Below are 72,089 nucleotides of genomic sequence, written 5' to 3'. Positions count from 1 at the left end.
CCAATATATATTTTAGTAACATTTTAAAGGACAGATGGTTTTCAAAATGTTATTATAATTTTAAAAAATGTAACCTTCCTCTCTGAGTTCATGTTTATGGAAAACTAATATTTCATAAATGCCAAGTTACTATGATGTAGTATCTAAATGCTGCCCCTGCCATTCTATAAATGTAAAAATCATAACCTTCCAACTAACTTTGGTATTAGTCAACAACTGTGCTGATCAAAAGTAAAATCAATTCATTTAAAAAAAATTTTCCATGAAAAAAAAAACAAGTAACTTGTAAGTAGTATGGTAGATGAACCAAAAAATAAAGTAACATTAACCAGAAAGACATGCCATGGACTTCTCTAATCTTTTTTTGGAACACACTTTTCATGCATATGAAAATAAAAATTAAATATAAAATGCCTACTTTATGTATGTACTTTTACTTGTGTCTATTGTTCTTTAAAGATTAAAATAACTCCTAAATCCTGGATAGCTGAGCCCATTGTGCTCTTCTGCCCATAAAATAGATTGGATGTGCAGTGAAAGAGGTATAACTTAGGCTTTCAGATTAGTTATGACGATGGAAACACAATTCTATTCAATAGTGTTCATGTTGGTCTTTCAAATGTTTAAGGTCACAAGGCAAAAGAGAACAGACTTTAAGAATGTTCGTGTATTACTTCTCTTCTTACCCAATAGCTAGATTAGTTCGATTAGGCCAATGTTTTGGAGTAAACAGCACTGTGAAATGTGTCGTGGAGTCCAGAGGCTCCACCACCTACCTCCAAGTAGTTGTTCTGTCCGATGGAGCCTAGAGTAATACCTTAGGAGATGCATTACATCTACAGGTATCAACTAGGAAGGGTAGTCTTGAATTAAATGGCTTTAGACACGTTATAAGAGCAAATCGAAGCTTCCAGGTATTAGAACCACTTCAATCACAGAGCGTCTCTGGGTTCTATCTGTGGCCAGCATCAAGTCTCTGTCTGCCCTCCCCGAATGCTTTCTCTCATCATGTGGATCTTCTAGATGGTTTTATTCTTCCCCAGCCAGCCAACTTGATCAACAAACCTAGGTATATTAGGTATGTATAAAGTTGGTTCTTAAATAAAGTCCATTTCTGTATCTAGGTAAGTAATGTCTTGAGACTTACAATTTCATTGATATCTAGAAAGAGTGACTCTAGTTAGCTTCTAGTGTTAGTTTTCCTAGCAGCTTCTTTAAAAAAAAAAATCCTCTCTGGAACAAAGCTTCCTTGCAAGTATTGCTGTTGGCAATAGTCCTCTTTACTGAAATGCTTATCCGGTGAAACTTGTGCTGTGACAGTGAGCCTGCAGGTTGATGGTCCTTTTGTTCAACTTCTCCATTATAAAGCAACCTCTCTGATCACCCTTTTAAAACTAAAGACCAAAGAGTCAAATGAGATCAGGAAGTGACCAGAGCTCACAGGTCATCAACTCCTCTTCTTAGCATATTATAGCACACAGTATAAGCCCGAAAAACACAGCAGAACCCATTACAGCTCTCGAGTTCCAGTTATTAACATTGATTTTTTTCAATGGAAAATTTTCATTAGAAGCTATCACAGGACTCACATTCAGTAATAACTTAGATTAGGATACATACTGGAGCCTTTGTCCTTAGAGTAGGTGCCACTGAGTCACTATTAAAAGGAGTCTTTTTGACCTTAGTAAATTCTCACAGGGCTTATCTCAGTCTAAACTGTAACTGGCCTTTACTAGTGATGTCATGTGTAATTCAAATTAATATTGTAATGTATATAAATTGTATATATAGGTATAATACATGCATGTATTTACAATTATTTATTTTATTTTATTTTTTAATAAGATAAAACTTAGAGGTTAAAATATGACTCTAGGCCATTGTGCTTTAGAATGAAGAGCACAGACATCGGTTGGAAATGTAAATTTTGACCCCATTTAATTTCTGTGACAAATTCATTAACGTCTTCAAGGTTCAGGCTCTATGTATGAGACAAATGAAAACAGCTCTAAGATTCCTGAAAACCCTAAAATATTAAAATTCCACTCTGCCATTAGTTCAGATAAGTCATTTGCCAATTTGCCCCACAAGAACCAGGCATCTTTAAATGGTAACATAACATGCACTTCTCTCTCCCAAAGTGTAGTGCATAAACGTTCTGCTTCTGAATAACACAGGATGCCTGCTAAAATGTGCTGTCAGGGGGATTAGTAAGGAAATGTTGTATCAAAATTTCTGCAGATGTGGCCCTGAAATACACATTGTAATAAATCCTCCAGGCCTCTCAAGTTAGGAATAACTGGTTTATAAAATTGTACTTACTTAAAAATTATAGATAAACAGATTTCACCATAACCCAGCTTTTCTGATCTGAATGAAATAAGGCTCTATATTCAGACTGACTTTTCAGTGAAAAACAACTTAAAATAGTGACAAATCATCTATAAGTTTAAATGAATATAACTAGGAGACCTGAAAACTCAGGTTTAGTAGTCATCTTCCAACAGTTTGAGAGCCCACAGGAGCCACAGAGCCCTCATGTCTCCCCAGAGAAGCAGGGTGATTCTTCCCCCTAAACACCATGCAATTCTTCTTTTTTTTTTTTTTTTTTTTTTGAGACGGAGTCTCGCTCTGTCACCCAGGCTGGAGTGCAGTGGCGTAATCTCGGCTCACTGCAAGCTCCGCCTCCTGGGTTCACGCCATTCTCCTGCCTCAGCCTCTCCGAGTAGCTGGGACTACAGGCGCCCGACACCACGCCCGGCTAATTTTTTTTGTATTTTTAGTAGAGACGGGGTTTCACCGTGGTCTCGATCTTCTGCCCTCGTGATCCGCCCGCCTCGGCCTCCCAAAGTGCTGGGATTACAAGCGAGAGCCACCGCGCCAGGCCAACACCATGCAATTCTTGAAGTGAGTGAAAGCATTCCTGCTCACACTGATACCCTCTCAAGTGAACTCAAAGTTAAGCCATCTCCAGCCAGACCAGATACCCTGGCCCATATCTCATTCATTAATATATGTTGAGAAGTCTTTGTTTCTTGGAAACTACATGAAGTGAATAGTGGACTCCACTGGACCTAGTGGTCTATATTTAACCAATTCCCTTCACACATATGTATCAGATGCTCTCTTAGTTACGGAGCTGCTGTGGTGAATAAGAAAGCCACAGTCCTGTACTCCTAGGGTTTCAATTCTGAAGACGAAGACAGGAACAGAAACCCAACTGAGCAAAGAGAAGAGATTATTACAAAATGTGTTCACATGCAAAGTGAAGCAAGGGACTGAATATACAACAAGGGTGTTGGGGCGAACATTAGATATAATCTTAATTCAGATTATATAAGATTCATACATATAATTTTTATATATAGATATATTAATTTGGGCCGGGCGTGGTGGCTTATGCCTGTAATGCCAGCATTTTGGGAGGCCAAGGCGGATGGATCACTTCAGTCCAGGAGTTTGAGACCAGTCTGATCAACATGGCAAAACCCCATCTCTACTAAAAATAAAAAAGTTAGCCGGGTGTAGTGGTGTGCGCTTGTAGTCCCAGCTACTCAGGAGGCTGAGAAAGGAAAACTGCTTGAACCCAGGAGGCAGAGGTTTCAGTGAGCCAAGATTGTGCCACTGCACTCCAGCCTGGGTGACACAGCAAGACCCTGTCTCAAAAGAGAAAGAAAAAAAGAAATATTAATTTGGATTATACAGATTCTAACCACTTCTTTCAAGTGAGAATATTTAAGCTAAGACCTGAGAATAAAAAGAGTTAGCTTTTCATACAATACAGAAAGATTCGTCTTTTAGGAAAAACCTCAGTGTTCAAGGACCCTAATATATGAGCAAGATCTTGGCATGTAGAAGAAACCTGTGAATTGGATGAAATGAAAAACTGAAAAGTAGGAATCTGGATGAAGTACAGAAGGGAGAAAGACTAATGTGAGACGTGGCTGAAAGAGAAGGATATGTGAAACAGTACAGGTCTTCATTAGTAATGATGAGGAACATAAATCTTAGTCCAAGTACACCAGAAAAATGGGAGAGTTGGAAACTGAAAGACATGTTAAGAGATCACTATGGTTTCTCTGTAGCTAACAGGGTGTCGGAGATAAGAATTAAAGTAGGTTGACTAAGGATGACCTAAGAAAATAAGCGTAGGTAAGAAAATATGTGGCTCTGGCTAGGCTGGGGACATTGGAAATCAAAATAGGTGGAGGAAATTAGAGATGTATTTGGAACCAAAATATTTTTTAAATGAATGTTGAATTGGATATTGTCAGAATATTGAGGAAGGGCCAAAAATGACTTATAAGTGTCTAGCATGGCTGGCAGTGCCACTTACTGACTTGTGGGAAACCAGGACATGTTACCTCTGAATTATTCGAGTGCTATTGTGACGTAAATCATCAACTCCCAGAATAAAGGTCTGGGCCAAACTCTAAGACTGGAAATTATGAGCTGTTTAGTAGTGTTTAGAGCTTAGAGAGAGTATGTGTGTGGAGAGAAAAGAAGAGCAATTAGGACAGAACCCTTAGAAACATCAATATTTAAAATTTGGGAAGAGAAAGAGAAACAAATAAATTGTGGGAAAATGAAGCTCAGGGTAGTTGTAAGGGAATGCTATAAATGAACTATGGCATTTGAGGAGGAAAACGTGGAAACTGAAAGCAAGAGAGTACGGATGGATCGTGAGGGAGCAGCAGCATCTGTGTCCTAAGGAGAGTCTCAGTGAAAATGAAGGGTTGTAGGAATGAGGACATCTGGGCCAACGAGCTGGCAAGGAGTGATGTCCAGGAGGCAGAATATTTGCATCTAGATCCTGGTGGTACATACCCTTATAGAAAATGTTTCAGATTTGATGACAATAAAGTGGAGGAAAGAAAAAAAGTAATGGAAATAAAGATGTCAAAAAACGGGGAACCGAGGTTTGTACTGGTCCTTTCACGTGAAAGCTGAGCCACTAAAATGATGGCTCAACTTGCCTGAAGATGATATTGAGCAAAAGATCTAAAGCCTTAAATAAATGGCAAGAGGCCAGGTGCAGTGGATCATGCCTGTAATCCCAGCACTTTAGGGGGCTGAGGCAGGCAGATCACCTGAGGTCAGGAGTTTGAGACCAGCCTGGCCAACATGGCGAAACCCCGTCTCTACCAAAAATACAAAAATTAGCTGGGTGTGGTGGTATGCACCTGTAATCCCAGTTACTCAGGAACCTGAGGCAGGAGAATCACTTGAAACCGGGAGGAGGAGGTTGCAGTGAGCCGAGATCACACCATTACACTCCAGCATGGGTGACAGAGCAAGACTCCATCTCAAAAAAAAACAAAAAATAAGACCAGAGTGCCCAGGAGGGAGGTCTGTTGATGATGGTAATACCAAAGGGGCATGGCTGATATTTCCAAGGGGTTTGAGTTTCAAAGGAACAGTCTAATTTGCAAGGAGCGGAGAAATTAACAGTCTAGAAGTTGTAACGGGAACCAAGAACAACCACCTCGGCTTCCAGCCATAGGTATGTGGAGGGTGAGAAAAAGACCTGTCTCAATTTATGAAAGCTAGAGGAAAAATTGCACTTTGGTATCAACCAACTTTTGTTTTAAGATAATTACAAAGCAATATGGAACTTAGCAACAGTCAATTTTGACAGTTTCCTGCAGCTTAGTAAATTCTGCACAAAATTAAGATTTAACACAAAAGTAGAGAAAAACTTTAATGGCATAGCACCTTTCTTCACAATTCCTTAAACCAAATAATTCCCTGTTCTTCTAACTCTCTCCTTACACTATCAACTAGGCTTCTTATTCAATGAACGGTTTAAGTCTACTAAGACACACACACACACACACACACACACGTGTTATCCAGCTGCAGATCTCATTTTTGAAGGTACATTGAAAGTACATAGATCATTCTATAATCATCAACTATGAAGATTGTGAGCAACTGGAACAAGTATTCTTGGAAAAGAAGTTTCCTGTGTATAAGAAAAAAAAGAGTCCAACTCTGGGAACTGACTTGGCTGAGTCATCATTATATGCCACTGGCAAGAAATCAAGAAGTAACCCAGGACTGATAAACTTTGTGAAAGGAAATGGAAACAGCCTATCTGTGAGGCTTAATTCTTGATAATCTGGCCAAGATATAGCATCTGCATAAGAGTTCACTGACTCAACTAAATTTTGTGAAGGTGAAGTACTTGTTAAAATGAAAGATCTATTGAGAGAGAAATAAGTAGACATAATGCCTGCACTATGGATAGGTGTATACCTGCTTTTTGCAAAAACAGTTTGTATCTTTGAAATGCTGGTTTGCCCTGGACAGAGCTAACTTAAATAGAGACCAGGCGCGGTGGCTCATGCCTGTAGTCCCAGCACTTTGGGAGGTCGAGGAGGGTGGATCATGAGGTCAGGAGATCGAGACCATCCTGGCTAACACGGTGAAACCCCGTCTGTACTAAAAATGCAAAAAATTAGCCAGGCATGGTGGCGGGCACCTGTAGTCCCAGCTACTCTGGAGGCTGAGGCAGGAGAATGGTGTGAACCCGGGAGGCGGAGCTTGCAGTGAGCCGAGATCGCGCCACTGCACTCCAGCTGGGTGACAGAGCGAAACTCCGTCCCAAAAAAATATATATATAGTTTTTATTTATATATATATATATATATATATATATATGTATATATACCCAAAGGATTATAAATCATGCTGCTATAAAGACACATGCACACGTATGTTTATTGCGGCACTATTCACAATAGCAAAGACTTGGAACCGACCCAAATGTCCAACGATGATAGACTGGATTAAGAAAATGTGGCACATATACACCATGGAATACTATGCAGCCATAAAAAAGGATGAGTTCATGTCCTTTGTAGACACATGGATGAAGCTGGAAATCATAATTCTCAGCAAACTATCAAAAGGACAAAAAAAAACCAAACACTGCATGTTCTCACTCATAGGTGGGAATTGAACAGTGAGAACACATGGACCCAGGAAGGGGAACATCACACTCCGGGGCCTGTCATGGGGTGGGGTGAGGGGGAGGGACAGCATTTGGAGATATACCTAATGTAAATGATGAATTACTGGGTGCAGCACAGCAACATGGCACATGTATACATATGTAACAAACCTGCACGTTGTGCACATGTGTCCTAGAACTTAAAGTATATATATATATAAAAAGAGAAAACCATTAAAGAAAGGCTATAACACACAGGAACACACAGACACACATACACCTGTGTGTGTATATCTTCAGTTATCACACTTTTTCTATACAGACTCCACACAAGACAAACATGTTACATTTTATGAGAAACTATAAGTGGAAAGAGGAGAATTTGTTAAATCAATATAGAATGTTCCTTGTTTAGCATAATTCTAACTGTTTCTCATTAGAGGTCTGAGTATCAATCTGTATTACATGTGGCCATGCTGGCATTTGGGAAATTCCACAAGAAACTTTTCAAATATGAATTTGGAAAAGGGAAAAGGATTTTTAAAGTGTCTATTTTTGTTCTACATTCTGTATGGAACATATATTTTGTGCTAACTGCTCGTGTTAGCTTGTGATTGCCTGTGACTATGTGGAAGATATACTTTACGTGACTATGTGAGCAATAGTCTTCAAGTTAAGAAATCTAAAAATTGGTTGGTTTAGTTGCTAATTAGGTAAATTACCTTGTAATGGTTACTTAACCTCTCAAAGATTAATTATCTTCAGTGGTACATTGAAGGTTCCATTCATATTGATTTTAGTAGACTTATCTTGCTAAAAAGTAAATTTAACAGAAATTATTCTAGACCTCATTATTTCAGGAGACCCCACCCCAGCTTTTATTCCTAACTTCAAGAAATGCAGAGAAATTTAAAAATTAGATGTTCTCCAATTCAACAGAATATAACTGAACTAAATAGATTTATGTATAATTCATTATTTCAACCTTTAACGCTATATCCAAGCGGTTTGTTTTCACCATAAAGTTATAGCTGTTTAGGCCAATAATTAAAGAGGACCTTGATAGAGAATGACAAGAGAGGATGATCACCCTATTGTCTATCTTCCAGCTGTTTTCAATGCCCTGAAGTTTTATTCACACCCAAATATTAGAATCTTATCTGAGAGAGCATACTCAAATGATGAATCATGCTAATTTCTGAAGAAAAGTGTTACAGAATAATAAATGCCTTTCTGGTCAAAGCACTGATGCTCTGGAAATAATCATTTTCCAAATGAGGTACAGGAATTGTTATGACTATTAAAAGTTTGTATATGATATCTGCCAGGTTCGACTGAGCTTCACTTAAAATCTACTATATTAGGGCCAAGTGTAATGACTCAAATTAGTGAACTTAGAAATTGTTTTAAAATGTTTCATGGAGACATTTCAAATATTGCTCTCTGATTTATCACTGTTACTTTTGCTGAATTCAATTTGATGCCAAGATTATTCAGATTAATCAAATGCCATAAACTCTGATACCTAATGTTCCTTAACACCTTAAGAACTTTTAAACAGGTCAAATGTTGAAGATATGCTTTTAGTGAAACTGTACCTAAGCACATGAATGCTATTTAAGATAGCTTTTTAGAAGACTAACAAAGAAAGAAGACTTAGGAAATTCAGAAACATTTTTTAAACCTTCTAGAGGGAATTAAACTACCAAAAAATAATTCCAATTTGTGAATATAATGGCATTAATCAGAAGATAAGAAAAAAGTAACCATAAAACTTTATGGGGGTAATATTTGCTATGAGGATCAGGAAAAACAACTAATGGATATTAGGCTTAATACCTGGGTGACGAAATAAACTGTACAACCAACCCCATGGCACAAGCTTACCTCTGTAACAAACCTACACTTGTACCCCTGAACTTAAAAGTTAAAATTTAAATAAAGAACGTTGTGCTATTAATTTCAACCAGAGCCTTTCCAAGGTGCAGGGAACTTTTGAGAATTTTATTTCTTGCAAAAGGAAATTTGATTCCTTGCTTAGGGCCTTCCTAGCAAAACCTTTATTCTTTGGAGAAGCATCATACTCCTACAAGATTTAAGGACCATCATATTTGTCAGACTTTTTTTCTGTTTTACTGTGAGCAGTTTACAGAACATAAAGAAAAATCAAATCCGAAGGTGCACTACACATGTTTTATCAAAAGGAACATTTTTGTTTACTTTTAAGAAAGTATGACAAATTTAGTTTTCTGACCTATTACCAAGTTAGACATCTTCAGTGAATTGAATCTGTTGTAATCCTGTTTGGTTTTCATCCCATGGCTCTGGAAAACTGACATTTATCTCCAATTTTTCAACTCTGCTTCTTTCCAGTACCTCATCTATACGACTATTGTAGTACTTTTCATCTGCTTCTACCACTACACTATGGCTGCATTACTTATAACATAGTGTCCCACATGTTACCCATTTCTACCTAATATAAAGAGTAGAAATTGAATTATAATTGAGTATCCAGTTGCCTCATATTCTGGTCTTCAACTGAAATAACTCCAGCTATCTCAAAACTTCAACCCTCCCTGGAAGTATTGGACCAAATTATCCCAGATTATAGCACTCTCAGGCTAAAATTACTAATGCTTCTATAGTTTCAGAGACATTATCAGGTTATTCAACACAACCTTCCATGCACCATCCCAGCCTCATATAATCAGAGGACACTTAGACGACTTTAATAGCCTTCAAAAGACACCCTCCTCTTTTACTTATATATATATTTATTTATCTATTTATTTAATGGAGACAGGATCTCACTCTGTCACCCAGACTGGAGCGCAGTGGCATAATCACGGTCCACCGCAGCCTGCACCTGCCGGGCTCCGATCCTTCCACTGCAGCCTCCTGAGTGGCTGGGACCACGGGCGCCGCCACCACGTCTGCCTGGTTTTTGTATTTCTGTGGAGATGGGGTTTCACATGTTGCCCAGGCTGATCTGAGACTCCTGGGCTCAAGCGTTCCACCTGCCCCGGCCTCCCAAAGTGCTGGGATTACATGAACGAGCCATTGTGCCCAGCCGGCCCCGCCCGGTTTTTAACCTTCGTACTGTTTATATAATCATCCTTCACAAAATAGAACACTTCATTACTCGATGGTTCTCATTATTCTAATATGAAGAACTATCTTAAGAAAATAAATTCCCGGCCGTTCACGGTGGCTCACGCTTGTAATCCCAGCACTTTGGGAGGCCGAGGCGGGCGGATCACGAGGTCAGGAGATCGAGACCACGGTGAAACCCCGTCTCTACTAAAAATACAGAAAATTAGCTGGCGTGGTGGCGGTGCCTGTAGTCCCAGCTACTCGGGAGGCTGAGGCAGGAGAATGGCGGGAACCCGGGAGGCGGAGCTTGCAGTGAGCCGAGATCGCGCCCCTGCACTCCAGCCTGGGGGACAGAGCCAGACTACAGCTCAGACAAAAAAATAAATCAATAAATTTCCAATATTTCCAAGAATATCCAATTTAATTCTATACATCACATAAAAATAAAAGCCGTCTTACTGTGTTAGTTTCTTACTGCTGTTACAGTAAATTAACATAAACTCAGAGGCTTAAAACAACACATTTTTTTCTTTTTACTTCTGGGGGTCAGAAGTCCAAAATGGGTCTTAGTGTGCTAAAATCAAGTTATCATCAAGTCTATATTTTGTCTGGAGATTTCAGGAGAGAATTCACCAGGTTTGAGGGGTCACATGTATCCCTGAGCTCTTGGCCTCTGCACATCTTGGACACAGCACATCACTTCAGCCTCGGCTCCAGTTTCCCCAAGCTCTTCTGCTCACTCTGGTCTCTCCGCCTTCCTGTCTGAAGGTTCTTTGTGACTACAGTGGGCCCACCTAGATAATTCAGGATAATCGCTCCATTTTAAGGTCACATGATTAGCAATCTTAATTCCACCTCTAACCATAATGCTCCCATGCTGCCTAACAACACATTCAAAAGGTCATCCTGCTAAGGGTCATTATTCTACCTACACACTAAGTGACTGAGAAAAAGTAAAGTTATGTATCATGCCTTACCTATGGCGAGGAAATAATAACTTATAATGATTTATCTAAAAAAACCTGCTTTTAAAAGCTTTGGTCCTAGTCTATTGATTAAAGTTTTGGTATATTCCAGATAAATTTCATGTCCTTGATGCTAACATATTGTGCACAGTAGATGGCCTTTTTAAAATGTTACTGTATGAAGGAATATTTAAGGTTGTCTGGACAATAGAAAAGGAACTTTAGTTGCTATGCCACAAAAGGCCAGATTTCTGCACATTACACCTCCTACCAGTGCACACATGTGCTAAACTCCTTCCTGAAAGCCTGGTTTATGTTTCCTATGTGCTTAGCAATAGTTTTACTCTCAGGACTGTTTATATTAAGTCCTATTTTTTAAAGCATATCCTCATTTGTTTGTTTTCCTGAGCCTCTGAACTGGATTTCATATGATATGTATTGCACAGGTTTGCACACTTGATTGTACGCTACCTTAAAGCATCCTCTTGTGTTCTGGACACGGTTATTTTTCTCCATGGTAAGGTGATAAGTGACTTCTCTGAGGACTTGCCACCTTAGAATGCAGTGGTGACATCACCTGCTTAGGCTCTGTCTGCAATGTGGAATTTAGTATTTTCCAACTTCTGGTCTAACTTGAACTTCATAATTAAGCAGGGGCGCCTTTTGAGGGAACAGTAGGGTGTCTGCCCCTAAACGTCTGTGTAAATGCAGAGACACATTTGGGAACATAACCGACTTTTATGTACAGAAGCCAGATGCATTTCATGCCCATGCATGCTTAGGGAAGCAAGTTCATCTCATCTATCACAATAAGCAACTGTGCCACTAAATTCCACTGCAGGATACTTTTCACACTTAGACAACAAAACATTTAAGGAAATAAAAGCTCTTTCCAATAAAAATGTGCATCAAAAACTGTGTGTATGTTTAAAATAAAAAACCTTCCTCTATAAGATAAGGCCACAGGAACTACTAAAAAATCATTCTTGAAATATATTTTCTGATAGGCATCTAGGCCCTTGCCTTATATAAGATTTAAGGAAAGTGATGTGTGTGCCTTTATACTTGAAAGGCTGCTTTCAACAGCAAAGGGTATGCTTTGAGGTATCAATATAGTTTTGAGAATGCAAAAGTTTAAAAGAAATGGAATGCATATTCTCCAGGTATGAACATGCAATTGTCATTATTTTCCTACCATCTACTAGATCAGAAACAGAAGAAAAATTATGGAAATGTCTGTTTTCCCTCAATAGGAGTACCTATTTATTAAAGTTAATTAATTACTATTCTTTAAACATTTTCAAAGTAGACTCATAAGTGACAACTTTCAGAGAAAACAAGGGTTTTTGGATGTATATATTTACTTATAACATGGATAAAATAATTTTGTTAAATATTAATTCCATATTAATAATGTTCTCTATTGTTTTTGCATTTTGTTTAACGATAGAGAATCTAATACACTTAGTGTTCATGAGTTTCATACAGTTTCCTGTCAATGTACTTTGTCTTTTTTTATTGGACTACTAATCATTTATTTATGATTTGGAACTACTCGTATTTTAAATATGTCAAGTGAATTGCAAACACTTGTTGCTGATTTGATATTTGATTTTTATACATATTCATGGTATCCTCTGAAAAAGAAAAGTTTTCTATTTTAACAAATTCCAATCCATAAACATTTTTTAAAAAATTTTCTGTTACTGGTTAGGGCTACGTTTAGATATTTAATTTTAACTGTAATGTTGCAAGTGATATTTGTCTATGGGATTTTTTCTTTATATATTGAAAAAGCGTATTTGACATCCACTGTGGAATTAGTATTTATGAATGACATATTATACCTTTGTGCAACTATAAAATACATATAGCCAATTATCTGAACACCATTTTATGAACTGTTTATCACTTATCTACTGATTTGAAACACTATCTTTATCATATATTGGATTTTAGGTTGATTGAGATTATCTAACATGAAATTATTTAATTATGAAATTATGTGAATTCAAGCATGACAGTCAGCTCTTCTTCCCCACAACTACCCTGTAAAAGGATGGATGGAATAATTGCTTCCCTATGGCTTAAATGTATGAGAGGTATATAACATGGTCTTGATGAAGTGGGAACTACACAGAAACTGTTTTTGGTCCTGAAATGTACTCCAGCTTTACCAATTTGTTCTACACTATACCATTGAGGGTAGAAGCTGAATTTTGCTAATGATTATATTTACACTACTTAACATTGTGCCAGATACTGAGTAGATGCTTAGAAACATGTTTAATGACTTGTTTTATTGCTAGAGACCTGATTATCTGCTGTAGTGGTGCTATCTCATTCAGAATCATTTTGACCAGCCTTTCTCCATCATGAATAAAACACTTATTTACACACTTGTGTACATGCACACGTGCATAGAAACACACACACCCTTTGCAGAGACAAACTGCATTGAAAGCATGTACAAACATTACAGTATACTTGTTGATTCTGACCTGATTCTGATTCTATTGTATACATTTTCATTATGATCACAATAACAATAAAAATAGAAAACTATAAGTTGTGAAGCTGGAAGATGTAGAACATGAAAGATCAAATTACCAATTTTTTTTCTATTTTCTTTCGTTGGCTGCTGATGAAATCAGAAAAGTAATGGACATAAAAATGAAAGTATGCAATGTGTGTGCGTGTGTGTGTGTGTGTATCACATGCACTCGTTTCCATGATGTACAAATGGAATTTCATAACCAGCCAAACTAAGCTTCATAAGTGAATGAGAAATAAAATCCTTTACAGACAAGCAGATGCTGAGAGATTTAGTCACCATCAGACCTGCCTTCCGAGAGCTCCTAAAGGAAGCACTAAATATGGAAAGGAAAAACCAGTACCAGCCACTGCAAAAACACACCAAAATATAAAAACCAATGAAACTAGAAGAAACTGCTTCAACTAATGTGCAAAATAACCAGCTAACATCATGATGACAGGACCAAATTCACAAATAACAATATTAACTGTAAATATAAATGGGCTAAATGCCCCAATTAAAAGACATACACTGGCAAATTGGATAAAGAGTCAACACCCACAGGTGTGCTGTATTCAGGAAACCCATCTCACTTGCAAGGACACACATAGGCTCAAAATAAAGGGATGGAGGAATATTTACCAAGCAAATGGAAAGAAAGAAAAAAAAAAAGCAGGAGTTGCAATCCTAGTCTCTAATAAAACAGACTTTCAACCAACAAAGATAAAAAAGGACAAAGAAGGGCATTACATATTAGTAAAGGGATCAATGCAACAAGAAGAGCTAAGTATCCTAAATATATATATATATGCCAAATACAGGAGCACCTGGATTCATAAAACAAGTTCCTAGAGACCTACAAGGAGACTTAGACTCCCACACAATAATAGTGGGAAACTTTAACAACCCACTATCAATATTAGACAGATCCACAAGACAGGAAATTAACAAGGATATTCAGACTTGAACACAGCTCTGGTCCAAGTGGACCTAATAGATACCTACAGAACTCTCCACCCCAAATCAACAGAATATACATTCTTCTCATTACCACATAGCACTTATTCTAAAATCAACCACATAATTGGAAGTAAAACACTCCTCAGCAAATGCAAAAGAATGAAAATCATAACAAACAATCTCTCAAACCACAGTGTAATCAAATTAGAACTAAGAATTAAGAAACTCACTCAAAACTGCACAACTACGTGGAAACTGAACAACCTGCTTCTGAATGACTACTGTGTAAATAGCAAAATTAAGGCAGAAATAAATAAGTTCTTTGAAACCAATGAGAACAAAGACACAACATACCAGAATCTCTGGGATACAGGTAAAACAGTGTTTAGAGGGAAATTTACAGCATTAAATGCCCACATCAGAAAGTGGGAAAGATCTAAAATAGACACCCTAACATCACAATCAAAAGAAGCAATGGAAAACACCTTAAAAACCTAGTATAAGACAAGAAATAACTAATATCACAGCAGAACTGAATGGGAGAGAAACACAAAAAAACCTTCAAATCAATGAATCTAGGAGTGGGTTTTTTGAAAAGATTAACAAAATAGATAGACCGGTAGCCAGACTAACAAGAAAGAAAAGAGAGAAAGATCAAATAGGCACATTAAAAAACGATAAAGGGGATATCACCACTGATCCCACAGAAATACAAACTATTATCAGAGAATACTGTAAACACCTCTACACAAATAAACTAGAAAATCTAGAAAAAATGGATAAATTCCTGGACACATACACCCTCCCAAGACTAAACCAGGAAGAAGTCAAATCCCTGAATAGACCAATAACAACTTCTGAAATTGAGTCAGTAATTACTAGCTTAACAACCAAAAAAAGCCCAAGACCAGATGTATTCACGGCTGAGTTCTACCAGAGGTACAAAGAGGAGCTGGTACCATTCCTTCTGAAACTGTTCTGAACAATATAAAAAGAGACTCCCCCCTAAGTCATTTTATGAGGCCAGCATCATTCTGATTCCAAAACCTGGCAAAGACCCAATAGAAAAAGAAAATTTCAGGCCAATATCACTGATGAACATCGATGCGAAAATCCTGAATAAAATACTGGCAAGCGAATCCAGCAGCACATCAAAAAGCTTATCCACCACGATCAAGTTGGCTTCATGCCTGGCATGCAAGGCTGGTTCAACATATGCAAATCAATAAACATAATCCATCACATAAACAGAACCAATGACAAAAACCACATGATTATCTCAATAGATGCAGAAAAGGCCTTCAATAAAATTTAATACCCCCATACTAAAAACTGTCAATAAACTAGGTATTGATGGAACATATCTCACAATAAGAGCTATTTATGACAAATGCATAGCTAATATCATCCTAGATGGCCAAAAGCTGGAAGCATTCCCTTTGAAAACTGGCCCAAGAGAAGGATGCCCTCTCTCCCCACTCTTATCAACATAGTATTGGAAGTTCTGGCCAGGGCAATCGAGTAAGAGAAAGAAATAAAAGCATGCAAATAGGAAGAGAGGAAATCAAATTGTCTCTGTTTGAAGATGACATGATTGTATATTTACAAAACGCCACCAACTCAGCCCAAAAATTCCTTAAACTGATAAGCAACTTTGGCAAAGTCTCAGGATATAAAATTAATGTGCAAAAATCACAATCATTCTTATATACCAATAACAGACAAGCAGAGAGCCAAATCATTAGTAAACTCCCATTCACAATTGCTATAAAGAAAACAAAATACCTAGGAATACAACCTACAAGGGATGTGAAGGACCTCTTCAAGGAGAACTACAAACCAGAGCTCAAGGAAATGACAGGACACAAACATATAGAGAAACATTCCATCCTCATGGATAGGAAGACTCAATATCATGAAAATGGCCATATTGCCCAAAGTAATTTATAGATTCAATGCTGTTCCCATCAAGCTACCATTGACTTTCTTCACAGAACTAGAAAAAAACTATGTTAAATTTCATATGGAAGCAAAAAAGATCCTGTGGAGCCAAGGCTAACCTAAGCAAAAAGAACAAAGCTGGAGGCATGACGCTGCCTGACTTCAAACTATATTACAAAGCTAAAGTAACCAAAAGAGCATGGTGCTAATACCAAAACAGATATATACACCAATGAAACAGAATAGAGGCCTCAGAAATAACACCACACATCTACAACAATCTGATCTTCAACAAACCTGACAAAAGCAAGCAATGGGGAAAGGATTCCCTATGTAATAAATGGCGCTGGGAAAACTGGCTAGCCATATGCAGAAAAGAGAAACTGGACCCCGTCATTATACCTTATAAAAGAATTAACTCAAGGTAGATTAAAAACATAAATGTAAAACCTAAAACTATAAAATCCCTAGAAGAAAACCTAGGCAATATGATTCAGGACATAGGTGTGGGCAAAGACTTCATGACTAAAACACCAACAGCACTTGAAACAACAGCCAAAATTGACAGACGGAATCTAATCAACTAAAGAGCTTCTGCTCAGTAAAATAAACTATCACCAGAGTTAACAGGCAACCTACAAAATATGAGAAAATTTTTGCAATCTATCCATCTGACAAAGGTCTAATATCCAGAATCTAGAAGGAACTTAAACAAATTTACAAGAAAAAAACAAACAACCCCATCAAAAAGTGGGCAAAGGATATGAACAGACACTTCTCAAAAGAAGACATGTATGTGGCCAATAAACATGAAAAATGCTCATCATCACTGGCCATCAGAGAAATGCAAATCAAAACCACAATGACATACCATCTGACACCAGTTAGAATGGTGATCATTAAAAATTCTGGAAACAGCAGATGCTGGAGAAGATGCAGAGAAATAGGAACACTTTTACACTGTTGGTGGGCTTGTAAAATAGTTCAACCATTGTGGAATACAATGTGGTGATTCCTCAAGGATATAAAACCAGAAATACCATTTGACCCAGCAATCCCATTACTGGGTATATACCCAAAGGATTATAAATCATTCTACTCTAAAGACACACGTACACATATGTTTATCGTGGCACTATTTACAATAGCAAAGACTTGGAACCAACATAATGCCCATCAATGATAGACTGGATGAAGAAAATGTGGCACATATTCACCATGGAATACTACACAGCCATAAAAAAGGATGAGTTCCTGTCCTTTGCAGGCATATGGATGAAGCTAGAAAACATCATCCTCAGCAAACTAACACAGGAACAGAAAACCAAACACTGCATGTTCTCACTCATAAGTGGGAGCTGAACAATGAGAACATGTTGACACAGGGAGGGGAACATCACACACTGGGGTCTGTAGGTGGGTGGGGGGAAAGGGGAGGGAGAGCATTAGGACAAACAGCTAATGCATGTGGAGCTTAAAACCTAGATGATGGGTTGATGGGTGCAGCAAATTACCATGGCACAAGTATACCTATGTAACAAACCTGGATGTTCAGCACATGTATCCCAGAATTTAAAGTAAAATTTTAAAAAATGAAAGTATGCAATATGTGTATGTGTGTGTATACATACATATAAAACACTCATTTTCATTATGTACATATATGCACATTATGAGTGTGAATATATGTTAAATAATATCCTATCAGTTTTGTATTTGTAACACATATATGTACATGCATATACAACAAATAGAGGTGTTTTGCATAATAATTTCATTTATATTCATTTCATCAGCTAAGAACTAAAGAGAATTTAAATCAAAATCAATTATTCACTTACAGGTGTTTTTAGCCATCATCTCCCCCTTTATCTTCACTTTTATGCCTCCTTGTATTGCCATTTGGTGACTTTTTTGCCATAAATTATACATATTTGGAACAGTCACTTTAAGAAATTCAATCTTTGGGTAAGATCTCTAAGATTGATTTAGTATGAGTACGTGTGTGGGCACACACTTGACAAAGAAAGGTCAGTTATAAATATATGTGTACACTTATCAAAATAATTCACATAAAATCTCTGAATAAAATTATCTGTATGCTTTTTCTGTCAATAAAAGCAATATAGTATAATTCTTGGTAGTAAACTTGTTTGTTTTCATTCTGTTGCCTACCATGTGAGCTGCCATGTTGGTATAAAACATCGATCATTTGATATTTTACTACAGCAAATAATAGTGATCCCCCCGAAATAATAAATAAATCAGTGAGTTTCACGGAAATAAGTTTTTGGATGGATCAGATAATTTGAAGTGGTTAGTTTATTCTCCAGCAAGGTGAAAGAAAAAGCTGTTAGTTTGTTCTCTATCAGGTGAACGAAGATGAAAACTAAAGTTCTTAAGGCCAGTGCATAATAATGGTGCCGTATTCTGTGCATCAATCACCATTACCAAATATCTTGATACCTATATTGCCAAATATTTCATGTACCGCTTTACTGGTGATTAATCAATGTGCCATGGCACTGAAACTGAAACGAGACTTTGTAGTACAAGTGATATTCAAAGGGTTTTGAAAATTTATCAGCTCTATAGATGAAAATTTATCATCATCTATCTAGAAATCCTGTTTTTATAAATGTTACCTAGCCAAATATTGGTTTTATTTACTTAATATTTAGAAAACATGAGTTTAGTAAAAATTGTTCAGATTTTCTTAATGTAGTGTGTGAAATTACTATGTAATTATACAAGAAATATGCTACACAGCTGAATACACAAAGAGGTCAGCAGAGGGAGCAAAAGGTGCCTTTCAGTGTTATTATCTCCCCTATAATCCTCAGCAACATCACCCGCTCTTCTCTCTACATCATCGATGTATGTTATCTAAAGTCCTGTGCAAATGCCACCTCAACACGAGTCCTCCAGCCTTGGCTTCTTATCAGAAGCAGCTCGAAAGTCCATATTCTAGAACCACTGAAAAATACACACTTGTTGCAAGGATTGAAAAGCCTCATATTGCAAATTCAGAATTCACAGTATTGAAAAAATTCATAATTTTTTTAAAGTTACAATAATGTGAACTATATAAAATGAATTATGCTGGGATCAGATGACTCTCTTCATTCCAGCCTATCTTATATTTTCTCATAAATTTCTCCATATAGTCACAACAACAGACTCACTATTACATTTCATTAATGGCTATTTTATAATAAATGATCTCAATAGCATTTCTGAACCCTCTGCTGTTCTGGTTTTACATAACTCTTGAATTTTTGAATGAGTTCGTTTTTGATTGAAAAAGACCTGACTCTTATGCTTAGAAAAGCCATCATTTCTTTCTGTAAGCTTTCCATCTTCTATAAGCTTTACATGTTCCATAAGCAAACATTCACTGGTTTTGTGATCAAACTAGAGAGGCAAATTCAGTTAATAATAACAACGTCATTTATCATCCTCAAATCTAGTGTTATGGATAATATGATCTCCACAAGGAGACGGTTGCACGAGCGACAAGAGAAAGACAATCAACAGTCTTTTACTCACACCAAGATATGTCCACACACAAATTTCCACAGTCAAAGTAATGCCATATGTCCCCAGTGATGTGGGTGGGCAAAAGGAACAGTTGGCCTGCTAACGAGGGCCATATGTACACGCAGCCTATTGTACCATCCTTCTTACTTATGGTTGCTGAAAACTCAGTGGAAGAGCTTGCTCTGAGGAATTGCATGGCTGGAGGAGGAGAGCCTTCCTTAACAGCAAGAAAGGACCAGTTGTACAACTACTGTATCTCTGAAACTGGGAGCTAAAGATATGCATGTACGTTACTCATTCTCATTAAGAGTTACTTACGCATCCGTAGAGTCCTTTACTCCAGTTTCACCTTCTTTCACTAAATTCTTTTGCATTTATGTGCAAAGGGATTTTGGGCCCTTTTCAAAAATTACTTTTCCTAATCAATCTTGTTAATTTGATGTTCATTTACATCGGCTTCTCTTTATTTTTAGCTTGATTTCCAGAAAAATTATACTTTCTTTGACATTGTTAAATGTTACAATATTAAAAGAAATGAAAAAGACTTAAAAACTTAGAATATTTGAATGAGGGTTTCTGGAAGGCAGAGAGAACAATAAGGCAAAAGTACTTACTGCACTACTGTTCCAAAGTAAAAGAAAAACAAAGATTTTAAAAATGATTATAGCAGCTTTGTATCTCAACCAGGGTTTCCTTTGAAATTTCTACAACTGCAAACACTATTCAGCAATTTGCACTGATTATAAAATTTATTGTTTTAAGGTCAATTGTGATACTATGATCAGATAATATAATCTACTTTGCTCTTAATGGCTTCATTTTGACAAATGAGGGAGCTTTCAGGAAGGACAATGCTTCCTGCACAACAACCAGTAAAGCATGTCACATCCATTTTCAATATAATTTTAAGAAAAATGAAGGACAAACTACTTGTGAGGCAGCAAGAATTCATTTGCATTAAATTAATTTGAACAGGGCATTTCAAGTTCTCTCTGGCAACAATGGAATAAAGGGGAAAATGAATCTATCTTATGCAATGATCCTCTTCTAGGTTACAGAAAGATTTGAAAGGCTGACATGACAATTGCTAAATTTCTTCTAGAAGTCTATGATTAGTGTCATAGATATAACTCATGAGATAAAATATTCACAATGAATGTTTGTGAACTGCATCAATTATGATGGAACTACTGTCTAACATCCCTTTGAAAATTTATATTCTGCAAAGGTTAAAAAAAACACCAACCTTTCGATGCTTTCTTATATGGATGAGCTTTTGTCAACAAGAACTAAGCTTCACAATTAAGCACTATGGAAGATAATGTTCTATGTTAATTTAAACCTAACTAATCCAGGACTTGGCCTTGATAAATAATAGGTTTCATTAATATTTTTGACCCCAGCAGTGCAAATACTTTTACTTATATTTACTAAAGCTAGTTTTGACAAATCTAAGGGTATTTAATTTATCAGTATCTGTTGTCAGATGAAAACTTCCCCATCAATACCTTCTAACGGTTCAAAAATAAACTGTTACCCCCACAGATACATTGTTTTTCCATGCGTAAGCAAGTACATTAATTTCAGGGTCTCAAGGCATAAAAGTGTTATTACCACTTGTGATAGGCTGCATAATAGTCCCAAAAGATGTTCTCAACCTAATCTCCCGGCCCTGGGAATGTGCTGCCTTACACAGCCAAAGGACTTGTAGATACGATTCATTTAAGGATCTGGAGACAAGGTGATTATCCCAGATCATCCACGTGAGTCCAAAGTAATCACAAGAGTCCTTAGATGAAGTGGAGAGAAGGACTCAAAGTTAAAGGAGGAGACAACGCGGAGACAGAAACAGAAATAAAAGCAACGCACCTTGAAAATGGAGGAATGGGGAAAAGACAATGAAGACAGGGGCCACCAGAAGCAGAAAATGCAAGAGAATGGATTCTCCCCTCAGCACCTCGAGAAGGAACCCACACTGCAGACACATTGACTTAGCCTAATTAAAGTGATTTTGGACTTCTGACCTTTGAAACTGCAAGACAAGAAATATGTGTTAAGTTATGTAAATGTGTGGTAATTTGTTATAGCGGCAGTAATACAACTAACACACCACTACAATAAGCAAAGAAAATAAAGTGCAATACTGACAAACATAAGGGATTCCAGAAAAGAGAAACGAAGTGGTAAACTCAATCACAGGATTATATTAGTAACTGTAGTATATGTTACTTGCTTACCCTTTCAATCACATTATTGCTGTAATTATCATTATCATCCAATCAATATGATTACACCAGTATGTATAACTTAGACATGAAAATTTTTTCTATTTCACCCTTCCCATAATTCCATGCAGCTACTCCTAAGCAACTGTGTATCTGATGAAGCTAATATTTTCAGGGAAAAATCTTCCATGTTAAGCAGAAAATTTACATCTAAAATTAAATTCTTTTAAGCCAGTCTGGGGACAATACCTAGAAAATTCAAACATTACTTCTCAAGAATACCACTAGCAGTGAGTTTGTGACGCTATCTTCCACCAACTGAATCAAAATTAATTTTAAATATGTTCAAAGCAATATTTTTAAAAATCGTGTACAAATTTTTTCCTCTTGGTAAAAATAAACCACTTCTCAACCATCCATTATATTTATGTTAATTACATGAAGTCCATACATGAATTATCATACCACAAATAGAAAACTATTAAAGAGAAAAAACTCACTTGGTGCTGACAGAATGACAGCATAAAACTGTTAAGCATGAGGAGAAAGTTGTTTGTGGTGTAAATATTTCCTTTTTCCTATCAAAGTGTGTCCTGTGATCTAGCGCTCTTCTCTCCACATGCTTAAGTACAGCAAAAGTTATAAAAACACTCATTCTAGTTTTCTATACTTTAATGGTTGTAGAACATCAGAAGAGAATTGGGAGATGGGAATGTTTTGTGCTTGACATTGCATTTGAGGGGAAAATAAAAACTTGGACATAATATGTGGGATGTCCCCACAGTAATACATGGGAGGGCAAGAAAAAAATGCTATCAAATTTCTACCATGGGCTGAGCCCCTTATATAAACAAATATCCAGCCTTTCTAATGTACTAACAACCACACTTCATAGCAGGTATTCTATTCCCAGCTTGTAGGTAAGAAACAAAGCTTCAGAAAGGGATCTTCACCAATTTCACACAATCAATAAAAGGCAGAACTAGGGCAAATATCAATAATAAAAATAGCAATCTAATCCTAATTGGACCTGGCACTGTTCTAAGAAGCAAATCATTAACAAAGGATTTTGAGTTACCACAATCTTAGTCTCCCCGTTTTACAAAAGAAGCAACTGAGGTAAAGTGAAGCTATGCCGTTTCTTTTCAAGCTCATATACCTAACAAGATACCACTTTAATCATGGGTCTCTGATAGATCGTGTACCTCATTTCTAGCGTTTGCTGAGATTTTTCTTATTAACCCTAAGCAAGTATTTGATCCCTGGTAAGTATGCTGTAATTTTTTCACCGCTCATTCTTATCACGGTTCTTCAAGAAAAGTACAGTTCAACACATTTGTCCAATTTGGTTACAAATTTTGAAATTCAAAATATGTATCACACTAAGCTGTTAGCTCCATTTGGAATTTTAAAAACTAAATTTTTCGCTCAGTAAAAAAAAATTGCATTGTTTACTCCCATATCTACAATATAGCTTATAAGTGTATATTTGTATTGAAAACATAATTTTCTATAACTTTTATATTTAAATATTATTTAAGGTTTTAATATTTAAATATTTAAATAATACATTTAAAAACATAGTTCAACAAGTCCGAATAATCCATCACTTACTTATGACAGAATATTTGTTCAGTATCTTCTGTTTGTTCACTCTTGTGTCATATATCCCATTTTAAGAATCCAAAACTTCTCTTAATGTCAACACTACAGCCTCTTCACAATTCCTACTTATTCCTAATTACCCTTCAGGAGCAAATAAAATGAATTTATCCCAAATTTCTTTGCTTTGAAACAACTTCAGTGAAAATGGTGGTTGTCAATCATATCTACCATTCATATATCCCATTGTTTTCTGCATTAAATTTCATCTAATACTCCCTTATGCCATCAGTGTCACTACAAAGGGGGACAGGGGATGAATCTCATCATGAACAAAGGTATATACACTAGATCTTAGGACGTTCAATCATCTCCTTACTGTATTATGTCCCATCTGAACTACTCATATTAAAATGAGCAACTATATGAACATGGTACTTTTAAGAAAGGATGTTCAAAAATTAATTCATATCTTGTACAAATTTGTATCCAAGAAAGCATGACCTAATAGGCATCACATATGTGAATGAAAAAATTCACTTTCAGCAATGAATGTTGATGACACTCCTTTAGCAAGAGTTGTACCGAGCTACCCACAATTCCTCAGCACTCACTATTCTCATACATGCGGTCGGACAATGTCCAAGGGTGCAGTGATTCTGTCCAGAGGCTTTTCTGGGCCGTTAGAGCTGTCTCAGCCTGTGTACAGGGTTATACAGACACTCTAGGGCATTCATGACTCTGATCACTGGAGCAGCCCTGTACTAACTGCAAATTTATGGAGGAAACTTTCAAGTCCTCTTGCCTCCCAGTTGGGGTAACTCTGTTACCTATTTCATGTGGTCTCAGTTCTCCAACAAAAATGATCTCGGCTTGCTCATCTTACTTTCATCTCACTACATGGCACAACTAGAAGTTGACTAGGTATTCTGCTTTAATGTATATGCAAAGCCCTCTTGTTCAGGAATGTTTGTAGAATAATATTTCTAAATTAGGAATACAATTGGTCTTGTTCTTTCCTGAGGGATAAAATGTCATCTCTCTTCTTCTCTCCCTCTCTCCTTTCTTCCTAACTCAGCTAACCCTCTATCTGAAAGAATTACAAAGGAAGAAATATAGGGCATTGTTTAGCATTCTCAGGAGGATTGGAAATGTTGGAATGACAGCGAGTATCACACATACACTGCTTGAAGTATATTGTAGGATCCGAGGGAAGAGAAAATTTTGACATTCCAGAAAATTTAAGTCATCCTTTTAATATCAGGACCAGGAAGGAACAGGTCACACAGGCAAGAGCCATAAAACTAATTATCTTCACTCTTTCCAGAATACCTGAGCTATAAATGTACAGGGAATCCTGTAATCAGATGCAAAGTTGTGTAGAATATACTTAGTTCCCAAATGTAACTGTGAATTTTATGTATATAATGTGAAAAATCGTTCCAAAGTATTTGAGACTCCAAAAAGTTTCCTAGCTAGCATTCAATATTCTTGCTTAACTTCTCCTTATACCCCTAACTGTATTGAGCATGCATAGACACACAAAAGCTAGGATCAACTATTACCACTTAAGAAAGAAAAGGAGGAAAAAGGCTGTATTATAGGGATTTTGTTTTCTTCCTCAACTCTTGAAGAAGCCTATTTGTATCAGCCCGTGTCAGACAACAAAGTACTTATCAATAAAGTTTTATGAATGTGGTCACATATGAAATATAAGAGCATTCAGTTTCTACCTCTCCTTTTCTCATAAATCCTACATCAGATAGACATTAGCTATATCTGCCAATGTTTCCACGGAATCTTAAAGACTATTCACTGCAAAGCTGGCAGTGTAGCCTGAAAGCAAGTTATGTCTGCGTTGCAAGTTCACACTAAGTGGTTTAAAAATACAACTAAATGTGGCCTGTCTTTATCTTGATAAGACATAAATTATCCCAAGAATATTCTTAGTAAAAATTGAGTCTCCCTGTCAAGCCACTTCTATTAAGAAGGACACAGGTCAGTTTTTAGGAGTTTAGGTGTTATGTGGAAGTTAGGAGCATCTAAATATGGAATATAACTCCATAAAATTATAGTATATTTTATATCAAAGAGAAACGAGAAAAATAAGAAATGTTTTAACTATTTTTTCATATAGCATGTTCATATATAATTACTTCAGTAGTCTCAATGTAGTCATGCAATTGTTTGGGTAAAGAACTAAACTTGAAGTTAAATAGCATAGGTCTGAATTCTTATGGTTTATAACATTCATATATTTTATATGTTCCAGAATAATATGTAATTTCTAAGTTTATAACATAATAATTATAGAAATCTAGGTAAAGTAATACTTCTGTGACACAGTCTCTTCATCTACAAAATGGAATTAATATTGCTTTTCTCCTTAAATTTATATTAAAAATTGGAGAAGTAATATATGTGAAAGAACCTTACATTAAATATGCAAGTTTTATTTGTTGAATTCAAACAGTCATTAAAGAACAAAATAAAACATTACATTTGGATTAACAAAGTAGATACATATATCTCAATCTGAGAAACCTTTAAGCTCTCTTGACCATAAAATGACATTGGATCCTAAAAGAGAATTTGGTAAATATTTGAAACATATTTCAATTTCACAGCTAAATGTTGATTCTGACATTTATTTCCTAAACTTATCATTTGTATACTTACCTGCTATTAAATCCACAGGGGTCATGTGACTAACTGTATGCCCACCGATTTTATTGACAGGTATTCAGCAAGGCCCACAAAGTAAGTATTGAATTTTTTAAAAAAACAGACCCAAAACACCTAAAAGCAAAACACTTAGTAAATTCTTACAATCATGATGATCACAAATTAGTGCTATTATTAAGAAAGAAACTTCTAAACCAAATAAAGTCCTAATACCTCCAAGGAATTTTGTCTCTCTGATACACACACACACGATTAAAAAAATGAAGGAAATGTAAAAAAAATAAATAAATGAAGGAAGTTCTGTGGGAAATGTCCATAATTTCATGCCCAGAATTTCTCTATCAATCTCTTTCCCCAAAGTTCTTCCAAGAAAATAAAGTTGCCTTTCTCTCAACGTTAACTCATCACTTTTCTCATAGCATTTTCAAAAGAAATATTTCCTGTCAGCCGGCCACTTAAACTTTGTGCTGTTAAAGAAATCCAAAAAGGTATCAATTTTGCAACAAAGGATAAAGAGGAGACGAAGTGAACCAACATGGCTTTTAAGCTAAATTGCCGTCACCTGTCACAGGCTGTCTAGGGAGCCTCAAGTTCCCTCTAATAAACTTATGGAGGGTGCGGAGCAAAGGCACCTCAAGGTGCTCTGCGGGTTTTCCCCTGGTAAATTAGGCTGAAAGGAAAAGAGTCCCACCCCCCACCCCCAAACTTGGAGACCAGGGCTGCCCTGCCGCATGCTGTGCCCAGACCTCCTACTTCCACGCCCTTCCAGTCCTTTCCTCGGCTTGGAAAATTGGGCATGAGGCAAGCAAAAGGAAGGACAGAAGGCCAAAACGGGCATCTGGGAAGCCAAATTTCTGTCTCAAAAGCTCGTCTAGAAACGCGTACATAGCGCGTGCCTTGGGGACATCTCCTAAAACCCCGTTCACTGAAGCTAATTCCTCCCGAACGCCCCCACGCCGGCTGAGGATCGCAACCGCCCATCCGCCCCTCCAGCCTGTGCAGCCGCCCCCAAAACCTCCCGTGAATCGGGAAATGTCAAGGCAGCAGCGCCTGGGGAGCCGAGCAGCCTCGCCAGTTCCACGTCTCTGGTTCGAGACCCCTCGGTTCACCTCTTTGGGGAACTCACCTGGAGTCAGGTTTAGACGGCAGCCTCCACCCAGGGGACCGGGAAGCGGCCCCGGGAAGCGCCGCCGCGTCCTGTGAATAACGAGCGCAGCGCAGCGGAGCAGCTCCCCCCGGACCGGCCGCTCCCCGATTCCTCCCGCTCTGTCCGGGAACCGTCCCTCCGTTCTTTCCTCTCCCTCCCCTGCCTGCAGCCGCCGCGCTCCCTCCTCCTGCTGGCGGCGCAGGGCTGTGCTTCCGCCTCCCTCCTGCGGGCGCACGAGCTGCCCGCGCTGCTAAGGAGCAGGCTCCAGGCTCCGCCCGACCAGGGGTGCGCACACGCCCCACGCCGGAGACGAGCTCCCGGGAGCGGAGCTATGGATACGCCTGGTGCGGCCGCTGGAGAAATGAACTGGAGGAGGCATCCAGCATCTCACACTTTCTGGCCACTCAGCTTAACTAAGCCATAACCCCAGACTTCTTCCTAAATCTCCAGTAATTTACAGGTGCTGAAAAGTCAATGAGGGGTTTGAGCACAATCTGTGTTAACAGTATTGCCAGTATAGAGATGCTAATCTGGCTAGATTCTAGGGATGAAATGTTCAAGGGACGGTATATGATTCTTTCTGGTTGTTATTTTGACATATTTTGGCTATACTTACAGATCTGTAAAATAAACCAGCAATCTTCTAATCATGACAACACAGATTCCTAATTGAAGGCAGCTGATACTTATTAAATACCAGGCTCTGTTTAATAGGCTCTTTTTTCCCAGCTGATCTTTACTACAATTCTGTGAGCACTACTAGCACCCCTATTCTATATTTTAAGAATTTGGGACTAACTTTTAAAACAAGACGGTCTTAAAACAAGACTAAGGAACATGTCCAACCTTGCAGAGATTCTAAGTTTCTGAGCCTAAATAATAACTGAAATCTGTAGCTCCCACAACCCATACCCTGTGTATAATGTGTTGCAGCATCTTGGATGGTACTGTGTAACTGAACCAACAAAGATAATAGGACCATCAGCAAATACACACCACGAGACTAATGAATACCTAGAATCCTAGTGAGACTTGTAAATAGTCAAGCACCCTAAGTAACAATAGTTCAAGTGCATGCTAAACATGGTGATTACTTATCAAAGAACAGCAACCAGTATGAGTGAAGACAGGCAAATAATGTTCAAAATGTTCAGAATCAATGTCCAGCCACTTATGAGTTGAATTCCCCACTCTAAAAAAGAGGCCAGATGTGATGTATTCTAAGAAGTCTACAATGGGCGTGGTCTTTTTGCAACCAAAAAGGGCTTTTTAAACACTTGTTTCCCATTAAGAATATGCAATAGCTAATTAATATTAAATCTGAAAATCAATGATAATTTATTTCAACTAACCTTACATGAAAAAATCATTACTCATTCAAGCTTTTAGAATTAGATTAAATAGCATTGAGTATCAAATTTACTTCAACTCATAGAAATAATAGACAGTTAATTAATAAAGTAAGTAATTTAATTAACTTTACTTCTGTGTCATGATGTATTTTTCCTTAGGAAAAGGATAAGACATTTTTTCCATGGTATAAAATACTAGAATATGACTTTTATATTTTTCTTCATGAAGATTAAAGAATTAATAAAATAAGTACAGACATATTTATTGTCAACAAATCTATCCAGATCATTCATTCTCCACTCAAGAAATTATGCTAGGCAAGCTTTATTTCTCCATATGTACAAGGCAATTCAGAGATCAAAAATTTTAAAACACTTAAATGAACATCAACCATTAATTAACTAAGAGTAGATTTTATTTATAAACAACTTTAAAAGACTATAAACAAGGTATAACAAACTTCTACTTTATCAATACTACTACTCCTGTTGAACACAAAGATATATAATTATAGTTTTCTCCCTATTTAAAATATTTATTGATTCTGGCATAATAATGTCATACTCATCCCTCAATAATCAGTGTACATGGAACCAGAAATCTTTTCTTTCACCTAGTCAATGTAAGTATTTCTGTGTTTTGCATGTTAACACTCTATTTATTCTGTGTTTCTAGTGCTTATCCTCAAAATTTTTATAGTTCCGTTCACATATGAATTCTACCAATCAGCACTATATATAAATAATGCAACGTATAAAATGTGTTAAATAAATGGATGTAAGGTTTATGCTAAATTTTTCACATAGTAAGTACTTCAAAACCCTTATTATTTTTCCTTAAGCTTTTATGTGCATATATTTTATCTCTCCAACTAAAGAATAAACTTCTAAATAAGAATAGTTTTGTCTATAAATTTTACGCATTTTAATATATTATTAATCTAAAACCTTGGACTAGAGTTTGGAATTCTTTTATGTATTCATTTATTGATTCAAAAAATAGGTGTCCATGCCATTTTTTCTAAACCTTGTGCAAGATGTAGGGTATACAATGACGTCCAGACTTTAGAGTCCTTGACCTCATGGAGTTTAAAGTGCAGTAATGTACAGTAATTTTAAAATCTATTTATTATTATTTAAAACAATCAATGAATACATTCTTGTTGAAAATAAATGAAAAGTCTGTCTGAATTCCCTGGCCAAGGCCAAAACATGAAAGCAAAACAGCTGCCTGAAAACAGTGCAAGCCACTCTCCAGAGGGTTTCTCTGTTGAAACAGCACATCGCATTATGGAAATAATGAGAAAAATTAGTAACTGTGCAAACGACAGCACATATGCATCTTTGTGGTTTCTGACCTTTTAGCATCGTCGAAGCAAGACCACAAACCTTTCAACACCATGCGTGGTATTAATCTTGCACAGAATATAATGTTTTCACATATTTTATTCTGATTTCCTACAAAGTAATTTCAATTTCTAGCTAAAGCTAATGGATTTTTCTAGTGAAAACATTGTGTACCGAATGACTTTCCAGTGAGATCCGCGTACCATGCGCCATTTTCATGTTCGTGCTCATTTCTCTGAAGTCTGTTTGCCTTTAATTCACCATAATAAAATTCCTTGTGTACTTTTATTGGCAACCATTGCATAGTGACACTTGCATCCAAATGTAATTCCATTTGAGCTTGGCAGTGTTTGCTTTTTTATCAGAAGAGGAAAGTTAGAGGGAACAAGGGGCAAAGATGTGTGTAAGAATATCTGAGGGGCCATCACAGCATCATCACAAATTCAAGATTTTTTTGAAACATTAGACAAGGGACTGACAGCCATGCCCTGGGATGGCTGAAACACTTCACAACCTGCTCATGTTTATGACCAAAATCATCACCTAAAATGAATTCAATGTGTAAATATCATAATATTGTTTGTGTATAAGTAATCATGAAGCAGTTAGGGAAGGGAGTATAATCTAGTAAGAAATTGGAACAAAAAGTGTTAGACAAAATTCAAGAAGATTTAAAAGAAGAAAATTAACCTGTCTGATCTGAACAGAATTGGAAAAGCACATCAATCATAGCTCTATACATTGACCATAGACTTAAAGCATAACATAAAAATAAAGAAGGCAGATAACTCAGGAAAACATTTCTATTAAATCTACTCCATAAAGTTTTCCCATACTTTTATTTTACTAACAGGAGCATACATTTAAATCTCACAAAATCATATATATTTTGTTGATTCAATTTGTAGCAGATAGAGGAGCATGTCCCAGTGCTATGACAGTGAGTTGTCAGTATAACATACCACTGCTTTATATCTTACCCACAGGCTAAAATGTTTACCCCTAGAGTCGTGACTTTGTATATGACAGGAGATTGCTACTAAAAGTAAATATATTTGGCTGAAGGGTAGATACATCTTTAGGCCATTATATCATTCACTAAAATTTAGCAGGCATTTACATATTTACCTACTTAGTTCATATGACAAATATGTTTGAGAGACTGCCATATACAAAAAAAAAGATGGAACCATCTTACAAATTTAGAGATTACTTAAAGAAATGGAACTGAAGGGTTAACTGTGATGGCAAGAATGAAGAGAGCAAAACCAGAGGGTACTTCAAGGAGAACAGGCATGAGAGAGGCATTATAATTTGGAGGGTGCTATGATTTGAACCTATGTGCCCATCCAAAGTTTGTATGTTGAAACTAAAATCCCAGGACAATGACATCAAGAGATGGGGCTTTTGGTTAAGTGATTAAGTGAAGAAGGATCCACCCTCATGAATGAGATAAACGTCCTCGTAAAAGATGCTTTAGAGGAATGCCGGGCTCCTCAGTCTATTCTGCCATGTCCTTACATTGTCCGTTTTTGCCCACTTTTGTCACGTGAAGACGAAGCAAGAAGGTGCCACCTCGGGACCAACTGCCAAATCTCCGCTGCCTTGATTTCGGACTTCTCAGCCCCAAAACTGTGAGAAATACATTTCTGTTTTTTATGAATTACTCAATCTGTGGCATTTGGTTATAGCAGCATACAGACAAAAACAGGGTAAACAGCCTGGTGAGAGTGGATATTTTAGAAACTTGAGATGATTCAATGTCGCTGATTCTCCATTTTCTCATATGTAAAATGAAGGAAATAATGCTGATTACTTCATAGTTCATTGTGCAAATTAAATTAACTATGTAAATAAAGCAAGCAATATAGTTCCTTTTATCTAGTATACATTGTTTAAGTGTTGTTGTCATTACATGAGGAAAACAAGAACTTCCCCAAACAGAAGGATGTGGGAACCAAAACTAAGATATAAGAAAGGACCAAAGTTCACTGTGACAATCTGGTCAAGCGCTGGTTAGGGAAGATAGCATAATGTTACGCATAGATATTATTTTAGGATAATTTTCCTCCACCCCGAACTCCTCTAGCACTTTCCCTACGTCTTTCATTGCACTTCTTCATTTGTCTCTTTAATTACGGTTATTTATATAAATCTTTTAGCTTCCTACAAAAATAAGCTTGTAGTGGGACAGATTCTTGAGGATCTATGTCAAAGCAATTTTTCTATTTCCTACAGCAAGTAACCCAGTAGTAATCACCCAGAATTTGTTAAAAGAATAAACATAGGAAGATTAATTTCCATTTTTTTCTTTGCTAATTTTTAATCAGAATTATACCATTGTTAGGGAGGGAGAAATTATAAATTGAGGACATGAGTATTAACATTTAAATCTGTTATTCTGCTTTATTTTAGAGCTTGCCATGTTTTGTGATTAAAAAGAGAAACAGGACATTCTATATAGCTGTTGCAAAACGTGTGGTCTGTTGGTGAACTAGCAGCACCAGCATTACCAAGAGTTCGTTAGTTTGCAGGACTACTGAGTCAGAATTCGCATTTTGACAAAACTCCAGGTGATTCATGCTCTGCATTTAAGTTGGAGAAGCACTGTTCTATAGTTCTGCTTATGTCCTTTTTTTTTTTTTTTTTATACTTCAGGGTTTTAGGGTACATGTGCACAATGTGCAGGTTTGTTACATATGTATCCATGTGCCATGTTGATTTCCTGCACCCATTAATTCGTCATTTAGCATTAGGTGTATCTCCTAATGCTGTCCCTCCCCCCTCCCCCCACCCCATAACAGTCCCCGGAGCGTGATGTTCCCCTTCCTGTGTCCATGAGTTCTCATTGTTCAATTTGGTGGGACTGTAAACTAGTTCAACCATTGTGGAAGTCAGTGTGGCGATTCCTCAGGGATCTAGAACTAGAAATACCATTTCACCCAGCCATCCCATTACTGGGTATATACCCAAAGGACTATAAATCATGCTGCTATAAAGACACATGCACACGTATGTTTATTGTGGCACTATTCACAATAGCAAAGAGTTGGAACCAACCCAAATGTCCAACAACGATAGACTGGATTAAGAAAATGTGGCACATATACACCATGGAATACTATGCAGCCATAAAAAATGATGAGTTCATGTCCTTTGTAGGGACATGGATGAAACTGGAAAACATCATTCTCAGTAAACTATCGCAAGGACAAAAAACCAAACACCGCATGTTCTCACTCATAGTTCTGCTTATGTCCTAAATGCATTGTCAGTGAAAGAAAATACTATACGTATGATAATAATAACGGTAATATTAACAAAAATGTAACTATTAGTAATTTTCTATCTCTCCCAGATACTAAGTCCTTTATTTAATACTTGTGATAATTCTGCAAAGTTGCAATTGATATCACCTACTAAACTGATTCTCAGAAATCTGAAGTAATTCTCCAAGGTCACAAAGCTAGTGAATCACAAACAAGATTTTTAAACTCTTGCTGCTTCATTCCAAAAACTAAACCGTTTCTAACTCACGGTTAATACATTTGCTTCTGCCTTCCATTTCCTAAATGTGGTTTCCTTTCTATTTCATTAACTTTACTTATACATGACTGATTTTTAACCCTCTCTAATATTTGCAGAATATGGTGTACTATGGTTAATAAGGACAATACCAAGTAATATCATGTTGAGAAAGCGTGCAGAAGTAGCACCAAAAAACAGACATTTTCCAAAATGTTTACTAAAAACGTTCAATAAAAACAAGATTTTCTACTTAGAGTTTCTACCTTGCATAACTCAAATGGAGCATGATTATTAAAATGACAAAAAAGATTCCGTAATTGCCTAAGAGCTAAGAATAAGAATTGCTATATAAAAAAGCATAAATATGCCATATGAATGACATGTATAAGAATCATGGGAGTGCTATTTGGTATTTAGTATTTAGTCCCATTCTGCAGCATGATCAAAAAGAAGCATCTGTACAGTTCACTGTGCATTATAGCACAATAAATCACCTCATTAGGCTCAGATATATGTAAAGATTTACAGTCTGGGAAAGTCCACTAGATATTCTTAATCACTTCTTAGACTGTACTGTCCCCCATATTTCTCTTTTTTCTATAGAAAGTTTGCACATGGAAAGGCTTTATTTGAAATCCAGCAATGAATGGAATGTCTGTGAAGCAAGAAATAGATGGAAATTGACATTTTAAAAGAAAGTTTGGCTTCTGAAGAGATATAGCTGTGACCTTGGTCTTTTTGTTGGAGAGAAGTATTCCCTAGCCTTACTGTACTATTTTTCCCAAAGCACCCTCTCTATTGTTCTCCCTTCATCTCTGGCTCCTATCGTATGGCCCCTCCCTCATTCTATCTGGTGAGTTCTGAGAAAAATGCTTAAATTCTGCAGAGAAGATTGAGAACAATGCTAAATATTCCTCAGAGAAGCAAAATTTTATGTTAACAGTTTATATTTTCACATGAAATTGTCTATCTCTTCTCTCTGTCTCATGTGTGTATGTGTGTATGTGTATATATATATACAGTATAATATACAGTAGATATGTATATATAGAGTATAATATTCAGTATATATGTATATATAGTATAATATACCGTATATATGCATATATATACAGTGTGTGTGTGTGTGTGTGTGTGTGTGTGTATATATTATATATATACTACCATTTACCTCCCAGGCTATACGTCCTGAAATCTTAAAAGTAGAAAGCCCTCACAGGCCGCGGTTGCTCATGCCTGAAATCCCAGCACTTTGGGAGGCCGAGGCGTGCAGATCACCTGAGGTCGGGAGTTCAAGACCAGCCTGACCAACATGGTGAAACCCCATCTCTACTAAAAATACAAAAAATTAGCTGGGCGTTGTGTTGCGCGCCTGTAATCCCAGCTACTCAGGAGGTGGAGGCAGGAGAATCACATGAACCCGGGAGTCGGAGGTTGTGTGAGCCGAGACCATGACATTGCACTGCAGCCTGGGCAATGAGAGCAAAACTCCGTCTCAAAAAAAAAAGGTGGAAAGGCCTTAAAAGACTTTTGAAAATGAGATTTGTCAAATATTTATTAGAGATGAAGAAAATAAGTGCGGACCCACACGTAACTTGTCTGAGGTCACAGAAGTAGGGACCCACATGTAACTTGTCTGAGGTCACAGAGGTAGTCATACTGCAGCAGGCTTATTGGTTTTCCTCTATGACATGCATTATTATTGTTTTTGATCATCTCAAGAGGTTTCTAGTCGATAGTGGGACAAAATTTCTAATTTGGGAAGCTAATTTTCTCTGCAAATCTTCTTTACATCTCTAGCTTATTAATACACCTCAGAAGTGTTACAGGAATTAATTCGCAGGATTTTGAAGAATATTTTGAGGTATGCTGGGAAAAATCATGTCAAGTATCAATGATTAGAAACTAAACAATCAATATTAGATATTGTAAAATTATATTTAATCTTCCATATGGCATAAATAAGTTATTTTAATGTACAGTCGTTGTACTTTGTAAACTTGCATATAAAATATTTGAAAAAATAACTTTCAATATGTAAAATGTAAATATACAAAGGAAAGGATCGGAAAAAATAGGTAAAAATAATCAGGCTAAGAAAACACTACAGTGTCACCCTCAGAAGACTATAGAAGGATTCTCACCCTCGAGAAACAGAGGAACTTGAACATGGAAATGACCCTCTGCTGGCCATACTGATTATGGTACATAATTTTAAAAGGCTTTTAGAGAGAAGGGAAATGTTTTATTATGCATTCAGCACAGTGTTATGGTGATGTTTCTTAACTATCAGCTATTTTTAAAATTCCCATAATCTTTCTATAGATGACAAAGTTACATAAATATGAAGGATAAGAAGGGCCCCTGCAAACCTGATAATACAATTCTCTTTTCAATGATAACGTATTTCTAAGCGCGCATCTCCTAATCATATTGATGCGCATTTAGTGTTCTTTTACCTACACCTGTCAAAGTGGCTAAAGTAATCCTTCATAAGGAGATAATTTTTTCCTTTAGGTGAATTTTTCCGCATAATACTCTAACATTTCCAATTCCATTTTTCTCGAAAAAGTTTACATGATATACCTATAAAATTACTAAAACTTTGGCTGCATAAATAATTTAAATGGACTTTACTTCAAAGATAATATTTACTTTTAAAGTTGTAAACCTTTGAATCATCAATTAATTAGAATTATCTTTTACTTTATAAATAAAGTTTTTTGTCCCTACATATTTATGATTTGGAAATTTTCACCTGGAAAATTTCATTTTCATTTGGATGCCTTGTCTTTAGTATAAAATTCAGTATTTCAATTTCAATATGATTTTTTGATTGATTTTTACCTGAAATTATGATAAAATAAGTGAAAAATAGAGATAAACTTTAAGTACAATGTTATTTGTGCTTAATAATAAAATCAAGAAAGTAAAATATCTAAAATAATTATAACTATTTAAATAAACAAAGTATCATGTAATGGGCGAAATATTCTTCTGGCTCGTTTTTGATTCTGACAGGTTGTTTACAGGTTCTGAAATTCAGTTTGCTCATCTCTAACATGAGGTTGAACTAGGTATGGCTTGTTTGGCTGAACTCTGTAAAGCTGGTCAAAAAAGTTGCATTTGCATTCTTCTTCCTATTACTGTATACAATAGAATCCTTCCTGTTTCTACCATGAGATTCAGAACACAGTCTCTGAACTTTCTGAATAGTTTCCAAGGCTCCTTTTTCTCCTGAAGCCTTCTCATAAACGGCTCTACCATGCACCCTGCTTGTCAACACCAAACTCAAAGTATACCTGATGTCATCCCTTCCTTTACCATCTTCCTACCTGTATCCAATCTGTAGCTCAACCATATCAAATTTGAGAAATCTCTCTAATGCATCCATTCTGCTCATTCTCTATAATAACCACTCTAGGTCAAACCACGGCCAAACCCATCAGTTCAGTTCAATATTTTGATGGATCCCTAATGTGTCTGCATATTTCCACTTCCCCCTTCTACCATCTGTTCTCTAGAAAGCAAAGAGAGTAATCACCAAAAAAAGAAAAAGAAAAAGAAAACAGGAAAGGAATAACATCAGGTCATTGCCCTAGAAAAATCTTGCAGAAGCTTCCCGATACTTGTGCAAGAAAGCTCACACCCCATATTCGGACCCCCTAACTCTAAATGGGTGTATAACCTCACGTCATGCATCGCTCACTTACTATGCTCCGGCCACCATGGACTTCTATTACTCATACACGCAGAACATTCTCCTGTTAGAAGGCCTTGTCATGTGTTCTTCTGGTTGCCTGGAAATCTCTGGTCATCTTCTCCTCTTTCAGGCCTGAGATTAATTTCCTCAAACAGGCCTTTCTTGATCCCACCTTATCTCACTTCACCTTCAACCTCTTTTAAAAATCCTCAATCTGATTTTTCTTCATAGCGTATATTATAATATGTCAATATCTCGTCTATTTATGTGATTACTAACTTACACAGAGGAGAGCCTTTTGAATAGAATCCCAATAGGCCGAGTTTCTACAACTTTGTCCTCATACCTCAATTCCCAGCACTTGGCACAGGATCGAGTACAACAAACACTTACTGACTGGATAACGAACTACATGTAAGATAAAATCAAACCTTGCGGAATTGCAGGCATGTTCCCTTATTCTTATACTCCTATGCTTAAAGTGAAAATATATTCATGTTATATTGCTCCGAATGTCCACTTCCAGTTTCTACAGAAAGAGCGTTTCACAACTCCTCAATCAAAAGTAAGGTACAACTCTGTTAGTTGAATGCACAGAACAGAAAGAAGTTTCACAGAATGATTCTGTGTAGTGTTTATTGGAAGATATTCCTTTTTCCACTATAGGCCTCTAAGCGCTAAGAATGTTCACTTCCAGTTTCGACAAAAAGAGTGTTTCAGAACCGCACAATCAAAAGTAACGTTCAAATCTCTCAGTTGAATGCACATATCAGGAAGAAGTTTCACAGAATGGTTCTGTGTAGTTTTTATTTGAAGATATTCCTTTTTCCACTATAGGCGTCGTAGCGCTCTGAATGTCCACTTGCAGTTTCTACAGAAAGAGTGTTTCTGAACTGCTCAATCAAAAGTAAGGTTCAACTCTGTTAGTTGAATGCAAAGAACAGAATGAAGTTTCACAGAATGCTTCTGTGTAGTTTTTATTTGAAGATATTCCTTTTTCCAATATAGGCCTCTTAGCGCTCCGAATGTCCAACTGCAGTTTCTACAGAAAGAGTGTTTCAGAACGACTCAATCAAAAGTAAGGTTCAAGTCTGTTAGTTGAATGCACAGAACAGAAGGAAGTTTCACAGAATTCTTCTGTGTAGTATTTATTTGAAGATATTCCTTTTTCAACTGTAGCCCTCTTAGCGCTCCGAATGTCCATTGCAGTTTCTACAGAAAGAGTGTTTCAGAAATGCTCAATCAAAAGTAAGGTTCAACTCTGTTAGTTGAATGCACAGAACAGAAACAAGTTTCACAGAATGCTTCTGCGTAATTTTATTTGAAGATATTCGTTTTTCCACTATCACCCTCTTAACGCTCCGAATGTCCACTTGCAGTTTCTACAGAAAGAGTGTTTCAAAACTGCTCTAGCAAAAGTCTGGTTTAACTCTGTTAGTTGAATGCACAGATCAGAAAGAAGTTTCACAGAATGCTTCTGTGTAGTTTTTATTTGAAGATATTCCTTTTCCCACTATAGGCCTCATAGCCCTCCGAATGTCCAATTGCAGTTTCTACAGAAAGAGTGTTTCAGAACTGCTCAATCAAAAGTAAGGTTCAACTCTGTTAGTTGAATGCACAGAATAGAAAGAAGTTTAACAAAATGCTTCCGTGTAGTTCATATTTGAAAACATTCTTTTTCCACTATTACGCTCTTAGCGTTCCGAATGTCCAATTGCATTATCTACAGAAAGAGTGTTTCAGAACTGCTCAATCAAAAGTATGGTTTAGCTCTGTTAGTTGAATGCACAGATCAGAAAGAAGTTTCAGAGAATGCTTCTGTGTAGTTTTTATTTGGAGATATTCCTTTTTCCACTATAGGCCTCTTAGCGCTCCGAATGTTCACTTGCAGTTTCTACAAAAAGAGTGTTTCAGAACTTCTCAATCAAAAGTAAGGGTCAACTCTGTTAGTTGAATGCACAGAACAGAAAGAAGATTCGCATAATGCTTCTGTGCAGTTTTATTTGATGATATTCGTTTTTCCAGTATGCGCCTCTTGGCACTTCGAATGTCCACTTGCAGTTTCTACAGAAAGAGTGTTTCAGAACTGCTCAATCAAAAGTAAGGGTCAACTCTGTTAGTTGAATGCAGAGAACAGAAAGAAGTTTCAGAGAATGCTTCTGTGTAGTTTTTATTTGGAGATATTCGTTTTTCCACTATAGGCCTCTTAGCGCTCCAAATGTCCACTTGCAGTTTCTACAGAAAGAGTGTTTCAGAACTGCTCAATGAAAAGTAAGGCAAACTCTGTTAGTTGAATGCAGAGTACAGAAAGAATTTTCGGAAAATCCTTCTGTGCAGTTTTTACTTCGAGATATTCCTTTTTCCACTATAGGCCGCTTAGCGCTCCAAATGTCCACTTGCACTTTCTACAGAAAGACTGTTTCAGAACTGCTCAATCAAAAGTAAGGTTCAATTCTGTTAGTAGAATGCACAGAACAGAAAGAAGTTTCACAGAATGCTTCTGTGTAGTTTATATTTGAATATATTCCTTTTTCCACTATTACCCTCTTAGCGCTCCTAATGTCCACTTGCATTTTCTACAGAAAGAGTGTTCAGAACTGCTCAATCAAAAGTATGGTTTAACTCTGTTAGTTGAATGCACAGATGAGAAAGAAGTTTCACAGAATGCTTCTGTGTAGTTTTTATTTGAAGACATTCCTTTTTCCAATATAGGACTCTTAGCGCTCAGAATCTCCAATTGCAGTATCTACAGAAAGAGTGTTTCAGAACTGCTCAATCAAAAGTAAGGTTCAACTCTGTTACTTGAATGCAGGGAACAGAAAGAATTTTCAGAGAATGTTTCTGTGTAGTTTATATTTGAAGATATTCCTTTTTCCACTATTACCCTCTTAGCGCTCCGAATGTCCACTCACATTTTCTACACAAAGAGTTTTTCAGAACTGCTCAAACAAAAGTATGGTTTAACTCTGTTAGCTGAATGCACAGATGAGAAAGAAGTTTCACAGAATCCTTCTGTGTAGTTTTTATTTGAAGATAGTCCTCTTTCCAGTATAGGCCTCTTAGCGCTCCGAATATCCAATTGCAGTTTCTACAGAAAGAGTGTTTCACAACGGCTCAATCAAAAGTAAGGTTCAAGTCTTTTAGTTGAATGCACAGAACAGAAAGTAGTTTCACAGAATGCTTCTGTGTAGTATTTATTTGAAGATATTCCTTTTTCCACTATTACCCTATTAGCGCTCCGAATGTCCACTTGCAGCTTCTACAGAAAGAGTGTTTCAGAACTGCTCCTTCAAAAGTAAGGCTCAACTCTGTTAGTTGAATGGAGAGAACAGAAAGATGTTTCAGAGAATGCTTCTGTGTAGTTTTTATTTGGAGATATTCCTTTTTCCACTAATACCATCTTAGCGCTCCGAATGTCCACTTGCATTTTCTACAGAAAGAGTGTTTCAGAACTGCTCAATCAAAAGTATGGTTTAACTCTGTTAGCTGAATGCAGAGATCAGAAAGAAGTTTCACAGAATGCTTCTGTGTAGTTTTTATTTGAAGATACACTTTTTCCCAATATAGGCCTCTTAGCGCTCAGAATGTCCAATTGCAGTTTCTACAGAAAGAGTGTTTCAGAACGGCTCAATCAAAAGTAAGGTTCACTTCTGTTAGTTGAATGCACAGAACAGGAAGAAGTTTCACAGAATGCTTCTGTGTAGTTTATATTTGAATATATTTCTTTTTCCACTATTACCCTCTTAGCGCTCCGAATGTCCACTTGCATTTTCTACAGAAAGAGTGTTCAGAACTGCTCAATCAAAAGTATGGTTTAACTCTGTTAGTTGAATGCACAGTTCAGAAAGAAGTTTCACAGAATGCTTCTGTGTACTTTTTATTTGAAGATATTCTTTTTCCCAATGTAGGCTCCTTAGCGCTCAGAATGTCCAGTTGCAGTTTCTACAGAAAGAGTGTTTCAGAACGGCTCAATCAAAGTAAGGTTCAACTCTGTTAGTTGAATGCACAGAACAGAAAGAATTTTCACAGACTGCTTCTGTGTATTTTATATTTGAATATACTCCTTTCTCCGCTATTACCCTCTTAGCGCTCCGAATGTCTACTTGCATTTTCTACATAAAGAGTGTTCAGAACTGCTTAATCAAAAGTATAGTTTAACTCTGTTTGTTGAATGCACAGATCAGAAAGAAGTTTCAGAGAATGCTTCTGTGTAGTTTCTATTTGAAGATATTCCTTTTTCCAATATAGGACTCTTAGCGCTCAGAACGTCCAACTGCAGTATCTACAGAAAGAGTGTTTCAGAACTGCTCAATCAAAAGTACGGTTCAACTCTGTTAGTTGAATGCACGGAAGAGAAAGAAGTTTCAGAGAATGTTTCTGTGTAGTTTACATTTGAAGATATTCCTTTTTCCACTATTACCCTCTTAGCGCTCCGAATGTCCACTTTCATTTCCTACAGAAAGAGTGTTTCAGAACTGTTCAATCAAAAGTATGGTTTAACTCTGTTAGTTGAATGCACAAATCAGAAAGATGTTTCACAGAATGCTTCTGTGTAGTTTTTATTTGAAGATAGTGTTTTTTCCAATATATGCCTATTAGCTCTCCGAATATCCAATTGCAGTTTCTACAGAAAGAGTGTTTCAGAACGGCTCAATCAAAAGTAAGGTTCAACTCTGTTAGTTGAATGCACAGATCAGAAAGAAGTTTCACAGAATGCTTCTGTGTAGTTTTTATTTGAAGATATTCCTTTTTCCAATATAGGACTCTTAGCGCTCAGAATGTCCAATTGCAGTATCTACAGAAAGAGTGTTTCAGAAATGCTCAATCAAAAGTAAGGTTCAACTCTGTTAGTTGAATGCACAGAACAGAAAGTAGTTTCACAGAATGCTTCTGTGTAGTTTTATTTAAACATATTCTTTTTTCCACTATACGCCTCTTAGTGCTCCGCATGTCCACTTGCAGTTACTACAGAAAGAGTGTTTCAGTACTGCAACATCAAAAGTAAGGCTCAACTCTGTTAATTGAATGCAGAGAACAGAAAGAAGTTTCAGAGAATGCTTCTGTGTAGTTTTTATTTGGAGATATGCCTTTTTGCACTATAGGCCCCTTAGAGCTCGGAATGTCCACTTGCAGTTTCTACAGAAAGAGTTTTTCAGAACTGCTCAATCAATGGTAAGGTTCAACTCTGTTAGTTGAATGCACAGAACAAAAAGTAGTTTCACAGAATGCTTCTAAGTAGTTTTTATTTGAAGATATTCCTTTTTCCACTGTAGGCGTCTTAGCGCTCCAAATGTCCACTTGCAGTTTCTACAGAAAGAGTGTTTCAGAACTGCTCAATCAGAAGTAAGGTTCAATGCTGTTAGTTGAATGCACAGAACAGAAAGAACTTTCACAGAATGCTTCTGTGTAGTTTTTATTTGAAGATATTCCTTTTTCCACTATTACCCTCTTAGCGCTCCGAATGTCCACTTGCAGTTTCTACAGAAAGAGTGTTTCAGAACTGCTCAAGCAAAAGTATGGCTAAACTCTGTTATTTGAATGCGCAGATCAGAAAGAAGTTTCACAGAATGCTTCTGTGTAGTTTCTATTTGAACATATTCCTTTTTCCCATATAGGCCTCTTAGCGCTCTGAATGTCCTATTGCTGTTTCTACAGAAAGAGTGTTTCAGAACTGCTCAATCAAAGGTAAGTTTCAACTCTGTTAGTTGAATGAACAGAACAAAATGAAGTTTCACAGAATTCTTCTGTGTAGTTTTTATTTGAAGATATTCCTTTTTCCACTATAGGCCTCTTAGCCCTCCGAATGTCCACTTGCAGTTTCTACAGAAAGAGTGTTTCAGAACTGCTCAATCAAAAGTAAGGTTCAACATTGTTAGCTGAATGCACAGAACAGAAAGAAGTTTCACAGAATGCTTCTGTGTAGTTTATATTTGAAGATATTCCTTTTTCCACTATTAACCTGTTAGAGCTCCGAATGTCCACTTTCATTTTCTACAGAAAGAGTGTTTCAGAACTGCTCAATCAAAAGTATGATTTAACTCTGTTAGTTGAATGCAGAGATCAGAAAGCAGTTTCACAGAATGCTTCTGTGTAGTTTTTAATTGAAGATATTCCTTTTTCCACTATAGGCCTGTTACCGCTCCGAATATCCTCTTGCAGTTTCTACAGAAAGAGTGTTTCAGAACTGCTCAATCAAAAGTAAGGTTCAACTCTGTTAGTTGAATGCACAGATCAGAAAGCTGTTTCACAGTATGATTCAGTGTAGTTTTTAATTGAAAATATTCCTTTTTCCAATATACGCCTCTTAGCACTCCGAATGTCCAATTGCAGTTTCTACAGAAAGAGCATTTCAGAACAGCTCAATCAAAGTTAAGGTTCAACTCTGTTAGTTGATTGCACATAACAAAAGAAATTTCGGGGTGGAGCCAAGATGGCCGAATAGGAACAGCTCTGGTCTCCAGCTCCCAGCCCCAGCGACACAGAAGACGGGTGATTTCTGCATTTCTGCTTGAGGTACCGGTTTCTTCTCACTAGGGAGTGCCTAACAGTGGGTTCAGGATAGTCGGTGAAGCGCACTGTGCGCGAGCCGAAGCAGGGCGAGGCATTGCCTCACTGGGGAAGCGCAAGGGGTCAGGGAGTTCCCTTTCCTAGTCAAAGAAAGGGGAAACAGACGGCACCGGGAATATCGGGTCAGTCCCGTCCTAATACTGCGCTTTTCCAACGGGCCTGGAAAACGGCACACTAGGAGATTGTGTCCCGCACCTGGCTTGGAGGGTCCTATGCCCACAGAGTCTTGCTGATTGCTAGCACAGCAGTCTGAGATCACGCTGCAAGGCGGCAACGAGGCTGGGGGAGGGGCGCCCACCATTGCCCAGGCTTGCTTAGGTAAACAAACCAGCCAGGAAGCTCGAACTGGGTGGAGCCCACCACAGCTCAAGGAGGCCTGCCTGCCTCTGTAGGCTCCATCTCTGGGGGCAGGGCACAGACAACCAAAAACTCAGCGAGAACCTCCACAGCCTTAAATGTCCCTGTCTGACTGACAGCTTTGAAGAGAGTAGTGGTTCTCCCAGCACGCAGCTGGAGATCTGAGAACGGACAGACTGCCTCCTAAAGTGGGTCCCTCACCCCTGAGCAGCCTAACTGGGAGGCACCCCCCCAGTAGGGACAGACTGACACCTCATTCAACCGGGTACTCCTCTGAGACAAAACTTTCAGAGGAACTATCAGACAGCTGAATTTGTGGTCTCACGAAAATCCGCTCTTCTGCAGCCACCGGTGCTGACACCCAGCCAAACAGGGTCTGGAGTGGACCTCTAGTAAACTCCAACAGACCTGCAGCTGAGGGTCTTGTCTGGTAGAAGGAAAATTAACAAACAGAAAGGACATCCACACCAAAAACCCATCTGTACATCACCATCATCGAAGACAAAAAGTAGACAAAACCACAAAGATGGGGAAAAAACAGACCAAAAAAACTGGAAACTCTAAAAAACAGAGCACCTCTCCTCCTCCAAAGGAACGCAGTTCCTCACCAGCAATGGAACAAAGCTGGATGGAGGATGACTTTGATGAGTTGAGAGAAGAAGGCTTCAGACGATCAAACTACTCTGAGCTACGAGAGGAAATTCAAAACAATAGCAAAGAAGTTAAAAACTTTGAAAAAAATTAGAAGAATGGATAACTAGAATAACCAATGGAGAGAAGGGCTTAAAGGAGATGATGGAGCTGAAAGCCAAGTTTCGAGAACTACGCGAAGAATGCAGAAGCCTCAGTAGCAGATGCGATCAACTGGAAGAAAGGGTATCTCTGATAGAAGATGAAATGAATGAAATGAAGAGAGAAGGGAAGTTTAGAGAAAAAAGAATAAAAAGAAATGAAAAAAGCCTCCAAGAAATTTGGGACTATGTGAAAAGACCAAACCTACTTCTGATTGGTGTACCTTAAAATGATGGGGAGAATGGAACCAAGTTGGAAAACACTCTGCAAGATATTATCCAGGAGAACTTCCCCAATCTAGCAAGGCAGGCCAGCATTCAGATTCAGGAAATACAGAGAACGCCACAAAGATACTCCTCGAGAAGGGCAACTCCAAGACACATAATTGTCAGATTCACCAAAGTGGAAATGAAGGAAAAAATGTTAAGGGCAGCCAGAGAGAAAGGTCGGGTTACCCACAAAGGGAAGCCCATCAGACTAACAGCTGATCTCTCAGCAGAAACTCTACAAGCCAGAAGAGAGTGGGGGCCGATATTCAACATTCTTAAAGAAAAGAATTTTCAACCCAGAATTTCCTATCCCGCCAAACTAAGCTTCATAAGTGAAGGAGAAATAAAATACTTTACAGATAAGCAAACGCTGAGTGATTTTGTCACCACCAGGCCTGCCCTAAAAGAGCTCCTGAAGGAAGCACTAAACATGGAAAGGAACAACTGGTACCAGCCCCTGCAAAGCATGCCAAATTGTAAAGACCATCGAGGCTAGGAAGAAACTATAGCAACTAACGAGCAAAATAACCAACTAACATCATAATGACAGGATCAGATTCACACATAACAATATTCACGTTAAATGTAAATGGGCTAAATGCTCCAATCAAAAGACACAGACTGGCAAACTGGATAAGGAGTCAGGACCCATCAGTGTGCTGTATTCAGGAAACCCATCTCACGTGCAGAGACACACATAGACTCAAAATAAAGGGATGGAGGAAGATCTATCAAGCAACTGGAAAACAAAAAAAGGCAGGGGTTGCAATCCTAGTCTCTCATAAAATAGACTTTAAACCAACAAAGATCAAAAGAGACAAAGAAGGCCATTACATAATGGTAAAGGGATCAATTCAACAAGAAGAGCTAACTATCCTAAATATATATGCACCCAACACAGGAGCACCCAGATTCATAAAGCAAGTCCTCAGTGACCTACAAAGGGACTTAAACTCCCACACAATAATAATGGGAGATTTTAACACCCCACTGTCAGCATTAGACAGATCAACGAGACAGAAAGTTAACAAGGATATCCAGGAATTGAACTCAGCTCTACATAAAGTGGACCTAATAGACATCTACAGAACTCTCCACCCCAAATCAACAGAATATACATTTTTTTCAGCACCACACCACACCTATTCCAAAATTGACCACATAGTTGGAAGTAAAGCTCTTCTCAGCAAATGTAAAAGAACAGAGATTATAACAAACTGTCTCTCAGACCACAGTGCAATCAAACTAGAACTCAGGATTAAGAAACTCAGTCAAAACCGCTCAACTACATGGAAACTGAACAACCTGCTCCTGAATGACTATTGGGTACATAATGAAATGAAGGCAGAAATAAAGATGTTCTTTGAAACCAACGAGAACAAAGACACAACATACCAGAATCTCTGGGACACGTTCAAAGCAGTGTGTAGAGGGAAATTTATAGCACTAAATGCCCACAAGAGAAAGCAGGAAAGATCCAAAATTGACACCCTAACATCACAATTAAAAGAACTAGAAAAGCAAGAACAAACACATTCAAAAGCTAGCAGAAGGCTAGAAATAACTAAAATCAGAGCAGAACTGAAGGAAATAGAGACACAAAAAACCCTTCAAAAAATTAATGAATCTAGGAGCTGGTTTTTTGAAAAGATCAACAAAATTGATGGACCGCTAGCAAGACTAATAAAGAAGAAAAGAGAGAAGAATCAAATAGATGCAATAAAAAATGAAAAAGGGGATATCACCACCGATCCCACAGAAATACAATCTACCATCAGAGAATACTACAAACACCTCTATGCAAATAAACTAGAAAATCTAGAAGAAATGGATAAATTCCTCGACAAATACACCCTCCCAAGACTAAACCAGGAAGAAGTTGAATCTCTGAATAGACCAATAACAGGTTCTGAAATTGTGGCAATAATCAATAGCTTACCAACAAAAAAGAGTCCAGGACCTGATGGATTCACAGCTGAATTCTACCAGAGGTACAAGGAGGAACTGGTACCATTCCTTCTGAAACTATTCCAATTGATAGAAAAAGAGGGAATCCTCCCTAACACATTTTACGAAGCCAGCATCGTCCTGATACCAAAACCTGGCAGAGACATAACCAAAAAAGAGAATTTCAGACCAATATCCTTGATGAACATTGATGCAAAAATCCTCAATAAAATACTGGCAAACCAAATCCAGCAGCACATCAAAAACCTTATCCACCATGATCAAGTGGGTTTCATCCCTGGGATGCAAGGCTGGTTCAACATACACAAATCAATAAATGTAATCCAGCATATAAACAGAACCAAAGACAAAAACCACATGATTATCTCAATAGATGCAGAAAAGGCCTTTGACAAAATTCAACAACCCTTCATGCTAAAAACTCTAAATAAATTAGGTATTGATGGGACGTATCTCAAAATAATAAGAGCTATCTACAACAAACCCACAGCCAATATCATACTGAATGGGCAAAAACTGGAAGCATTCCCTCTGAAAACTGGCACAAGACAGGGATGCCCTCTCTCACCGCTCCTATTCAACATAGTGCTGGAAGTTCTGGCCAGAGCAATCAGGCAGGAGAAGGAAATAAAGGGTATTCAATTAGGAAAAGAGGAAGTCAAATTGTCCCTGTTTGCAGATGACATGATTGTATATCTAGAAAACCCCATTGTCTCAGCCCAAAATCTCCTTAAGCTGATTAGCAACTTCAGCAAAGTCTCAGGATACAAAATTAATGTACAAAAATCACAAGCATTCTTGTACACCAATAACAGACAAACAGAGAGCCAAATCATGAGTGAACTCCCATTCACAATTGCTTCAAAGAGCATAAAATACCTAGGAATCCAACTTACAAGGGATGTGAAGGACCTCTTCAAAGAGAACTACAAACCACTGCTCAATGAAATAAAAGAGGATACAAACAAATGGAAGAACATTCCATGCTCATGGGTTGGAAGAATCAATATCATGAAAATGGCCATACTGCCCAAGGTAATTTATAGATTCAATGCCATCCCCATCATGCTACCAATGACTTTCTTCACAGAATTGGAAAAAACTACTTTAAACTTCATATGGAACCAAAAAAGAGCCCGCATCGCCAAGTCAATCCTAAGCCAAAAGAACAAAGCTGGAGGCATCACGCTACCTGACTTTAAACTATACTACAAAGCTACAGTAACCAAAACAGCATGGTACTGGTACCACAACGGAGACATAGATCAATGGAACAGAACAGAGCCCTCAGAAATGATGCCGCATAGCTACAACTATCTGATCTTTGACAAACCTGACAAAAACAAGAAATGGGGAAAGGATTCCCTATTTAATAAACGGTGCTGGGAAAACTGGCTAGCCATATGTAGAAAGCTGCAACTGGATCCCTTCCTTACACCTTATACAAAAATTAATTCAAGATGGATTAAAGACTTATATGTTAGACCTAAAACCATTAAAATCCTACAAGAAAACCTAGGCAATACCATTCAGGACATAGGCGTGGGCAAGGACTTCATGTCTAAAATACCAAAAGCAATGGCAACAAAAGCCAAAATCGACAAATGGGATCTCATTAAACTAAAGAGCTTCTGCACAGCAAAAGAAACTATCATCAGAGTGAACAGGCAACTTACACAATGGGAGAAAATTTTTGCAACCTACTCATCTGACAAAGGGCTAATATCCAGAATCTACAATGAACTCAAACAAATTTACAAGAAAAAAACAAACAACCCCATCAAAAAGTGGGCAGAGGACATGAACAGACACTTCTCAAAAGAAGACATTTATGCAGCCAAAAAACACATGAAGAAATGCTCCTCATCACTGGCCATCAGAGAAATGCAAATCAAAACCACAGTGAGATACCATCCCACACCAGTTAGAATGGCCATCATTAAAAAATCAGGAAACAACAGGTGCTGGAGAGGATGTGGAGAAATAGGAACACTTTTACACTGTTGGTGGGACTGTAAACTAGTTCAACCATTGTGGAAGTCAGTGTGGCGATTCCTCAGGGATCTAGAACTAGAAATACCATTTGACCCAGCCATCCCATTACTGGGTATATACCCAAAGGACTATAAATCATGCTGCTATAAAGACACATGCACACGTATGTTTATTGCGGCACTATTCACAATAGCAAAGAGTTGGAACCAACCCAAATGTCCAACAACGATAGACTGGATTAAGAAAATGTGGCACATATACACCATGGAATACTATGCAGCCATAAAAAATGATGAGTTCGTGTCCTTTGTAGGGACATCGATGAAACTGGAAACCATCATTCTCAGTAAACTATCGCAAGGACAAAAAACCAAACACCGCATGTTCTCACTCATAGGTGGGAACTGAACAATGAGAACTCATGGACACAGGAAGGGGAACATCACGCTCCGGGGACAGTTGTGGGATGGGGGGAGGGGGGAGGGACAGCATTAGGAGATACACCTAATGCTAAATGACGAGTTAATGGGTGCAGGAAATCAACATGGCACATGGATACATATGTAACAAACCTGCACATTGTGCACATGTACCCTAAAACCCTAAAGTATAATTAAAAAAAAAAAAAAGAAATTTCACAGAATTTTTCTGTGTAGTTTTTATTTGAAGATATTCGTTTTTCCACTATTACCCTCTTAGTGCTCCGAATGCCCACTTGCAGTTTTTACAGGAAGAGTGTTTCAGAACTTCTCAATCAAAAGTATGGTTCAACTCTATTAGCTGAATGCACAGAACAGACAGAAGTTTCACATAATGCTTCTGTGCAGTTTTATTTGAAGATATTCGTTTTACCACTATACGCCTCTTAGCGCTTCGAATGTCCACTTGCAGTCTCTACAGAAAGAGTGTTTCAGAACTGGTCAATGAAAAGTAAGGCTCAACTCTGTTAGTTGAATGCAGAGAACAGAAAGTATTTTCAGAGAATATTCTGTGTAGATTTTATTTGGAGATATTCCTTTTTCCACTATATGCCTCATAGCGCTCCGAATTTACACGTGCAGTTTCTACAGAAAGAGTGTTTCAGAACTGCTCAATAAAAGGTAAGGTTCAACTCTGTTAGTTGAATACACGGAACAGAAAGAGGTTTCACAGAATGCTTCTGTGTAGTTTTTATTTGAAGATATTCTTTTTTCCACTATAGGCCTCTTAGCATTCCGAATGTCCACTTGCAGTATCTACAGAAAGAGTGTTTCAGAACTCCTCTATCAAAACTAAGGCTCAACTACGTTAGTTGAATGCAGAGAACAGAAAGAAGTTTCAGATAATGCTTCTGTGTAGTTTTTATTTGAAGATATTCTTTTTCCCAATATAGGCCTCTTAGCGCTCAGAATGTCCAATTGCAGTTTCTACAGAAAGAGTGTTTCAGAACTGCTCAATCAAAAGTAAGGTTCAACTCTGTTAGTAGAATGCACAGAACAGAAAGAAGTTTCACAGAATGCTTCTGTGTAGTTTATATTTGAATATATTCCTTTTTCCACTATTACCCTCTTAGCGCTCCTAATGTCCACTTGCATTTTCTACAGAAAGAGTGTTCAGAACTGCTCAATCAAAAGTATGGTTTAACTCTGTTAGTTGAATGCACGGAACAGAAAGAAGTTTCACAGAATGCTTCTGTGTAGTTTCTATTTGAAGACATTCCTTTTTCCAATATAGGACTCTTAGCGCTCAGAATCTCCAATTGCAGTATCTACAGAAAGAGTGTTTCAGAACTGCTCAATCAAAAGTAACGTTCAACTCTGTTAGTTGAATGAACAGAACAGAAAGAAGTTTCACAGAATGATTCTGTGTAGTTTATAATTGAAGATATTCCTTTTTCCACTCTAACCCTCTTAGCGCTCCGAATGTCCACTCGCATTTTCTACACAAAGAGTGTTTCAGAACTGCTCAATCAAAAGTATGGTTTAATTCTGTTAGCTGAATGCACAGATGAGAAGGAAGTTTCACAGAATCCTTCTGTATACTTTTTATTTGAAGATAGTCCTCTTTCCAATACAGGCCTCTTAGCGCTCCGAATATCCAATTGCAGTTTCTACAGAAAGAGTGTTTCACAACGGCTCAATCAAAAGTAAGGTTCAAGTCTTTTAGTTGAATGCACAGAACAGAAAGTAGTTTCACAGAATGCTTCTGTGTACTATTTATTTGAAGATATTCCTTTTTCCACTATTACCCTATTAGCGCTCCGAATGTCCACTTGCAGCTTCTACAGAAAGAGTGTTTCAGAACTGCTCCTTCAAAAGTAAGGCTCAACTCTGTTAGTTGAATGGAGAGAACAGAAAGATGTTTCAGAGAATGCTTCTGTGTAGTTTTTATTTGCAGATATTCCTTTTTCCACTATTACCATCTTAGCGCTCGGAATGTCCACTTGCATTTTCTACAGAAAGAGTGTTTCAGAACTGCTCAATCAAAAGTATGGTTTAACTCTGTTAGCTGAATGCAGAGATCAGAAAGAAGTTTCACAGAATGCTTCTGTGTAGTTTTTATTTGAAGATATACTTCTTCCCAATATAAGCCTCTTAGCGCTCAGAATGTCCAGTTGCAGTTTCTACAGAAAGAGTGTTTCAGAACGGCTCAATCAAAAGTAAGGTTCGCTTCTGTTAGTTGAATGCACAGAACAGAAAGAAGTTTCACAGAATGCTTCTGTATAGTTTATATTTGAATATATTTCTTTTTCCACTATTACCCCCTTAGCGCTCCGAATGTCCACTTGCATTTTCTACAAAAAGAGTGTTCAGAACTGCTCAATCAAAAGTATGGTTTAACTCTGTTAGTTGAATGCACAGTTCAGAAAGAAGTTTCACAGAATGCTTCTGTGTACTTTTTATTTGAAGATATTCTTTTTCCCAATGTAGGACTCTTAGCGCTCAGAATGTCCAGTTGCAGTTTCTACAGAAAGAGTGTTTCAGAACGGCTCAGTCAAAGTAAGGTTCAACTCTGTTAGTTGAATGCACAGAACAGAAAGAATTTTCACAGAATGCTTCTGTGTATTTTATATTTGAATATACTCCTTTCTCCACTATTACCCTCTTAGCGCTCCGAATGTATACTTGCATTTTCTACAGAAAGAGTGTTCAGAACTGCTCAATCAAAAGTATACTTTAACTCTGTTTTTTGAATCCACAGATGAGAAAGAAGTTTCAGAGAATGCTTCTGTGTAGTTTCTATTTGAAGATATTACATTTTCCAATATAGGACTCTTAGCGCTCAGAACGTCCAACTGCAGTATATACAGAAAGAGTGTTTCAGAATTGCTCAATCAAAAGTAAGGTTCAACTCTGTTAGTTGAATGCACGGAACAGAAAGAAGTTTCAGAGAATGTTTCTGTGTAGTTTACATTTGAAGATATTCCTTTTTCCACTATTACCCTCTTAGCGCTCCGAATGTCCACTTTCATTTCCTACAGAAAGAGTGTTTCAGAACTGCTCAATCAAAAGTATGGTTTAACTCTGTTAGCTGAATGCACAGATCAGAAAGACGTTTCACAGAATGCTTCTGTGTAGTTTTTATTTGAAGATAGTGTTTTTTCCAATATATGCCTATTAGCTCTCCGAATATCCAATTGCAGTTTCTACAGAAAGAGTGTTTCAGAACGGCTCAATCAAAAGTAAGGTTGAACTCTGTTAGTTGAATGCACAGATCAGAAAGAAGTTTCACAGAATGCTTCTGTGTAGTTTTTATTTGAAGACATTCCTTTTTCCAATATAGGACTCTTAGCGCTCAGAATGTCCAATTGCAGTATCTACAAAAAGAGTGTTTCAGAAATGCTCAATCAAAAGTAAGGTTCAACTCTGTTAGTTGAATGCACAGAACAGAAAGTAGTTTCACAGAATGCTTCTGTGTAGTTTTATTTAAACATATTCCTTTTTCCACTATACGCCTCTTAGCGCTCCGCATGTCCACTTGCAGTTACTACAGAAAGAGTGTTTCAGTACTGCAACATCAAAAGTAAGGCTCAACTCTGTTAATTGAATGCAGAGAACAGAAAGAAGTTTCAGAGAATGCTTCTGTGTAGTTTTTATTTGGAGATATGCCTTTTTGCACGATAGTCCCCTTAGCGCTCGGAATGTCCACTTGCAGTTTCTACAGAAAGAGTTTTTCAGAACTGCTCAATCAATGGTAAGGTTCAACTCTGTTAGTTGAATGCACAGAACAAAAAGTAGTTTCACAGAATGCTTCTAAGTAGTTTTTATTTGAAGATATTCCTTTTTCCACTGTAGGCGTCTTAGCGCTCCGAATGTCCACCTGCAGTTTCTACAGAAAGAGTGTTTCAGAACTGCTCAATCAAAAGTAAGGTTCAACGCTGTTAGTTGAATGCACAGAACAGAAAGAACTTTCACAGAATGCTTCTGTGTAGTTTTTATTTGAAGATATTCCTTTTTCCACTATTACCCTCTTAGCGCTCTGAATGTCCACTTGCAGTTTCTACAGAAAGAGTGTTTCAGAACTGCTCAAGCAAAAGTATGGCTAAACTCTGTTATTTGAATGCGCAGATCAGAAAGAAGTTTCACAGAATGCTTCTGTGTAGTTTCTATTTGAACATATTCCTTTGTCCCATATAGTGATCTTAGCGCTCTGAATGTCCTATTGCTGTTTCTACAGAAAGAGTGTTTCAGAACTGCTCAATCAAAGGTAAGTTTCAACTCTGTTAGTTGAATGAACAGAACAAAATGAAGTTTCACAGAATGCTTCTGTGTAGTTTTTATTTGAAGATATTCCTTTTTCCACTATAGACCACTTAGCCCTCCGAATGTCCACTTGCAGTTTCTACAGAAAGAGTGTTTCAGAACTGCTCAATCAAAAGTAAGGTTCAACATTGTTAGCTGAATGCATAGAACAGAAAGAAGTTTCACAGAATGCTTCTGTGTAGTTCATATTTGAAGATATTCCTTTTTCCACGATTAACCTCTTAGAGCTCCGAATGTCCACTTGCATTTTCTACAGAAAGAGTGTTTCAGAACTGCTCAATCAAAAGTATGATTTAACTCTGTTAGTTGAATGCAGAGATCAGAAAGCAGTTTCACAGAATGCTTCTGTGTAGTTTTTAATTGAAGATATTCCTTTTTCCACTATAGGCCTGTTACCGCTCCGAATATCCTCTTGCAGTTTCTACAGAAAGAGTGTTTCAGAACTGCTCAATCAAAAGTAAGGTTCAACTCTTTTAGTTGAATGCACAGATCAGAAAGCTGTTTCACAGAATGATTCAGTGTAGTTTTTAATTGAAAATATTCCTTTTTCCAATATACGCCTCTTAGCGCTCCGAATGTCCAATTGCAGTTTCTACAGAAAGAGCGTTTCAGAACAGCTCAATCAAAGTTAAGGTTCAACTCTGTTATTTGATTGCACAGAACAAAAGAAATTTCACAGAATTTTTCTGTGTAGTTTTTATTTGAAGATATTCGTTTTTCCACTATTACCCTCTTAGTGCTCCAAATGTCCAATTGCAGTTTTTACAGGATGAGTGTTTCAGAACTTCTCAATCAAAAGTAAGGTTCAACTCTGTTAGCTGAATGCACAGAACAGACAGAAGTTTCACATAATGCTTCTGTGCAGTTTTATTTGAAGATATTCGTTTTTCCACTATACGCCTCTTAGCGCTTCGAATGTCCACTTGCAGTATCTACAGAAAGAGTGTTTCAGAACTGGTCAATGAAAAGTAAGGCTCAACTCTGTTAGTTGAATGCAGAGAACAGAAAGTATTTTCAGAGAATATTCTGTGTAGTTTTTATTTGGAGATATTCCTTTTTCCACTATATGCCTCATAGCGCTCCGAATTTACACGTGCAGTTTCTACAGAAAGAGTGTTTCAGAACTGCTCAGTAAAAGGTAAGGTTCAACTCTGTTAGTTGAATACACGGAACAGAAAGATGTTTCACAGAATGCTTCTGTGTAGTTTTTATTTGAAGATATTCGTTTTTCCACTATAGGCCTCTTAGCGTTCCGAATGTCCACTTGCAGTTACTACAGAAAGAGAGTTTCAGAACTCCTCTATCAAAAGTAAGGCTCAACTCCGTTAGTTGAATGCAGAGAACAGAAAGAAGTTTCAGATAATGCTTCTGTGTAGTTTTTATTTGCAGATATTCTTTTTCCGCCATAGGACTCTTAGCGCTCCGAATGTCCACTTGCATTTTCTACAGAAAGAGTGTTTCAGAACTGCTCAATAAAAAGTATGGTTTAACTCTGTTAGCTGAATGCACAGAACAGAAAGAAATTTCACAGAATGCTTCTGTGTAGTTTTTATTTGAAGATATTCTTTTTCCCAATATTACCCTCTTAGCGCTCCGAATGTCCACTTGCAGTTTCTACAGAAAGAGTGTTTCAGAACTGCTCAAGCAAAAGTATGGCTAAACTCTGTTAGTTGAATGCGCAGATCAGAAAGAAGTTTCACAGAATGCTTCTGTGTAGTTATTATTTGAAGATATTCCTTTCTCCAATATACGACTCTTAGCGCTCAGAATGTCCAATTGCAGTATCTACAGAAAGAGTGTTTCGGAACTGATCAATCAAAAGTAAGGTTCAACTCTGTTAGTTGAATGCACGGAAGAGGAAGAAGTTTCAGACAATGCTTCTGTGTAGTTTTTATTTGAAGATATTTTTTTCCCAATATAGGTCTCTTAGCGCTCAGAATATTCAATTGCAGTTTCTACAGAAACAGTGTTTCAGAACGGCTCAATCAGAAGTAAGTTTCAACTCTGTTAGTTGAATGCACAGAACAGAAAGAAGTCTCACAGAATGCTTCTGTGTAGTTTATATTTGAAGATATTCCTTTTTCCACTATTACCCTCTTAGCGCTCCGAATGTCCACTTGCATTTTCTACAGAAAGAGTGTTCAGAACTGCTAAATCAAAAGTATGGTTTAACTCTGTTGGTTGAATTCACAGATCAGAAAGAAGTTTCACAGAATGCTTCTGTGTAGTTTTTATTTGAAGATATTCCTTTTTCCAATATAGGACCCTTAGCGCTCAGAATGTCCAATTGCACCATCTACAGAAAGTGTGTTTCAGAACTGCTCAATCAAAAGTAAGGTTCAACTCTGTTATTTGAAGGTACGGAAGAGAAAGAACTTTCAGAGAATGCTTCAGTGTAGTTTATATTTGAAGATATTCCTTTTTCCACTATTACCCCCTTAGCGCTCCGAATCTCCACTTGCATTTTCTATAGAAAGAGTGTTTCAGAACTGCTCAATCAAAAGTATGGTTTAACTCTGTTAGCTGAATGCACCGATCAGAAAGAAGTTTCACAGAATGCTTCTGTGTAGTTTTTATTTGAAGATAGTACTTTTTCCAATATAGGCCTCTTAGCGCTACGAATATCCAATTGCAGTTTCTAAAGAAAGAGTGTTTCAGAACGGCTCAATCAAAAGCAAGGTTCAACACTTTTACTTGAATGCACAGAACAGAAAGAAGTTTCACAGAATGCTTCTGTGTAGTATTTACTTGAAGATATTCCTTTTTCCACTACTACCCTCTTAGCGCTACGAATGTCCACTTGCAGTTTCTACAGAAAGAGTGTTTCAGAACTGCTCGTTCAAAAGTAAGGCTCAAATCTGTTAGTTGAATGCAGAGAACAGAAAGAAGTTTCAGAGAATGCTTCTGTGTAGTTTTTATTTGGAGATATTCCTTTTTCCACTATTACCATCTCAGCGCTCCGAATGTCCACTTTCATTTTCTACAGAAAGATTGTTTCAGAGCTGCTCAATCAAATGTATGGTTTAACTCTGTTAGCTGAATGCACAGATCAGAAAGAAGTTTCACAGAATGCTTCTGTGTAGTTTTTATTTGGAGATATTCCTTTTTCCACTATGACCATCTTAGCGCTCCTAATGTCCACTTGCATTTTCTACAGAAAGAGTGTTCAGAACTGCTCAATCAAATGTATGGTTTAACTCTGTTAGCTGAATGCACAGATCAGAAAAAAGTTTCACAGAATGCTTCTGTGTAGTTTTTATTTGAAGATATTCTTTTTCCCAATATAGGCATCTTAGCGCTCAGAATTTCCATTTGCAGTTTCTACAGAAAGAGTGTTTCAGAACGGCTCAATCAAAAGTAAGGTTCAACTCTGTTAGTTGAATGCACAGAACAGAAAGAAGTTTCACAGAATGCTTCTGTGAGGTTATATTTGATTATATTCCTTTTTCCACCATTACCCTCTTAGCGCTCCGAATGTCCACTTGCATTTTCTACAGAAAGGGTGTTCAGAACTGCTCAATCAAAAGTATGGTTTAACTCTGTTAGCTGAATGCACAGATCAGAAAGAAGTTTCACACAATGCTTCTGTGTAGTTTTTATTTGAAGATAGTCCTTTTTCCCATATAGGCCTCTTAGTGCTCCGAATATCCAATTGCAGTTTCTACAGAAAGAGTGTTTCAGAACGGCTCAATCAAAAGTAAGGTTCAACTCTTTTAGTTGAATGCACAGAACAGAAAGAAGTTTCACAGAATGCTTCTGTGTAGTATTTATTTGAAGATATTCCTTTTTCCACTATTACCCTCTTAGTGCTCCGAATGTCCACTTGCAATTTCTACAGAAAGAGTGTTTCAGAACTGCTCCTTCAAAAGTAAGACTCAACACTGTTAGTTGAATGCATAGAATATTTGCAGATATTCTTTTTTCCACTATTACCATCTTAGTGCTCCGAATGTCCACTTGCATTTTCTACAGAAAGAGTGTTTCAGAACTGCTCAATCAAAAGTATGGTTTAACTCTGTTAGCTGAATGCACAGATCAGAAAGGAATTTCACAGAATTCTTCTGTGTAGTTTATATTTGAAGATATTCTTTTTCCCAATAAAGGCCTCTTAGCGCTCAGAATGTCCAATTGCAGTTTCTACAGAAAGAGTGTTTCAGAACGGCTCAATAAAAAGTAAGTTTCAACTCTGTTAGTTGAATGCACAGAACAGAAAGATGTTTCACAGAATGCTTCTGTGTAGTTTATATTTGAATATATTCATTTTTCCACTATTACACTCTTTGCGCTCCAAATGTCCGCTTGCATTTTCTACAGAAAGGGTGTTCAGAACAGCTCAATCCAAACTATGGTTTAAATCTGTTAGTTGAATACACAGATCAGAAAGAAGTTTCACAGAATTCTTCTTTGTAGTTTTTATTTGAAGATATTCCTTTTTCCAATATAGGACTCAGCGCTCATAATGTCCAATTGCAGTATCTACAGAAAGAGTGTTTCAGAACTGCTCAATCAAACGGAATGTTCAACACTGTTAGTTGAATGCATGGAACAGAAACAAGTTTCAGAGAATGCTTCTGTGTAGTTTATATTTGAAGATATTCCTTTTTCCACTATTACCCTCTTAGCGCTCCGAATGTCCACTTGCGTTTTCTACAGAAAGAGTGTTTCAGAACTGCTCAATCAAAACTGTGGTTTAACTCTGTTAGCTGAATGCACAGATCGGAAAGAAGTTTCACAGAATGCTTCTGTGTAGTTTTTATATGAAGATAGCCCTTTTTACAATATAGGCCTCTTAGCGCTCCGAATATCCAATTTCAGTTTCTACAGAAAGAGTGTTTCAGAACAGCTCAATCAAAACTAAGGTTCAACTCTTTTCGTTCAATGCACAGAACAGAAAAAATTTTCACAGAATTCTTCTGTGTAGTATTTATTTGAGCATATTCCTTTTTCCACTATTACCCTCTTAGCGCTCCGAATGTCCACTTGCAGTTTCTACAGAAAGAGTGTTTCAGAACTGCTCCTTCAAAAGTAAGGCTCAACTCTTTTAGTTGAATGCACAGAACAGAAAGAAGTTTCAGAGGATGCTTCTGTGTAGTTTTTATTTGGAGATATTCTTTTTTCTACTATTAGAATCTTGGTGCTCCGAATCTCCACTTGCATTTTCTACAGAAAGAGTGTTTCATAAATGCTCAATCAACAGTATGGTTTAACTCTGTTAGCTGAATGCACATATCTGGAGAAAGTTTCACAGAATGCTTCTGTGTAGTTTTTATTTGAAGATATTCCTTTTTCCAATACAGTTCTCTTAGCGCTCAGAAGGTCCATTTGCAGTTTCTACAGAAAGAGTGTTTCAGAACGGCTCAATCAAAAGTCAGGTTCAACCCTGTCAGTTGAATGCACAGAACAGAAAGAAGTTTCACAGAATGCTTCTGTGTAGTTTATATTTGAATATATTCCTTTTTCCACTATTACCCTTTTAGCGCTCCGAATGTCCACTTGCGTTTTCTACAGAAAGAGTGTTCAGAACTGCACAATCAAAAGTATGGTTTAACTCTGTTAGTTGAATGCACAGATCAGAAAGAAGTTTCACAGAATGCTTCTGTGTAGTTTTTATTTGAAGATATTCCTTTTTCCAATATAGGACTCTTAGCGCTCAGAGTGTCCAATTGCAGCATCTACAGAAAGAGTGTTTCAGAACTGCTCAAACAAATGTAACGTTCAACTCTGTTAGTTGAAGGTACGGAACAGAAAGAAGTTTCAGAGAATGCTTCAGTGTAGTTTATATTTGAACATATTCTTTTTTCCACTATTACCCTCTTAGCGCTCCGAATGTCCACCTGCATTTTCTACAGAAAGACTGTTTCAGAACTGCTCAATCAAAACTATGGTTTAACTCTGTTAGCTGAATGCACAGATCAGAAAGAAGATTCACAGAATGCTTCTGTGTAGTTTTATTTGAAGATATTTCTTTTTCCAATATAGGACTCTTAGCGCTCAGAATGTCCAATTGCAGTATCTACAGAAAGAGTGTTTCGGAACCGCTCAATCAAAAGTAAGGTTCAACTCTGTTAGTTGAACGCACGGAACAGAAAGAAGTTTCAGAGAATGCTTCTGTGTAGTTTTTATTTGAAGATATTCTTTTTCCACTATTACCCTCTTAGCGCTCCGAATGTCCACTTTCATTTTCTACAGAAAGAGTGTTTCTGAACTGCCAAATCAAAAGTATGGTTTAACTCTCTTAGCTGAATGCACCGATCAGAAAGAAGTTTCACAGAATGCTTCTGTGTAGTTTTTATTTGAAGATAGTCCTTTTTCCAATATAGGCCTCTTAGCGCTCCGAATATCCAATTGCAGTTTCTAAAGAAAGAGTGTTTCAGAACGGCTCAATCAAAAGTAAGGTTCAACTCTTTTAGTTAAATGCACAGAACAGAAAGAAGTTTCACAGAATGCTTCTGTGTAGTTTTTATTTGAATATATTCCTTTTTCCACAATTACTCTTTTAGCGCTCCGAATGTCCACTTGCATTTTCTACAGAATGAGTGTTCAGAACTGCTCAATCAAAAGTATGGTTTAACTCTGTTAGTTTAATGCACAGATCCGAAATAAGTTTCACAGAATGCTTCTGTGTAGTTATTATTTGAAGATATTCCTTTCTCCAATATACGACTCTTAGCGCTCAGAATGTCCAATTGCAGTATCTACAGAAAGAGTGTTTCGGAACTGATCAATCAAAAGTAAGGTTCAACTCTGTTAGTTGAATGCACGGAAGAGGAAGAAGTTTCAGACAATGCTTCTGTGTTGTTTTTATTTGAAGATATTCCTTTTTCCACTATTACCCTCTTAGCGCTCCGAATGTCCACTTGCATTTTCTACAGAAAGAGTGTTCAGAACTGCTCAATCAAATGTATGGTTTAACTCTGTTAGCTGAATGCACAGATCAGAAAGAAGTTTCACAGAATGCTTCTGTGTAGTTTTTATTTGAAGATATTTTTTTCCCAATATAGGTCTCTTAGCGCTCAGAATATTCAATTGCAGTTTCTACAGAAACAGTGTTTCAGGACGGCTCAATCAGAAGTAAGTTTCAACTCTGTTAGTTGAATGCACAGAACAGAAAGAAGTCTCACAGAATGCTTCTGTGTAGTTTATATTTGAAGATATTCCTTTTTCCACTATTACCCTCTTAGCGCTCCGAATGTCCACTTGCATTTTCTACAGAAAGAGTGTTCAGAACTGCTAAATCAAAAGTATGGTTTAACTCTGTTGGTTGAATTCACAGATCAGAAAGAAGTTTCACAGAATGCTTCTGTGTAGTTTTTATTTGAAGATATTCCTTTTTCCAATATAGGACCCTTAGCGCTCAGAATGTCCAATTGCACCATCTACAGAAAGTGTGTTTCAGAACTGCTCAATCAAAAGTAAGGTTCAACTCTGTTATTTGAAGGTACGGAAGAGAAAGAACTTTCAGAGAATGCTTCAGTGTAGTTTATATTTGAAGATATTCCTTTTTCCACTATTACCCCCTTAGCGCTCCGAATCTCCACTTGCATTTTCTATAGAAAGAGTGTTTCAGAACTGCTCAATCAAAAGTATGGTTTAACTCTGTTAGCTGAATGCACCGATCAGAAAGAAGTTTCACAGAATGCTTCTGTGTAGTTTTTATTTGAAGATAGTACTTTTTCCAATATAGGCCTCTTAGCGCTACGAATATCCAATTGCAGTTTCTAAAGAAAGAGTGTTTCAGAACGGCTCAATCAAAAGCAAGGTTCAACACTTTTACTTGAATGCACAGAACAGAAAGAAGTTTCACAGAATGCTTCTGTGTAGTATTTACTTGAAGATATTCCTTTTTCCACTACTACCCTCTTAGCGCTACGAATGTCCACTTGCAGTTTCTACAGAAAGAGTGTTTCAGAACTGCTCGTTCAAAAGTAAGGCTCAAATCTGTTAGTTGAATGCAGAGAACAGAAAGAAGTTTCAGAGAATGCTTCTGTGTAGTTTTTATTTGGAGATATTCCTTTTTCCACTATTACCATCTCAGCGCTCCGAATGTCCACTTTCATTTTCTACAGAAAGATTGTTTCAGAGCTGCTCAATCAAATGTATGGTTTAACTCTGTTAGCTGAATGCACAGATCAGAAAGAAGTTTCACAGAATGCTTCTGTGTAGTTTTTATTTGGAGATATTCCTTTTTCCACTATGACCATCTTAGCGCTCCTAATGTCCACTTGCATTTTCTACAGAAAGAGTGTTCAGAACTGCTCAATCAAATGTATGGTTTAACTCTGTTAGCTGAATGCACAGATCAGAAAAAAGTTTCACAGAATGCTTCTGTGTAGTTTTTATTTGAAGATATTCTTTTTCCCAATATAGGCATCTTAGCGCTCAGAATTTCCATTTGCAGTTTCTACAGAAAGAGTGTTTCAGAACGGCTCAATCAAAAGTAAGGTTCAACTCTGTTAGTTGAATGCACAGAACAGAAAGAAGTTTCACAGAATGCTTCTGTGAGGTTATATTTGATTATATTCCTTTTTCCACCATTACCCTCTTAGCGCTCCGAATGTCCACTTGCATTTTCTACAGAAAGGGTGTTCAGAACTGCTCAATCAAAAGTATGGTTTAACTCTGTTAGCTGAATGCACAGATCAGAAAGAAGTTTCACACAATGCTTCTGTGTAGTTTTTATTTGAAGATAGTCCTTTTTCCCATATAGGCCTCTTAGTGCTCCGAATATCCAATTGCAGTTTCTACAGAAAGAGTGTTTCAGAACGGCTCAATCAAAAGTAAGGTTCAACTCTTTTAGTTGAATGCACAGAACAGAAAGAAGTTTCACCGAATGCTTCTGTGTAGTATTTATTTGAAGATATTCCTTTTTCCACTATTACCCTCTTAGTGCTCCGAATGTCCACTTGCAATTTCTACAGAAAGAGTGTTTCAGAACTGCTCCTTCAAAAGTAAGACTCAACACTGTTAGTTGAATGCATAGAATATTTGCAGATATTCTTTTTTCCACTATTACCATCTTAGTGCTCCGAATGTCCACTTGCATTTTCTACAGAAAGAGTGTTTCAGAACTGCTCAATCAAAAGTATGGTTTAACTCTGTTAGCTGAATGCACAGATCAGAAAGGAATTTCACAGAATTCTTCTGTGTAGTTTATATTTGAAGATATTCTTTTTCCCAATAAAGGCCTCTTAGCGCTCAGAATGTCCAATTGCAGTTTCTACAGAAAGAGTGTTTCAGAACGGCTCAATAAAAAGTAAGTTTCAACTCTGTTAGTTGAATGCACAGAACAGAAAGATGTTTCACAGAATGCTTCTGTGTAGTTTATATTTGAATATATTCATTTTTCCACTATTACACTCTTTGCGCTCCAAATGTCCGCTTGCATTTTCTACAGAAAGGGTGTTCAGAACAGCTCAATCCAAAGTATGGTTTAAATCTGTTAGTTGAATACACAGATCAGAAAGAAGTTTCACAGAATTCTTCTTTGTAGTTTTTATTTGAAGATATTCCTTTTTCCAATATAGGACTCAGCGCTCATAATGTCCAATTGCAGTATCTACAGAAAGAGTGTTTCAGAACTGCTCAATCAAACGGAATGTTCAACACTGTTAGTTGAATGCATGGAACAGAAACAAGTTTCAGAGAATGCTTCTGTGTAGTTTATATTTGAAGATATTCCTTTTTCCACTATTACCCTCTTAGCGCTCCGAATGTCCACTTGCGTTTTCTACAGAAAGAGTGTTTCAGAACTGCTCAATCAAAACTGTGGTTTAACTCTGTTAGCTGAATGCACAGATCGGAAAGAAGTTTCACAGAATGCTTCTGTGTAGTTTTTATATGAAGATAGCCCTTTTTACAATATAGGCCTCTTAGCGCTCCGAATATCCAATTTCAGTTTCTACAGAAAGAGTGTTTCAGAACAGCTCAATCAAAACTAAGGTTCAACTCTTTTCGTTCAATGCACAGAACAGAAAAAATTTTCACAGAATTCTTCTGTGTAGTATTTATTTGAGCATATTCCTTTTTCCACTATTACCCTCTTAGCGCTCCGAATGTCCACTTGCAGTTTCTACAGAAAGAGTGTTTCAGAACTGCTCCTTCAAAAGTAAGGCTCAACTCTTTTAGTTGAATGCACAGAACAGAAAGAAGTTTCAGAGGATGCTTCTGTGTAGTTTTTATTTGGAGATATTCTTTTTTCTACTATTAGAATCTTGGTGCTCCGAATCTCCACTTGCATTTTCTACAGAAAGAGTGTTTCATAAATGCTCAATCAACAGTATGGTTTAACTCTGTTAGCTGAATGCACATATCTGGAGAAAGTTTCACAGAATGCTTCTGTGTAGTTTTTATTTGAAGATATTCCTTTTTCCAATACAGTTCTCTTAGCGCTCAGAAGGTCCATTTGCAGTTTCTACAGAAAGAGTGTTTCAGAACGGCTCAATCAAAAGTCAGGTTCAACCCTGTCAGTTGAATGCACAGAACAGAAAGAAGTTTCACAGAATGCTTCTGTGTAGTTTATATTTGAATATATTCCTTTTTCCACTATTACCCTTTTAGCGCTCCGAATGTCCACTTGCGTTTTCTACAGAAAGAGTGTTCAGAACTGCACAATCAAAAGTATGGTTTAACTCTGTTAGTTGAATGCACAGATCAGAAAGAAGTTTCACAGAATGCTTCTGTGTAGTTTTTATTTGAAGATATTCCTTTTTCCAATATAGGACTCTTAGCGCTCAGAGTGTCCAATTGCAGCATCTACAGAAAGAGTGTTTCAGAACTGCTCAAACAAATGTAACGTTCAACTCTGTTAGTTGAAGGTACGGAACAGAAAGAAGTTTCAGAGAATGCTTCAGTGTAGTTTATATTTGAACATATTCTTTTTTCCACTATTACCCTCTTAGCGCTCCGAATGTCCACCTGCATTTTCTACAGAAAGACTGTTTCAGAACTGCTCAATCAAAACTATGGTTTAACTCTGTTAGCTGAATGCACAGATCAGAAAGAAGATTCACAGAATGCTTCTGTGTAGTTTTATTTGAAGATATTTCTTTTTCCAATATAGGACTCTTAGCGCTCAGAATGTCCAATTGCAGTATCTACAGAAAGAGTGTTTCGGAACCGCTCAATCAAAAGTAAGGTTCAACTCTGTTAGTTGAACGCACGGAACAGAAAGAAGTTTCAGAGAATGCTTCTGTGTAGTTTTTATTTGAAGATATTCTTTTTCCACTATTACCCTCTTAGCGCTCCGAATGTCCACTTTCATTTTCTACAGAAAGAGTGTTTCTGAACTGCCAAATCAAAAGTATGGTTTAACTCTCTTAGCTGAATGCACCGATCAGAAAGAAGTTTCACAGAATGCTTCTGTGTAGTTTTTATTTGAAGATAGTCCTTTTTCCAATATAGGCCTCTTAGCGCTCCGAATATCCAATTGCAGTTTCTAAAGAAAGAGTGTTTCAGAACGGCTCAATCAAAAGTAAGGTTCAACTCTTTTAGTTAAATGCACAGAACAGAAAGAAGTTTCACAGAATGCTTCTGTGTAGTTTTTATTTGAATATATTCCTTTTTCCACAATTACTCTTTTAGCGCTCCGAATGTCCACTTGCATTTTCTACAGAATGAGTGTTCAGAACTGCTCAATCAAAAGTATGGTTTAACTCTGTTAGTTTAATGCACAGATCCGAAATAAGTTTCACAGAATGCTTCTGTGTAGTTATTATTTGAAGATATTCCTTTCTCCAATATACGACTCTTAGCGCTCAGAATGTCCAATTGCAGTATCTACAGAAAGAGTGTTTCGGAACTGATCAATCAAAAGTAAGGTTCAACTCTGTTAGTTGAATGCACGGAAGAGGAAGAAGTTTCAGACAATGCTTCTGTGTTGTTTTTATTTGAAGATATTCCTTTTTCCACTATTACCCTCTTAGCGCTCCGAATGTCCACTTGCATTTTCTACAGAAAGAGTGTTCAGAACTGCTCAATCAAATGTATGGTTTAACTCTGTTAGCTGAATGCACAGATCAGAAAGAAGTTTCACAGAATGCTTCTGTGTAGTTTTTATTTGAAGATATTTTTTTCCCAATATAGGTCTCTTAGCGCTCAGAATATTCAATTGCAGTTTCTACAGAAACAGTGTTTCAGGACGGCTCAATCAGAAGTAAGTTTCAACTCTGTTAGTTGAATGCACAGAACAGAAAGAAGTCTCACAGAATGCTTCTGTGTAGTTTATATTTGAAGATATTCCTTTTTCCACTATTACCCTCTTAGCGCTCCGAATGTCCACTTGCATTTTCTACAGAAAGAGTGTTCAGAACTGCTAAATCAAAAGTATGGTTTAACTCTGTTGGTTGAATTCACAGATCAGAAAGAAGTTTCACAGAATGCTTCTGTGTAGTTTTTATTTGAAGATATTCCTTTTTCCAATATAGGACCCTTAGCGCTCAGAATGTCCAATTGCACCATCTACAGAAAGTGTGTTTCAGAACTGCTCAATCAAAAGTAAGGTTCAACTCTGTTATTTGAAGGTACGGAAGAGAAAGAACTTTCAGAGAATGCTTCAGTGTAGTTTATATTTGAAGATATTCCTTTTTCCACTATTACCCCCTTAGCGCTCCGAATCTCCACTTGCATTTTCTATAGAAAGAGTGTTTCAGAACTGCTCAATCAAAAGTATGGTTTAACTCTGTTAGCTGAATGCACCGATCAGAAAGAAGTTTCACAGAATGCTTCTGTGTAGTTTTTATTTGAAGATAGTACTTTTTCCAATATAGGCCTCTTAGCGCTACGAATATCCAATTGCAGATTCTAAAGAAAGAGTGTTTCAGAACGGCTCAATCAAAAGCAAGGTTCAACACTTTTACTTGAATGCACAGAACAGAAAGAAGTTTCACAGAATGCTTCTGTGTAGTATTTACTTGAAGATATTCCTTTTTCCACTACTACCCTCTTAGCGCTACGAATGTCCACTTGCAGTTTCTACAGAAAGAGTGTTTCAGAACTGCTCGTTCAAAAGTAAGGCTCAAATCTGTTAGTTGAATGCAGAGAACAGAAAGAAGTTTCAGAGAATGCTTCTGTGTAGTTTTTATTTGGAGATATTCCTTTTTCCACTATTACCATCTCAGCGCTCCGAATGTCCACTTTCATTTTCTACAGAAAGATTGTTTCAGAGCTGCTCAATCAAATGTATGGTTTAACTCTGTTAGCTGAATGCACAGATCAGAAAGAAGTTTCACAGAATGCTTCTGTGTAGTTTTTATTTGGAGATATTCCTTTTTCCACTATGACCATCTTAGCGCTCCTAATGTCCACTTGCATTTTCTACAGAAAGAGTGTTCAGAACTGCTCAATCAAATGTATGGTTTAACTCTGTTAGCTGAATGCACAGATCAGAAAAAAGTTTCACAGAATGCTTCTGTGTAGTTTTTATTTGAAGATATTCTTTTTCCCAATATAGGCATCTTAGCGCTCAGAATTTCCATTTGCAGTTTCTACAGAAAGAGTGTTTCAGAACGGCTCAATCAAAAGTAAGGTTCAACTCTGTTAGTTGAATGCACAGAACAGAAAGAAGTTTCACAGAATGCTTCTGTGAGGTTATATTTGATTATATTCCTTTTTCCACCATTACCCTCTTAGCGCTCCGAATGTCCACTTGCATTTTCTACAGAAAGGGTGTTCAGAACTGCTCAATCAAAAGTATGGTTTAACTCTGTTAGCTGAATGCACAGATCAGAAAGAAGTTTCACACAATGCTTCTGTGTAGTTTTTATTTGAAGATAGTCCTTTTTCCCATATAGGCCTCTTAGTGCTCCGAATATCCAATTGCAGTTTCTACAGAAAGAGTGTTTCAGAACGGCTCAATCAAAAGTAAGGTTCAACTCTTTTAGTTGAATGCACAGAACAGAAAGAAGTTTCACCGAATGCTTCTGTGTAGTATTTATTTGAAGATATTCCTTTTTCCACTATTACCCTCTTAGTGCTCCGAATGTCCACTTGCAATTTCTACAGAAAGAGTGTTTCAGAACTGCTCCTTCAAAAGTAAGACTCAACACTGTTAGTTGAATGCATAGAATATTTGCAGATATTCTTTTTTCCACTATTACCATCTTAGTGCTCCGAATGTCCACTTGCATTTTCTACAGAAAGAGTGTTTCAGAACTGCTCAATCAAAAGTATGGTTTAACTCTGTTAGCTGAATGCACAGATCAGAAAGGAATTTCACAGAATTCTTCTGTGTAGTTTATATTTGAAGATATTCTTTTTCCCAATAAAGGCCTCTTAGCGCTCAGAATGTCCAATTGCAGTTTCTACAGAAAGAGTGTTTCAGAACGGCTCAATAAAAAGTAAGTTTCAACTCTGTTAGTTGAATGCACAGAACAGAAAGATGTTTCACAGAATGCTTCTGTGTAGTTTATATTTGAATATATTCATTTTTCCACTATTACACTCTTTGCGCTCCAAATGTCCGCTTGCATTTTCTACAGAAAGGGTGTTCAGAACAGCTCAATCCAAAGTATGGTTTAAATCTGTTAGTTGAATACACAGATCAGAAAGAAGTTTCACAGAATTCTTCTTTGTAGTTTTTATTTGAAGATATTCCTTTTTCCAATATAGGACTCAGCGCTCATAATGTCCAATTGCAGTATCTACAGAAAGAGTGTTTCAGAACTGCTCAATCAAACGGAATGTTCAACACTGTTAGTTGAATGCATGGAACAGAAACAAGTTTCAGAGAATGCTTCTGTGTAGTTTATATTTGAAGATATTCCTTTTTCCACTATTACCCTCTTAGCGCTCCGAATGTCCACTTGCGTTTTCTACAGAAAGAGTGTTTCAGAACTGCTCAATCAAAACTGTGGTTTAACTCTGTTAGCTGAATGCACAGATCGGAAAGAAGTTTCACAGAATGCTTCTGTGTAGTTTTTATATGAAGATAGCCCTTTTTACAATATAGGCCTCTTAGCGCTCCGAATATCCAATTTCAGTTTCTACAGAAAGAGTGTTTCAGAACAGCTCAATCAAAACTAAGGTTCAACTCTTTTCGTTCAATGCACAGAACAGAAAAAATTTTCACAGAATTCTTCTGTGTAGTATTTATTTGAGCATATTCCTTTTTCCACTATTACCCTCTTAGCGCTCCGAATGTCCACTTGCAGTTTCTACAGAAAGAGTGTTTCAGAACTGCTCCTTCAAAAGTAAGGCTCAACTCTTTTAGTTGAATGCACAGAACAGAAAGAAGTTTCAGAGGATGCTTCTGTGTAGTTTTTATTTGGAGATATTCTTTTTTCTACTATTAGAATCTTGGTGCTCCGAATCTCCACTTGCATTTTCTACAGAAAGAGTGTTTCATAAATGCTCAATCAACAGTATGGTTTAACTCTGTTAGCTGAATGCACATATCTGGAGAAAGTTTCACAGAATGCTTCTGTGTAGTTTTTATTTGAAGATATTCCTTTTTCCAATACAGTTCTCTTAGCGCTCAGAAGGTCCATTTGCAGTTTCTACAGAAAGAGTGTTTCAGAACGGCTCAATCAAAAGTCAGGTTCAACCCTGTCAGTTGAATGCACAGAACAGAAAGAAGTTTCACAGAATGCTTCTGTGTAGTTTATATTTGAATATATTCCTTTTTCCACTATTACCCTTTTAGCGCTCCGAATGTCCACTTGCGTTTTCTACAGAAAGAGTGTTCAGAACTGCACAATCAAAAGTATGGTTTAACTCTGTTAGTTGAATGCACAGATCAGAAAGAAGTTTCACAGAATGCTTCTGTGTAGTTTTTATTTGAAGATATTCCTTTTTCCAATATAGGACTCTTAGCGCTCAGAGTGTCCAATTGCAGCATCTACAGAAAGAGTGTTTCAGAACTGCTCAAACAAATGTAACGTTCAACTCTGTTAGTTGAAGGTATGGAACAGAAAGAAGTTTCAGAGAATGCTTCAGTGTAGTTTATATTTGAACATATTCTTTTTTCCACTATTACCCTCTTAGCGCTCCGAATGTCCACCTGCATTTTCTACAGAAAGACTGTTTCAGAACTGCTCAATCAAAACTATGGTTTAACTCTGTTAGCTGAATGCACAGATCAGAAAGAAGATTCACAGAATGCTTCTGTGTAGTTTTATTTGAAGATATTTCTTTTTCCAATATAGGACTCTTAGCGCTCAGAATGTCCAATTGCAGTATCTACAGAAAGAGTGTTTCGGAACCGCTCAATCAAAAGTAAGGTTCAACTCTGTTAGTTGAACGCACGGAACAGAAAGAAGTTTCAGAGAATGCTTCTGTGTAGTTTTTATTTGAAGATATTCTTTTTCCACTATTACCCTCTTAGCGCTCCGAATGTCCACTTTCATTTTCTACAGAAAGAGTGTTTCTGAACTGCCAAATCAAAAGTATGGTTTAACTCTCTTAGCTGAATGCACCGATCAGAAAGAAGTTTCACAGAATGCTTCTGTGTAGTTTTTATTTGAAGATAGTCCTTTTTCCAATATAGGCCTCTTAGCGCTCCGAATATCCAATTGCAGTTTCTAAAGAAAGAGTGTTTCAGAACGGCTCAATCAAAAGTAAGGTTCAACTCTTTTAGTTAAATGCACAGAACAGAAAGAAGTTTCACAGAATGCTTCTGTGTAGTTTTTATTTGAATATATTCCTTTTTCCACAATTACTCTTTTAGCGCTCCGAATGTCCACTTGCATTTTCTACAGAATGAGTGTTCAGAACTGCTCAATCAAAAGTATGGTTTAACTCTGTTAGTTTAATGCACAGATCCGAAATAAGTTTCACAGAATGCTTCTGTGTAGTTATTATTTGAAGATATTCCTTTCTCCAATATACGACTCTTAGCGCTCAGAATGTCCAATTGCAGTATCTACAGAAAGAGTGTTTCGGAACTGATCAATCAAAAGTAAGGTTCAACTCTGTTAGTTGAATGCACGGAAGAGGAAGAAGTTTCAGACAATGCTTCTGTGTTGTTTTTATTTGAAGATATTCCTTTTTCCACTATTACCCTCTTAGCGCTCCGAATGTCCACTTGCATTTTCTACAGAAAGAGTGTTCAGAACTGCTCAATCAAATGTATGGTTTAACTCTGTTAGCTGAATGCACAGATCAGAAAGAAGTTTCACAGAATGCTTCTGTGTAGTTTTTATTTGAAGATATTTTTTTCCCAATATAGGTCTCTTAGCGCTCAGAATATTCAATTGCAGTTTCTACAGAAACAGTGTTTCAGGACGGCTCAATCAGAAGTAAGTTTCAACTCTGTTAGTTGAATGCACAGAACAGAAAGAAGTCTCACAGAATGCTTCTGTGTAGTTTATATTTGAAGATATTCCTTTTTCCACTATTACCCTCTTAGCGCTCCGAATGTCCACTTGCATTTTCTACAGAAAGAGTGTTCAGAACTGCTAAATCAAAAGTATGGTTTAACTCTGTTGGTTGAATTCACAGATCAGAAAGAAGTTTCACAGAATGCTTCTGTGTAGTTTTTATTTGAAGATATTCCTTTTTCCAATATAGGACCCTTAGCGCTCAGAATGTCCAATTGCACCATCTACAGAAAGTGTGTTTCAGAACTGCTCAATCAAAAGTAAGGTTCAACTCTGTTATTTGAAGGTACGGAAGAGAAAGAACTTTCAGAGAATGCTTCAGTGTAGTTTATATTTGAAGATATTCCTTTTTCCACTATTACCCCCTTAGCGCTCCGAATCTCCACTTGCATTTTCTATAGAAAGAGTGTTTCAGAACTGCTCAATCAAAAGTATGGTTTAACTCTGTTAGCTGAATGCACCGATCAGAAAGAAGTTTCACAGAATGCTTCTGTGTAGTTTTTAT

The sequence above is a fragment of the Symphalangus syndactylus genome, chromosome 7 (assembly GCF_028878055.3).
Source record: "Symphalangus syndactylus isolate Jambi chromosome 7, NHGRI_mSymSyn1-v2.1_pri, whole genome shotgun sequence".
Classification (NCBI taxonomy): Eukaryota; Metazoa; Chordata; class Mammalia; order Primates; family Hylobatidae; genus Symphalangus; species Symphalangus syndactylus.
Note: the sequence above shows the minus strand (reverse complement) of the source record.